Source organism: Arachis stenosperma, chromosome 4, assembly GCF_014773155.1.
Source record: "Arachis stenosperma cultivar V10309 chromosome 4, arast.V10309.gnm1.PFL2, whole genome shotgun sequence".
Taxonomy (NCBI): Eukaryota; Viridiplantae; Streptophyta; class Magnoliopsida; order Fabales; family Fabaceae; genus Arachis; species Arachis stenosperma.
This window is the reverse complement of record NC_080380.1, coordinates 138,629,738-138,690,885: the sequence shown is the minus strand read 5'-3', so window position 1 is coordinate 138,690,885 and position 61,148 is coordinate 138,629,738. Positions and strand designations below refer to the sequence as shown.

The window sequence follows — 61,148 nt, the reverse complement described above, 5'->3', positions numbered from 1 at the left end:
CCACCATCTCCATATTCATACCAAGAGCCACCACCTCTCTATCCATATCAAGAACCATCATCTTCTTCTTATTCATTTCAAGAGCCACAATCTCTCTATTCATCTCAAATACCATCAGATCTTGAGCTCCTCATGAAAGAATTCCTACGTGATATAAAGACGAGTGTCAAAAATGTAAAGAAACATGTGCAGTTGCTAATTAGGAACCAGGAAGAGGAACAAGCAAATTCCTTCCCAAGGGATATAATGCAAGATCCTATGGAAGAAAGTGAGGAAACCAATCAAAGGAGTTTATACTCCAGTAAATTAGTGAACTTTCTACCCTCACATATGGAAGAAGAGGAAGATGCACAACCTCCCATGCCATTGGTAAGTAATGAAGAAGAGATTGAATTAGAAGAAAGCTACCAAAAGGAAGAGGTTAAAATTGAGGAAGCTTGCAAAGAGGTAGAAGAATTCAAAGAAGAACACAAGGGAATGGAGCTTGCAAGACCTCTTCCAAAGCCATCACCATCCAATACAACATTTAAGTGGGTAAAATTTCTATCATTAACCTTTACTTTCCCACTTGAATATGGGCTACTGGAGATGGATGGTCAACTTAGAGCTCTTTGTGGCATTAAGAGTAAGAGGAAGATGGTTAGTGGCAAGAGTTGTCAAGCAAGGTTCAATATGGTTGCATGCTCCAAATTGAAATGCAAGAATTGGTGTAGAGCTCAATTGAATGGGTTTAGAAGGTTGTTTGGATGTCTCTGTGAGAATTCAGATTTCTTGCCACTCGGTGGGAACAATGGTGATCCACAAGAAGACGGGTGTAAAAGCAAGGTTTGGGACCCTGGAATTTATTCACACAATCAACACTCTTGGAGCCTTGTCACTTGCTTCAACTTGCTTGAAGGCGTTATGCGCCTAGCTTGGAATCCCGGTGGCCATTGGAATTACAAACAATGGTGGAGATTCCTGGATCAGTACAAGCACAAGCCACCATGACAAGGAGCTCACCACATGTCCAACTTATGGACTTTAACTAAAAGTGCTTGGTGGGAGACAACCCACCGTAATATGATCGTTCCTTTTCATTCTTAGTTATTTTTTGTAGTAGTAGTTCTCTTACTTATTTGATTTTTATTGAGTTCTTACTAATTTTCTGATCATGCAGCTATTTTAGAACAGAAACTGGAAAAAAAAAAGAGAAGAGGAGCACATGACGCGCAAGCGTCGCTGACGCGTACGCGTCATATGCATGTGCGTGAAAAATAAAATTTGACAGAGAGTTGAGCGGGAGTAGTGCTGGAAGCACAAGCCGCATCACGAGTACGCGTAACCCACGCGTGCGCTTCATTTGCACTTTTCGCCTTCCACGCGTTCGCGTCAGCGACGCGTACACGTGACTTTGAAATTCGATGTAAATATGTGTTTGGGCAGAGACTTGTACTGGTTTGGGGGCTGGAAGTGTGCTAGACGCACAAAATTGACCACGCGTACGCGTCCCTAACGCGTGCGCGTCATTTGCAAAAATGGTCCTCCACGCGTGCGCGTGCATGACACGCACGCGTCATATGAAATTCTTGGTTCCCAAGCCATGCGAACAGAGAGTTGTGTGTGGGCGCGTGATAAAACCCCATTTTTAGGGTTTATCTTGTATTCAATTTAGAGTATTTTGATAACCTTTTCTCGCATTTAGCCTATGAATTGGCATGGTTTTGAAATCTCTCCCGTATTTGTGCTTAAGTGTAAAAACATGCTTTCTAAGCCTTATTTTGGTGAATTCTAATTTCTCTTTGATTTCACAAGATGCCTTGATGTGTTTACTAGTAATCTCAGGTTAAAATAGGCTAGGTATGGATCAAAGGGAGCAAGGAAGGAGGCATACAAGTGGAGAGAAGCATAAAAAGTCAAAGAAGCAAAGTCAGCCATGCACGCGCACGCGCACAAGGCGCTCGCGCGCACATTGCAAAATCCGCTAGGGCCGCGCACGCGCACTGTGCGCACACGCGTCGATGGCCGCACATGACCTCATTAAAGCAACACGTGCCTGGCGATTTGAGGGGGTTTTTGAACCCATTTTTGGCGCCAATTGCTGAGAAGAAAGGAATAAAAGGATCAAGGATTGAGGGGAAGGTAATCAATCTAGCATATAGCATAATTAGGATTAGTTTAGAGTTAGTTTCTAGAGAGAGAAGCTCTCACTTCTCTCTAGAATTAGGATTAGGGTTTGATTAACATCTCTTCTTAGATCTAAGTTTAATTCATGCCTCAATTCACTTTTCCTTCATCAAGTCTTAATCTTCCTCTCTTCCTCTTTCTAGTTATGCACTTTAATAATTGTAATTCTTCATTTTGTTTTGGATAGATTGTTGTTCCTTTGTTTTCTTTCAATAATGCAATTTGAGGTAATTCATCATAATTGTGATTTCCTTTTGATTTGTTGTTATTAATTCTTTGCAATAATTGTTGTTAGATTTCATTCTTGTTGTCAATTTACTATGCTTCCCTTTTATGCCTTCCAAGTGTTTGATGAAATGCTTGGTTGGATTTTAGTGTAGGTTTTGTTCCTCTTGGCCTAGGTAGAGTAATTAGTGACTCTTGAGTTATCTAATTCCTTTGTTGATTGATAATTAGAAGTTGCTAATTGATTTGAATGCCTCTAAAGCTAGTCTTTCCTTTAGGAGTTGATTAGGACTTGAGGAATCAAATCAATTCATCCACTTGACTTCCCTCCATGGTTAAGAGGCTAACTAAGTGGGAGCAATGAATAATTCTCACCACAATTGAGGAGGATAACTAGGATAGGGTTTCTGGTTCTCATATCTTGCCAAGAGCTTTAATAGTTGTTAGTTTTATTTTCATTGCCATTTAGTTTCATGCTTCTTATCAAAACCCCAAAATAACTCATACCAATAATAAAACACTTTATTGCACTTCCTAGGGAGAACGACCCGAGGTTTGAATACTTCGGTTTATAAATTTAGGGGTTTGTTACTTGTGACAAACAATCTTTTGTATGAAAGGATTATTGTTTGGTTTAGAAACTATACTTTACAACGAGATTTCATTAGTGAAATTCTAAACCGTCAAAAATCTAATCATCAAAATGGCACCGTTGCCGGGGATGTGCAATGGTGTTATGTTATTGGTTATTGTACATATGTGAATATTGTAAATATCTTGCTTTTTACTTTATTTGCTAGTTGTAGAATTTTATTTTCTCTTTCCACCATGAATTCTCACTTTGGCTATGAGTGTGATTACAACTATGTTGTAGGTGATGAGAACTTCAATGAAGAAGTGTATCAAGGATGGCACAATCAAAGGTGGGAGGAGCCATATGCATATGATCAATCCTCATGGAAACAACCTCCACCAATGCACTATGAAGAAGAGCCATTCTATAATGCACACCAATCAAATGGCTATGGTAAATCTCCTTGTAATTTCCAAGCACCACCACCATACGCCTATGAGACATACCCTCAACCACGCTCACAAGCCTATTTTCACCAAACACTTCCATATGAACCCAATCCATATTCGTCACACCATCCAACTTTTGAACCGTATGAGCCATACATAGAACCACAATTCCAAGATCACTACTACCAAGAACCACCTCGATGCACACCACCTCCACAATTTCACCAAGAAGAACCACCTTCCTATCATAAACCCTCTTCCCAAAATAGTGAACCTTCTTACTTACCCCAAGCCCCAATAGACGATCCTCTCACTTTGTTACTCCAAGGACAAAAAGCCATGAAGCGGGATACACTTGAGTTTGTGACCAATTTGACCAAGGTGGTGCACACTTTAGCCCACCAATGTTTGAATATTCAAGGTATTTCCGTGACCACATGTGAAAAGTCAAAAGAAGAGCAAAGCATGAAGGAGACATTGGAAAATCCGGTGAAAAAGGAGGAGTCAAATTTTGTGTTCGAACAATGGGAGGAGCCTATGATCATTGAAGAAAGGGAAGAAGTGGTTGAAGATTTAGGAGATGTTGAAGGTCCATGGGAATGTAGCATCATGGAGAACTCTTCCAAGAAGCTTGATATTGATGTTGAGGAGGGTGCGCAACCTCCAAGGCATATCATCGTGGGAAACTTGGAAGAAGCGTACCAAGAGATGGATTCAATCATGGATGAATTTCTCTCTACCATGGAATCCTCTCCCATTGGACATGAATTTGAAATTATAGAAGAGTGTGCACAACCTCCCAAGAAAAACGAAAATGGCATGATGTATATTGAGATTGAAGAATATGAAGGGATTGATCAAGAGATGGATTCATTCATCAATGAATTCCTATCCCAAATTAAATCACCTCCCATTAGCCAAGATGAAGTTCTTGAGGACAACACCAGGCCAAGTGAAAAAGGGGATAAGGTTGAATATGAAGAAGCTTGTGAAGAGGTGGAAACAACCAAAAAAGAACCTAAAGAAGTAGACCTTGCATTGTCTAAGTGTGGGGAGGTCTCCCTCCCTAAGTCAACATTCAAGTGGATAAAACTCTCACCCCTAAGCTTTACTTTCTCGCTTGAATATGGTTTAATTGAAAATGATGGTCAACTTAGAGCTCTTTGTGGAATTAAGAATAGGAGAGAATTGTGTAGTGGCTGGAATTTCGGTATAAAAATCATAAAGACCAAGACTCTAAGGTATAGGAATGAGGATGGTACGAAAATCACCGTATATGGGCTTAGAAGGAAGCATTGGTGGAATAGAGAGAATTATATGTGCCAATCACCCTTACGTCACCCACCCGTACGAAAAAATCATGAAACTCAACTAACGGATGGGTGTGAAGATAAGATATGGGATCCCGGTTCATTATGTGACGACCAACTATGGGGACTCATATCTTGGGTAGAACTTTGCCCAAGCTTAATGAAAATGGTTGGAAATTCTGTCAACCAATTGAGAAGCAAAGATCCGTGGAGATTCAAGGATGCGTACAAACATAAGCCACCATGACAATAAGCACCTCAAAATGTCCAACTTAAGGACTTAAACTAAAAGTGCTAGGTGGGAGACACCCCACCATGGTAAACTCTTTCCACGCTCTTTTAAATTTGCTTAATAAGTGATTTGAGTTACCATTGTAGGTAGATGTTTCACATAATTTGTTTGTACAACTTAATTGTTAGCTTAGTCACATGTATGTTGTGTTTAGTAGTAGATGAATAATGTCATGTTGCATTTTTGTGAATTGCATTTTTGTGCTTAGTAGTAGATGCATAAAGAGTTGTGAACAGTATGTGGAGTACTTGAGCATATTCTATAAAAAAAAAAGGGGGTGGACGCGCGCGCGCAATATGGGCGCACGCGTCCCTGTGCGGATGCATCATCACCCACGCACCCGAGAGTTGGGCCTCTCTTGGGCAAACACTATGCCCTTAGCCCAACACAACCCATGCTGACGCGCACTACGTGCGTGCGCGCCGATTATGAGAACATGAAAGTTCGCGCGGACGCGCACCTGCCGCGTCCGCGTCGATCTGCTGCTGCAATTCTGTGAGCCAAGCCCCAGAGAGTTGTGCCAGATCTGGACCAACTTTAAGCCCCTAGCCCAATTCGGTTCGCGTGGACGCGCACTTGCCGCGTGCGCGCCCATATGCCCAAGGAGGAATAGACGCGAGCGCACGCATCGCGCTAGCGCGCCTTCTCACAAATTACCAATATACGCGGACGCAACCTTGCCACGCGCGCGTCCCTTACATGCTGCCGCCACTCTAGGCCTTTGCACCGAGAGTTGGGCGCGCGTCAAGCCCACTCCAAGCCTCAGGCCCAACCCCGTGTACGCGTGCGCGCGCTGTACGCACACGCGCCCTTGCATAATCTGCCAAACCACGCTAGAGCGCACTGTACGCTCACGCGTGGATCTCTATTTTCTTCAATGTACGCGGACGCGCACGTTGCGCGCCCGCGTCGATTCAAAATAGGGGATAACCCTACCACGCGAAGAGTGTCGCGCAGCCGCGCACTCCTTTCTTCTTCCCCAATTTCTATTCTTCTTCTTCTCCCCCATAACCGCCGTGGCAGCAGCGTCACCACCACCAACGACCGCCGTCCCTCACCACCAACCCCACTCACTCTCTCTCTCTCTTCCATTCACCTCGCCCTCTCTGTCTCCTCCACTCACTCTCTCCTCTTCCTTTCGGTCAAACCAACGTAGCCGGCCATCTTTGCCGCCACCGTCCACGGCGGTGCGAGCCTCTGCTGCCCCTCCACCAATTCCAACTTCCCTTTCCCTTCACAGATTCTTCCCCCGCTCCCAGGTTCCTGTTCATACTCTAGTTATTTTTAACTGTTCAATTTTGATTAGATTCTTAATTTGAATTCAGTTTGCATGTTAGGATTAGTTAGAAATATCTGCTGTTAGGTAGCTAGGGCTGGATAGAGGATTCTAGGCTTGATAAGTGCTCCGTTTATGTTTATTTTCTGCTAGTTCATTTGTTTGATAAGTGCCACGTTTGAGTTGCTCTGTGTGCATTTTGTGTTGCCCGGAGGCTATCTTGTTGTTGCTTTGAATAATTGTAATTGTAATCATGATTGTTTGTGCCATTTTGCAACCCGGAAACGTCCAATTTTAAGCCGAAATGCTGCCCGATTTTCGAGAAATTTAATTTCATTTTGTTCTTTATTACGAATTTGGGCTACCTTTCGTTATTTTCGACTTCCGGGATTTGCATGATATGTTGTGCCATGATTTGTATGCTTGAAATGTTCATCTCTCATCATGCTTCTAATTTTTGACCTCATTTCTTTTTGTCTAACTCATTGCCCCCTTTCCTTCCCAACTTGCATTTTAACTCTTTTCACCACTCTTTGAGTATTGATGATGAACATACTTATTCTTTATGAATTGTGCTCATTAGTGAACATTGAATTTTTGGATATGGCTGTGTTTTTTGTTCTTATTTGTTGACCATATTTCATGTCCCATTCACATCATGTTTGCTTGTCATCCATTTTACATCCTGAATATGCTTTCTTTGCCTTGTGCTACATGCTTTATTGCTTATATTCTATTATATTTCTTTTTCAGGATGTCGGATAAGGGAAAGGCTATAGCCACCTCTTCCAAGAAAAGAAAATACTCTACACCCTCTATTCCCTCCATCTACAAGAATTATGCTAAGAATCCTCTAAATGACGAAGAAAAGGAAAATCAGCTGTTACCTTCTACTGACCCGACTAAGTTCCCCAATCTTTACTGTTAGCTTCGACTTGCCAAGTATCGGACAACAAAACTAAATACCGAGAAGAAGCTTGTTCTCCCCAATGATGTCCGACGGTCCATTACTAGTCAGATCCTTGAGTTGGGTATGGACTTTGTTAACCGAGATTTGGGGGATATCAACATATCTTGGGTGAAGGAATTTTATTGCAACTTCTTCCGTCCGACTTTGGATTCGGTCCAGTTGAGGGGTAGAGAGATCATGATTACTGAGACTGCCATTGAGGAGGCTTTGCAGTGCCGACATATTCCTGATGGCACTTGCGCCCATCAGCAGGCCGAGTTGGCCATACACAGCATGACTTTTGATTATGAGGCGCTTAGGCGCGTGATTGGTCTACCAGATGCTACATGGGTCATGGATGCGAATAACACTAAGCCAAAAGGGATGCTTTTTACTCAGCTGACTAGAGAGGCTAAGACTTGGCAGATGATATTCGCGTGCTATGTCTTACCCACCACTCATTTTTCTGAGATCCCTATGGAGATGCTTCTGCTGATTGGGTGTGTTATGGAGGGTAAGGATGTTTATTTTCCTCTACTTATCCGGCAGTGCATGTGGCGGGCGCATATTCGTGGCCTACTTCCATTTCCTACTTTGGTCACGAGTATGGCTGCCCTAGCCGAGGTCCCCTGGTTAGATGACGATGTGCTCCCACCACCCCCAGATGATGATGACAAGGAAGTTACTATTCCTTGGGGTGGTTGGGTGCACGAGAAGCCGCCAGCGAGATGCCGTTCCAGGGCTAGAGCGGTAGTGGGAATAGCTGGACAGTCAGACCCTACCGCAGCTCCATCCTCCTCTACAGCCACAGTTCCCTCTTCATCGACAGTTCCACCTGCAGCACCTGAGCCTACTTATTTACTGGTCCAGCGTCTATTCCGGTTTTTGGAGCGCGAGAGACTCCATGTCAGACGCCGTTTGGATCGGTTGGACCAGGCGCTTATTTCTTTGGGTGCTGAGTTACCTCCGCTTCCCGACTCTCCGGCCTCAGATGAGCAGGATCATCAGGAGGAGGATGTGAAGGAACCGACTCGGCAGGATGCCTCTCCAGATGTCCCAGACACTACAGAGATAGCTCAGACTCATGCGGAGCCGGTCCCACAGCCAGAGCCTACCATTGTACCTCCCACTGATCCTCCGGTTTAGCATCGAGGACGATGCTTGATCTTAAGTGTGGGGAGGGCACCGGTAGCATTATTTGAGGACCGGTGAACTTTTCGGCTACTCTTCTAGTTACCTTATTTTGCATATCTTTTGTATATATTTTGATGCATTTTGAGTTTACTTTGGATACTTTTACTGCTTATTTTGGATTTTTGATATTTTGATGCTTATGGATATCTTTAGATGTTTTAGATGATAGATTTCATACTTTTAGTTGGATTTCTCTTTATACATTTTTGCATATCTTTCCTTTTAGTTTGTGGTTGTAATTAGAATTAGAAATCGTACTTTGAATTGCAAAAACTTAGTCACCCTTTTTGCATAAGAAATTGGTTTTAAGCGGAAAAAGGAAAGGGTGGACTAAGGAAATTTTTGAAACTTTCAATCACAACAATGCTTAGTCAAATATTGAGATTTTTCAAGAAATTTAATTATAGGGCATTAACCCAATTGATTGAAAGAAAAATTTTGGTGAAACTTGCTTGAATTTCATACTTTGTGAAGCATGTATTGAATTAAGAACACAAGCTTATGAGACTTGAGCCTATTGATGTGGTTACATCTTATAACCACTTATTTTCCATTCTTGTGTGAAATTGCTATCTTTCTATGATTGTAATCCTCGAGTTGCTTGATTCTATATGTCCATTTATTTCTTGTATTCATGCATTTGTATGATTGAGGCCATTATTTCATTAGCCTACTTATCCAATTAGCCTACCTTTTTACTCTCCATTGTTAGCCAATTTGGAGCCTATGCTTAACCAACTTATTCTTATGTTAGCACATTACAAGCCCAAGGCGGAAAACCAATGAAAAGTCCTTGTTTGGATCTTTGATTAGCCTAGGCTAGTGAGAGTGTTTATTATTCAAAGTTGGTAAGGCTTGGGAACATTGGTTGGGATAAAAGGGTGTTTGTGTTTTGTATTTTTATATTGGAGAATTGGTACATACTCATGTATTGATTAAATGTAGAGACCTTATGCATTGATGTTCTTGTGTATAGTTTGAAAGAAAAAAAAAGAAGAAAAATAAAAAAAAGAAAAAAAAGTGAAAATGAGAAAAACAAAAGAATAAAAAAAAGAGAAAAAGAAAGAAAAAAAAAAAGGAAAGAAAAAAATAATAGAAAAAAAGGGGACAAAATGCCCCAAGGTGAAGTTCAATAAAAAGGAATCAATGCATAAGTGTTATGAACTAAAGAATAGAATGCATGAATATGTAAGAAAAAGTGAAGAATGGGTAGTTAGAATAGTTTGAATTTGTATAGGTCATTATATAGTTAGTTGGGAAAGTTTATACTAATCAAAGATCTAAACTCTAGCCCACTTAACCATGAATGATCTTACCTTGACCCTAACCCCATTACAACCTAATGAAAGACCTCATGATGAATGTATGCATGCATTGAATAAATGTTGATTGTTAGAAGAAAATCAAATTTTGGAAAGTTTGAGTAGAAGAGAATTGAGTGAATTAACCCTTAAACACTTGAACGAATAGAGCGGATACACATCCGGTGAAGGTTCCAAAGTTCAATTACATGTGTTCACCCATATTGTCTATATTCTTGCAAGAATGAATTTCTTTTGATAAGTTTCAATACAATTGTGGTTTGGACTTAATTCCTATCGCCCTAGCTATTGTGCTTGTACATGTCTCTTGGAAATTGATTTGTTTGAACTAAGCATTTCCAATTGCTTTAGGTAGTTGCATTTAGATAAGTTCATATAGTTTAGTTGCATTCAATAAATGTCATACCCCTTAGTTCCTTCTTATTTTAGCATGAGGACATGCCAAGGTTTAAGTGTAGGGAGGTTGATAAACCCCATTTTTAGGGTTTATCTTGTATTGAATTTAGAGTATTTTGATAACCTTTTCTCGCATTTAGCCTATGAATTGGCATGGTTTTGAAATCTTTCCCGTATTTGTGCTTAAGTGTAAAAACATGCTTTCTAAGCCTTATTTTGATGAATTCTAATTTCTTTTTGATTCCACAAGATGCCTTGATGTGTTTGCTAGTAATCTCAGGTTAAAATAGGCTAGACATGGATCAAAGGGAGCAAGGAAGGAGGCATACAAGTGGAGAGAAGCATAAAAAGTCAAAGAAGCAAAGTCAGCCATGCACGCGCACGCGCACAAGGCGCTTGCGCGCACATTGCAAAATCCGCTAGGGACGCGCACGCGCACCGTGCGCGCACGCGTCGATGGCCGCACATGACCTCATTAAAGAAACACGTGCCTGGTGATTTGAGGGGGTTTTTGAACCCATTTTTGGCGCCAATTGCTGAGAAGAAAGGAATAAAAGGATCAAGGATTGAGAGGAAGGTAATCAATCTAGCATATAGCATAATTAGGATTAGTTTAGAGTTAGTTTCTAGAGAGAGAAGCTCTCACTTCTCTCTAGAATTAGGATTAGGGTTTGATTAACATCTCTTCTTAGATCTAGGTTTAATTCATGCCTCAATTCACTTTTCCTTCATCAAGTCTTAATCTTCCTCTCTTCCTCTTTCTAGTTATGCACTTTAATAATTGTAATTCTTCATTTTGTTTTGGATAGATTGTTGTTCCTTTGTTTTCTTTCAATAATGCAATTTGAGGTAATTCATGATAATTGTGATTTCCTTTTGATTTGTTGTTATTAATTCTTTGCAATAATTGTTGTTAGATTTCATTCTTGTTGTCAATTTACTATGCTTCCCTTTTATGCCTTCCAAGTGTTTGATGAAATGCTTGGTTGGATTTTAGTGTAGGTTTTGTTCCTCTTGGCCTAGGTAGAGTAATTAGTGACTCTTGAGTTATCTAATTCCTTTGTTGATTGATAATTAGAAGTTGCTAATTGATTTGAATGCCTCTAAAGCTAGTCTTTCCTTTAGGAGTTGATTAGGACTTGAGGAATCAAATCAATTCATCCACTTGACTTCCCTCCATGGTTAAGAGGCTAACTAAGTGGGAGCAATGAATAATTCTCACCACAATTGAGAAGGATAACTAGGATAGGGTTTCTGGTTCTCATATCTTGCCAAGAGCTTTAATAGTTATTAGTTTTATTTTCATTGCCATTTACTTTCATGCTTCTTATCAAAACCCCAAAATAACTCATACCAATAATAAGACACTTTATTGCACTTCCTAAGGAGAACGACCCGAGGTTTGAATGCTTCGGTTTATAAATTTAGGGGTTTGTTACTTGTGACAAACAATCTTTTGTATGAAAGGATTATTGTTTGGTTTAGAAACTATACTTTACAACGAGATTTCATTAGTGAAATTCTAAACCGTCAAAAATCTAATCATCAGCGCAGCTGGCTTCACGCGAATCGCACAAAACCCATGGCACGCGGACGCATGCCTGATGCTAACGCGTCATTAAGAAAATTCGCGACCCACGCGTACGTGTGCTGCACGCGTACGCATCGCCTTCGCCGCACAACTACACTTGTTCGCCGCACAGTTTTTACTTTTCTTTCTCTCTCTCCCAATCCTAATTCTCTCTTGTTCTTTTATCTTTATATTCTTCTTTCCTCTCACTATTTGTTTTTATTTTCAGTTCTTCTTTGCTTGAGGGCAAGCAAACCTTTAAGTTTGGTGTTGACGCTTTGCTTAAGGGTTTTCTGTTTATTCCTATGGCACCAAAAAGGGAGGCGAATCATCTTCACTGAGGAGCACAACCTGAAGAATAAAGCGACCGCTAGGATAACTAAGGTGGTTGAGTTCCTTTCATTTTTTATTCCTCCCCTCTTTTTCTATGTTTTGTTTTGGTTTTCCACTATTTTGATTTGTTTTTTGCATGATCCTTTATTAGTTAGAATCCTAGGACTAGTTTAGTTCTCCCTATTGCTTTAATTCTGAAAAGATGTCTCATGTATTACTCACTAAGCTTGAATCCAAATAAATAAAAAAAATTACAGGAGTGATATATTGCACGAGAAAGTGGGTCTATATTGAAGAATAGTCTTATTTACTTAAATGTGGTGGTATTTTATGTGATTTTGAATGCATGACATGAACAGTGCATATTTTTGATAATGAAGTTTATGAATGTTAAAATTGTTGGCTCTTGAAAGAATGATGAAAAAAGAGAAATGTTATTGATAATCTGAAAAATCATAAAATTGATTCTTGAAACAAGAAAAAGTAGTGAAAAACACAAAGGTTGCGAAAAAAATAAAAAAAAAAGAAGAAAAAAAGAAAAAGCAAGTAGAAAAAGCCAATAACCCTTTTAACTAAAAGGCAAAGGGTAAAAAGGATCCAAGGCTTTGAGCATTAACGGATAGGAGGGCCCAAAAGGAATAAAACCCTGGCCTAAGCGGCTAAATTAAGCTGTCCTTAACCATGTGCTTGTGGCGTGAAGGTGTCAAGTGAAAAGCTTGAGACTGAGCGGTTAAAGTCGTGATCCAAAGCAAAAAGAGTGTGCTTAAGAACTCTGGGCACCTCTAACTGGAGACTCTAGCAAAGTTGAGTCACAATCTGAAAAGGTTCACCCAGTTATGTGTCTGTGGCATTTATGTCTCCGGTGGTAATACTGGAAAAAAAATGCTTAGGGTCACGGCCAAGACTCATAAAGTAGCTGTGTTCAAGAATCAACATACTGAACTAGGAGAATCAATAACACTATCTGAATTCTGAGTTCCTATGGATTCCAATCATTCTGAACTTCAAAGGATAAAGTGAAATGCCAAAACTATTCAGGATTGCAGTTGTAAACCCCAATATAAGAAGAGACATTAGCTTAATCGAACTCTCATTCTCATGCAAATTCACATCCTAAGCTTATATTAGTTTTGGTTGCTTGAGGACAAGCAACAGTTTAAGTTTGATGTTGTGATGCATGAGCATCTTTCCTATCTTTTCCTAGTGAATTTGTATCTAATTTGTTGAGTTTAATAAAGAATTAATTATCTTTTTGCCAATATGGATGCTACTTTTAGTCTTTTATAATTTTGTTTATTTTAGGTAGCATTCGGCAGAATTTGATGGAGTTTCTACAGCACAAGAATCAAAGGAGATGGCAACAAGGAGCAACGCGTACGCGTGACTTGGAGCTTTCCATGGCGACGCGTGCGCGTGACTGACGCGTACGCGTGATTTGAAGATTTGCACAGCGACGCGTGCACGTGATCGACGCGTCCGCGTGACTCGGAAAAAAGACCATCGACGCGTACGCGTGACTGACGCGTACGCATGACATGTGCCACGTGCAGAAAAATGCTGGGGGCGATTTCTGGGCTGTTTTGACCCAGTTTTCAGCCCAGAAAACACAGATTAGAAGCTACAGAATGGACAAAACGAGTGGTCCCCACGTTACAAGACGCGGAGTAGTTAGTTAATTCTGATTTAAATTCAAATTTGATTTTAAAATAGGAAAAGATATTATCTTAATTTTAGATATTAGATTTTAAATTAATTAGGATTAGTTATAAAAAGGGGAGACTTCTCTTCTATAGAGGTTCCGAGGGGTCTTCTATTAGGAAATTCTATACAAATTTACATTCCGCATACCATGAGCAACTAATCCTCCATTGTTAAGGTTAGGAGCTCTGTCTATTGTATGGATTGATTCATTTGCTCTTTCTAATTTAATTTATGTTTTGATTTATATTTCAATAATTGTTTTCGTTCTTTATTTTATGAATTTGGGTGGAACGGAAGTATGACCCTCTTTCTATTTGAGTTCTTGTAAAACTTGGAAAAGCTCTTTAATTGAACAACAGCTTGAAAATATATTATCCTGAATTTCTAATTGTTTGTATTTAACGGGATACGTGACATATAATCCCTTTATTTTTGGATAATTAGGATTCTTGTGGCATATAAACTGGAATTTGATCATCACCTTCTAATTGGATTTAATTGACCAAGAAATTGGCAGTTAATGAATTTTAGAGGAGACTAGGAAGGTCTAAGGAATTAGGGTCTAGTCACATATAGTTTGCCATGAATTAAATCTTGCATGATTAAAATATTTAGTAAGAAAAATCAATCCGGAAAATAGATAACTCTGAAGCCTTAGCTGTTTTCTCCATATTTTATTCCCAACTTATTTATTTGTCTATCTTTTTTATATTCTGAGTTCGAACTTAAACCTTTTGAACATCTCAAAACCATTTTCTGCTTGCCTAACTAAGCCAATCAATCAATCATTGTTGCTTGATCCATCAATCCTCGTGGGATCGACCCTTACTCACGTAAGGTATTACTTGGTACGACCCGTTGCATTTGCCGGTTAGTCTGTAGTTATAGAAACACCGCATCAGGTATCATGATGTGGTTATATTTCTTTCGGTTAAGGTTGTTTCAATGTTGTTTTCTTTCCTTATTCCTAAATGCATCTTTTCTTGCATCAGGGTCTAGTTGTATGAAATATATGTGACTTTTATTGCCAAAGAGATAATATAAATCGTAAGTTTGTTTGAAATTCGAGGACCGAATTTCTAAAGGAGGGAAGAATGTAATAACTCAAAAAAAAACAGAGAAAGATATGCAAATAAATAAAAAAATATTGTGGGCCACTCTTCTTTTTCTTTTTCCCTAACCCTAATCACACACAAACACTCTCTCTCAACCTTCAGTCCCTCACTAGCCGTCACCCTCCCCAAACCCCCGTTCCTCACTCACACATGGACACAAACTCACAACACACACACACAAATCACATGAACAAAGAAGAGAAGAATGGAGGGAGAGTTGCGTTGTGAGGGAGAAGGGAGGACCACCGCTGCGTGTCCTGCCGCTGCCCTCCCCACCGTGCCGCCGAACCCGCCACACCTCGCTGCCAGTTGCCGCCATCATCAACAATGATGGAGGAGAGAGAAAGAGCCAAACGCGAGGAGAAAGAGGGAAGCCTTTGTGTTGTTGTCGTCGTGCTGGAGGGCTGGCTGTCAGGGGAGCTGCTGCGACGAGCTCACCGCCGCCGAAGGCCCGTCGCCGTCCGTGGAAAGTCGTCGCCGTCTGGGTCGCTGCCAGAGGAAGAGAGCTTGCACAAGGGGTTGCTAGAGTGGCTCGCCGCTGCCGCAAGCGCCACCGCACCTCTGGCCGCCGAGAAGTCACATTGAGGTCGCCGTTCTTCTGTCGTTGCCACTGCCAGGGTTTCTGGTTAATGGGTATGGCGCTGTTGTTGCCGGAACCACCACCGGTGCTGCCGCTACTTGTTTCCCTTAAGTCCGAGTCGTTGTGGTTGCTGAGAAAGTGGTTTGGAGATGAGGTTGCGGCTGCAGCAGTTTCGGGTTGAGAGGAAAGGTTCCGTTGACGCGTTTGGATTATAGTTTCAACAATCGAGAACTTTCACTAGCTCCATTTTGTCGCTACTCCGGTCCAAATTCTATGCTCATTCATTCCATTCCACTTCAATCCTCCTTACGTTGAATTTGGCACTCTGGGTTTGGTATCTTCGGTCCCTTGGGACCACGTTATGAGTAGGCTTTACATTTATAATTATTTGACTGTGCATCTATAATTATTTTGACATATATCTATTATGATCTTTGAATTATACTCACTATATTTGCCTTGAACGGTTTTAAATTGATTAGAATAATTGATTTATTAAAATTAAATAATTCGTTTTTATGAAGTTTATACTTTCGGAACTGGCATGAGACCATATATATTTTTGATGAAGTTTTGCATTATTTTAAAATGTTTGATCTTACTTGAATATCTGTTTTTGAAGCATTGAAGTATTTGTTAGTATTCACTTAGTTTAAAGATTGTGAAATATGTTTGAAATGTCTTATGATTGAAAAAGTATGATTGGAAGAGATTCTGATAAGTATAATATGATTTTTTTTATTCAATACCTTATATATTTAAAAGATCAAAGATTTGTTATATTTGAAATTATATGTTTTGAATTGGTTTGGGAGGCTCGTATTAAAAAACCGTAGTTAACGGCGGTTATGACGTTAACTTAGATGCATCTAATCCAGGCCCCAACTAGCAGGGATGTTGCTAGCCTAACGTGTAGGCCACACGTTAGATCTGTTATTCTGTTATGACACACAAGAGGAGAGGGCTACCCATAGAGGTGGAGCCGCCTAAGTGTGGACTTTTGATTTGATTTCTGTATGAGAACTCCCTTATTGATTCACTTCTTCATATAAATGATTATGTTCTAAATAAAATTATTTTTATGATAATGTTTATATGGTCTCATGTGAATTATAGATGTATTGTCTAGTCATTGAGTTGCAAAGCTCACTCATTTTTTTTAAAAAAATAATTTTCAGGAATAAATACTTAAATATATGATTCTTTCTATTCAAGACTAATAATCTGCAATGGGTACCTATTTCTTGTTGAGTTCTTAGACGTTATCTGCTTCATATGTCATAAGCAGGATCCTTCCATGTTTATTTATTTTATCTTTTGTTAAAAATATGTAATTATTCATTTTAGAACTTGTAAATTTAAAAAAAAATAATATTTATAACCTTATTTATCTCATATTCGAATATGTTAAGCTTGCTAGGGGACTATTTCCCGAAACGTCAGTCATGACTCATTTTGGGCCGTGACAGAAATGCTATATGCATGTATGCAATGCAAACCTCGGAACATCTTAATAGGGTAGCAAGGACAACTATCTATTCTTTGAACTTCATGTTAATTATATAACACCCTAAGAGAGAAAATTGCAGTGTATAAAGAAAAGGTAATAAACAAAAAACAGGAACAGATCTCACTTTGTTGCTTCCAGCACAATGAATGTGTATAGATGGAACTGTTTGAGCTGTTAAACAAAATGTGAATTTAAAAACGAAAAAAAAAAAAAGAATAATGAATCTTCTAACATACATATGCACCTGCCATCACCACCTAAACGAGTTTCTGTTGTGTGCAATGTGCATAATCAAATACAGAGGAAAAGTCCTCATAGCACAAGTGTATTCATGTGGACCAGGGTGAAGTCCTATCAAGCATTGGAAAGTAATGTGTCACACTTCCTTTCATTCATCGTCGACATTTACAATAGATGAAAGTACTACTTTCTATTCCAATAAAGCTTGATATTCAGCAATGCTGGGTGAATCTGTATCCGCACTGAACAGGTAACAGAAATCAATCACCCATTATTGTTCATAAGTAACTACGTATGCTATATGCATACATACTGCCATGATAATCCGGGGTAAATGTTTTCCTACTTACGTCATTGAATAGCCTTTTAAGTATATGGACAAACTAAGCCGCTACGTGGATTCATGGATTAATTAACAAGCAGCAAATTAGATAACATGCGTATCTTGTTCCAAAACCTTAGGGCAACAAGTTTATGGATCCTTTTATTAAATACTCAATTCTTGATTGACGGGAGATTTTTTACCACTTGAATCCTAACAGAATCTAACTATAAAGTATAAACAGAATATATTTATCGACTCATGGATCCCACTAATCTTATGTTATTAGTTTCAGTGACAGGATGCTATAAACCATCCTGACTAGGATGGATTGAAAACCAAAGGGTCAAAATGATTACTCACATTTGAGGATAAGATGATGGATCAAAATGCTATCAAGTTATACAGTCATTTTTCAGTGGAATATGATGGATTTACACATCCTTTTAAGGAAAGAGACAGCATATTAAAGGCTTATCAAGTAAGAACTTTAAAGAATGTGTGATTAAAAATTAGCTGTTCATCAAACATGAGTAATCAAAGTTCTAATGAACAACCAACATATTTTTTACAAATTCTCCTCTATCAGAACCCAGTAATCACATAACACAAATTCTCCTCTATCACAACCCAACATATATTTTACAAAAGTTGAAAGAAAAAAAATTACAAACTAAATAACAAACTTCAAATGCCCATATTTATATAAACTGAATTGATCTTGGGCTTGAATAATTTCAACTAACTGAAGCCAAGCGAGATAGATCCATAAAAAATAGAATCGATTTCCTGATTTTGAGGGCTAAATGAAGCAACATGAAAAGTGAAAGGGGAGCTTCAGTAGATATAATTCTCCATCAAAAACAAATGCCCAAATGTCATAAGCACAAGAACCTGTCTGCGTTTGTGACACTCCCTAAAGAACAACCAATATCAGCCCCAAATACATATATTCCCTTTGCTTGTTCTGATTGTGCCCAAGATTTACATTCCTTTCTGGGGTTCACATGGCAGTTGGATGGATGCAACGAGCTCTGTCAAAAGCTTCGAATGTGGGGAACCATTTAGCTGAAGAGATCTAAATTTTGCAATCATACAAGTAATATATTGAGAAAGCTGTGTCATGAGCTATGAGAACCAAGTGCTGTGGGAATGCAAAGGGAAGAGAGGTAAGAGTTCAGGTGGGTCAGAGCTTCTGCGAGATGCCAAACTGCTTGAAATGTTGAATGTCTTGCTTGCACACCCAACGTGCTCCAGATCTTTGTACTCGGATTCCACGATAATCACTGGGAAATTGCAGTTGGAAGCGATTGTCTTGGCATAACATGTTACTAAAATAGTAACCATTCACGCAGACAATGCACAAATTCTCAGAATCGAGACGCAAAACCACTTGAAATACACTCTTGTTGATGAATTCTTTACCATTGCAGATCACCGATGGCTGTTCCGGCAAGTACATGACACCTTGTAATAGGAAACAGAGAGCAAGTGCGATGGTTTCAGTTGAAGGGCAATTATGGGGGAATGAGAGTGATATTCCGTTATCTTCTTCCTGATCCTCAAACCATGCTGGCATTTCCTTCCCACTGATCCACATTTGCAAGAGGTCTTCACGATCTTGGCTAGCTGATTCTGCAAAGCCACAACACGCTTTTGATATAGAATCATTTACATTGGATGCAACCAGTGATTTACATTCGAGTGCCTGTAATTCTCTTAGACTTGATGGAAGCTCTGGCAAAACCTCCAAATTATAGCAATAATATAGCTCCAGACCTGTAAGTCTGGGAAGTGCATGGATACATATTGGAACTCTTAAAAAACCATTGTACACTAAATCCAAATCCGTCAACCACGTTAAGTGGCCAAGATCATAGTAAAGGGTCGGCACTTCTCTAGATCTGCTAAACCCTCCATGTAATTTTAGGCTACTCAAAGAGGTCAGGCGAGAGAGAGAACACAAAAATCCAACAACATTTGGGCTGTCATAATCATCCCAAACATCGAGGGACTCTAACCCATGAGTGGTGTATGGAATACAACTAAGCTCCACGAATCTTCTCAACTTCAACTTCTTTAGGCCAACGAAACATCCAAGTGGGATGGGAAGACTAGTAAGCTTGTGACACCCAGTTAATTCCAACTCAGACACGCCAGCCAACTTTCCAAGCGTTGGGGGTAGCTCTTCTATACCCGTAAATGCCAGACTAAGAATCGATAACTGTTTCATGCATTTCCCAAATTCTGGCAGTCTTCTCAGACTACTGCAGGAGTATAGATCTAGTTTCTCGAGTGAACTCATCTCCAATTTATCTCCAAGTGTTTCAAGTCTACCACATCCCTCTAAATTCAATTCAACAAGCCTCTTGTGGTATGCAAGAGATGGATTAATATAATTCAGCTCCTCACATCCTTGAAGATTAAGTGTTTTAAGATTGGGAGCCCCAGAAAGATCTGGCGTTTGCTTCAGCTTCTTACAGCAGTACAGATTCAAGTGTTCTAACTTTTTCAGAACCTGAAAACACAAAAGAAATATCACATGGTTACTATTTTTGCTGGAAATGCTATTGTAATAAAATTCGATAGAACTATTGATGAAAAGGTCTACCTTCTTTCCATCCCATAACTCTACAATTCTGCCATGAGATAAATCAATTTCAACAAGTTCATAGCATTGATCTGTAAAGGGTAGAGTTTCCATTGGACAACCTTCCCAGTGCAAAACCTTTAATGTACAAGGAATATCACAGAGAATGGGAGCATTCACGCCATCTAAAATGAGAAGTTTTAGCTGGCATATGTTTGAGAAAGATAAATCTCTCCAATTCTCTACAATCTCCCTATGCTCTCTCCGACCCTGTTTTGTCTGCCAATACACTTTACGTACGATGCTATGAGTTGCTTCAGTTTCCTACAAATACACATAAATAAATAAACAATTAAAAAAAAAACAAGGAAAAAACTATACTGATTGAGATAACCATAAAAGCAAAAATAAGTTTTTAGTTACTTAGATAAAATTTTAAATACATTGTCAAATTCTTATTTTAATTCTATGCATACTATAGTTGAGAAAAAACGACGCATACCTTCTTTTGAGTAAGTACAAAATCAACATCCTCATAACACCACAACCTGCTTCGCTTACTAGCATCATCTGGAGATTCTTGATTTACAATAAGTTTGCCCATTTCTTCAACCAGATCATGCATTCTCAGAGTATCCTCCCCGTACTTATCCTGCTCTATTGTGACCAATGATCTATTAATCAAAATATCAATACCAATTCCAGCATCATGACCACATCCTTTCAATATCTTTGTTACATAATCTTTCCCACGTCCTTTAAAGAAACAAGCAATATCCAGAAAAATATTCTTTTCCATTGAATCTAAACCATCATAGCTTACTTTTAATACATCAATAATTTCAGAATGTGAAGACTTCTTTATTTTTTCAATAGCACTATGCCATACCACAATAGGTCTACCATTAAGATAGGAACCCAATACTTTAAGTGCCAACGGAAGACCACCACTGTACTTGACCACTTTGTCAGACAAATCCAAAAACCCTTCTGTAGGCTCCTCCTGTTTAAAGGCTTTCAGACAAAAGAGGTTAAAGGCTTCACTTTCCACTAACCCTTCAACCTTATAAGTTTCATGCACCTCTTGTCCCTTTAGCACCTCTGTGTCTCTAGTTGTAATTATTATTCTGCTTCCAGGACCAAACCAATCTTTTTCCCCAGCCAAATCTTCTAATTGTTTTTCATGATTTACATCATCAAGAACAAGAAGTACCTTTTTGAGACATAAAGAGTTTTGAATTATTGTCCTCCCGTCATACTTGTTATAAACAGCACCTGAACTTATATTCATTTGATCAAGCAGCTGCTTTTGAATGTGGACAGTATCTTTTTTTCTCACAATGCTCCCTTACATCGGCAAGAAAGCAACTAACTTCAAAGCTACTTCGAATGGTTTCAAAGACAGCTCTAGCAATAGTCGTTTTACCTATGCCTCCCATTCCCCATATAACCATATAGCGAACATCATTCAACCCAAGACCTATGAGATTAATCACTCCTTCGACTCTTGAATCAATTCCTACAAGATTCTTCATTGAAGGGGGCAACTTCGGAATCAATATTTCATGGATATGTTGAGCAATTTTTTCCACAAGTATTGCCTCATCTCTATTCAGGGAAAAATAATTTCTTTGTAAGTCTAGCAAGACAAAAGAAAAATAAAGCAAAACAACTAATTTTATTAAAATAAATTAAAAAATTATTGGAGAAAGAAAAACTATACAAAAGAGAACAAGGCAATTTAATAAAAAAAAAAAAGTCTCTTTTTTTCCCCACGAACTAGAAAACTGTGGATCACGTACAGATCACACCAATACAATTACTTAGATTAGAAGTAATACATACACACAAAATGACTCTATACTGCATTAGGTATGAAGTGGAGCATTGCTGCATTAGCATCAAGTCAAAAGGGTTTATAAAGGACGATCTTTCAGTTAGTTGACTGACATTTCAATTTGTTGTGTAAGCTACGGGTAGTCTTTCAATTTATCACATGTAAAATTAATGTGTTATTTAGATCAAATAATTAAAATAATTCTTTAAATTTTTCTATTATTTTAATTTGACATTGATTAAATTTTAATTTTTTTTTTTTAGTTCTGCCAAACTTTTCCACTTTTCCATTTCGGATGAATTTGATCTTGATCAAACCGGTACTCTATTAAAGTAGTCTCCCTAATACCTAATATGAATTATATTAGTACTTGACCTATAGATTTTGTCTTCAAACAATTGTTAATTAATAAGTGATTAATTAGCATATCCAAATTATCTAATAATCTTATAATCTAATTGTAAAGTTACAAAGTTACCCCTCTACGCTCTTCTCCTCCCACTTCTTATTCTTACAAAATTTGAATCAAGAGGAAGTATGAATGAGAGGATGACGTTCTGATAGTTAGATTAGAACTTAGAACACAACGACTTCAATTTTTTTTTTTAAAAGAAAGAAACTCAACACATCAAGCGGAGCGAAAAAATAACAAAAAAAACAGTGTAAACCATAAAGCAAGCTACCCAACTCTAAATAACACTAATGTTTATTTCATTGTCATTTCCGGCATTGCTATCAACAACAAGAAGGATCCACACCTAACCACTTCTTATAGTTCATTTCGAAGAGACTAATTTGATTAGCTAGTGAAATTTGACGAACCATTTTGCCGATTGACTTATTCTATCTGTATCAATTTTTGTTCATCGAAATATAAAAGAGATAAATGCTCTATAATTATTTTCTATTATATTTTTTTTTTTGAAAAAACTTTATATTCATTGTGAAAGAAGAAGAGTAATTCTTCTTATCGTTATATTCTTGTAAATTTTTATAGTATACTATCATTGAGAAGTTAAAAAAAAAAAGAATTAAAAAACAAATTATACCACACTGAACTCCACAGTCCACACTACTAATTTTCTTTTTTAAATATTTTTTCTAACAAATGGCATTTTAAGAATACTAACTAGGTGTCTAATAATATGTTATAAATATTGCGGTCTATTAGGTATAAAAAATATTTAAACTTTTAGTATTAGAAAATAAAATAACTTAAGTTAATAAAATAAATAAATTTCATATTAAGATGTTAATTGAGTATAGTAATTATATATGAATAAACTAAAACAGATAATAAATTAATTATATTAATAAAATAATAATAGCAATAATAAAAGTTTAACTAACATATTTGGTAAAGACATATTATTAAAATTTCTACAAAAATATTATTTGAATATAAAAAATTAGCTACTAAATCAGTTTTTTCTATATATATATATATATATATATATATATATATATATATATATATATATATATATTAACATATATTTTATACTAATTACTAATTTGATGGGTAATATTTTATGTATATCTAATAAAATTGAGTTATTAATTAAGAAAGTTTTATGAAAAACACACAAAATTTTAAAAACTTCTTATAATAAATTTACAAAAACATTATGTGTACAAAAAAAATGAAACACAATTTATATATTTGTGAATAAATTAAATAGATATATTACTTCACAAAAATACTATATTTCAATATATATTTCATACAAATAAAATTTTTTTTACGTATACTTAACATATTTGATAACTTTAAATTATGACACAGGTTAACTAATCTATAATAATACTATTTTATTATTATAATCTAATAATAAAAGGTAGATCTAAAATTTAGTCTATACAATTTGTTAAAAATGAGATATAATCCCAATCTAATAGTACAAATTATTTTTAGTTTTGATTAGATTATGAATTTAAAAGTTTGAACGGTGTATAGCAGATAAATTGTAGTAATAACAAGCGTAAGTTAATGATTAGTTAGCTTACTGATTTTTGGAGCTCCATCCAGAATAATCAGCAACTTGTTTTAACGCTTCCCTCCATCTTTGAACCTTCTCACGGTCTTGTCTCTTTTCGTACTTCTTGAAAGCTTTCTGAAAGGTTCCTATTTGGTGCCTCACAACAGAAGGTTCCACACCGTAGAACACTGTCACCATTTGTAAACCCAGCTTGTTCTTGCAATCAAGGATCTTGCAGAGCTCATCCAAGCACCATGTGGATGAAGCGTAGTTTGGTGACAGAACTATGACTGCAAACATAGACTCTTCAATTGCTTTGAGGAGTTCATCTGAAATAACATTACCCTTGCGAAGATTGTTATCATCTCTGTAGGTTGTGATTCCCTTTCTGTTGAGGGCATCATAGAGATGGCTAGTGAATCGTCGGCGAATGTCTTCACCCCTAAAACTCAAGAACACGTGATAGGTGCATGCTCTTGGTGGTGGTGGAATTGAAGCAGAAGAGGACCTGGATGCCATCTGTTAGAAGCTTCAAGAATTGAATTCTATGTGCACAGAAGATCCAAGAGTTGTGTTTGGTTGAAGACTGATTCAGAGAGTTAACGAGATCACTTAAAAAAGTCGTATGCAAGAGAGAAAGGAAAGTGAGGTGGACGCTGCTCTGTGGGAAAAATGAAGGAGACAGGAAGCATTATAAAGATTATTATTGCTAGACATAAAAAAATTGCATTATAAATCTCATAACTTTGTGAATAAAGTCTCTAAATAATTTATAAATATAAGACATTTTTTATCTTATAAATTTTTAGAATTAAATTAAATTGACTCAATCTCATTTCTAATAATGTAAAGAATAAACTACAATCATCACATACCTATCACATAATATAACGGTGTTTGTTATAGTATTTAAAAATTATTTTTTAATTGTTTAAAAAATTAAATAATTAATATTTAATTTAAAAATAAGGAAATTAAAATATTTAAAATTTATCATAAAAATAAATTAAACACCAAATTAAAAACACTATAAAATTGACTTAATATAATACCGAATATACCAAAAAGTTTGTTTTTTTTTCTTGTTTCCACAATTCAAAGTTGTGAAAACTGAAGAGCAAAGGATGGTGGAAATTCACCTGCAGTCGACTGAAGTTGCTTCTGGATCGTTGATACGTGTTACTGTATGGTTTAAAAAAAATCGATTTATTTTATAAAAATGGTTTATTTAAAAAAATCGGTTTAAATAGATCAAATAATTATTTTTAAAATAATTTAAATTCTTTCTGCGTGTTATTCCTAAATTCCTAACAGATGAATTTGATATGTTATTTTTCTTCATTCATATTAACTATTTTTTTTTTAAATTTATCTGAAACTTTTTTTATTTAATTTTTGTCAAGTATATGTATACAAATTATTTGAAAAAGTAAAATTTAGTATTCTGAAAAGGAAACAAAATTCACGATTTTTTTATAGGAATGACATAAATGATATCATCTGTCCTTTTTTGTGTCTCTGTTTCTATTTTCTTGATGAGTTTTGTTTTGTTTCCCATAACTTACATTTTCAGTTGCTTTTAAATTAAGCTGTAAACAGATTTTAAATTAAGCTGTAAAAATATGTTCAATTGTAAATTTATAGTTAAATTAAAATTTATGGTAATCAATCAATTAACTTTTATTTTACAAATAAACTATTTTCATGCAAATTATTGTTGATTTTTCAATATTATTCTATAAATAAATTATTTTTTTAAGATAATAAGACTATAATTTACTTGTCTAAAAATTATGATTTCATTGTCATGCACGTTTTTGTGTTTTTACTTATCAACTAGAATTTATTTTTTAATGAAATTAGAATTTATTTTCAATAAAACAAAAATATCTAATCAAAATATTAATTTGGTCTCCTTAAATAATTGAACATAATATTATTAATTTTGTCTACAACAAAAATTTTTAATAAATTTTTCAAAATAAAATTGATTCAAAAATAGAAAAAAAAAAGAACAACTAATGAAAATATTTATTTTGACATTGCCATCAAGAATAGGATAGCCATAGAAAAAATTCAACCAAATAAAAAGGACCTAACTCATACAATTAAACTACTATCATATCATCACAATAAACTATAACATCACCAACTAAAGAGACATATAACAAATATAAAAGAGATCATGCCAAAATTTCAACAATGCTCATGCTATCAACTAGTCTACATTATACCATAATGTCTTCCATCACATGAAATTGCCATGAATTATCTTGGGATTTATGATCTTGAACATCAAAATGGTGTGATGACATAAATATGTACGTATTTATTAAATAATTTTTATCATTCACAGAGGAATGAATAAAACATAAATTAAGAAATACATTTGAAATAATAAATTTGATTAAGAAATATAAATAAAAGGAACATACCTAATTGAAAGTTTCATATTAGTTCTGAAAAAGAGATTGAAAGAGAACGAGCGAAACGAAGAAGAAGAGAATAAAAGTAACTGCTTGGTCCAATTCAAACCAATTTTTTTAAACCATATATTAACATGTGTCAGCCATCCAGAAGCAACTTCACCTGCAGTCGACTGCAGGTGAGTTTCTGCCAAATTTCGTATAGGAAGTGCCTTCATCACTGCCAACAGAGAGCGCGTGGAAATTAATTTGGTTGGACAACAGATTTAGAGTATAGACCGCTTTATTTTTTCTTACCAAGACATGATTTATTTTACACTTCCGGTTCTTTCTTTATTCACTAAAAAGTAAAAACTAATGACTCCAAAGTCGTGAAAGGATTTTTTTTTTTATGGAAACTCGAACTCGCAACTTCTTAATTGAGTATGAAAAAACTATGCCATTTGAGCTATTGTTTATTGACAGGTCGTGAAAGGATCTTAGAAGATAATTAATGATGGCAATTTAATTATAAGTCTGTTATTCTAGAAATCAGTTATGCGGTAAGTGCCGTGTATATACTCGGTAATGAATGAGAAAATCATACTCATTTCAACATGAGTCACCTTCTCTAAGCAAAGTGATTAATTCACATGAAATAACACTGTAAATGAGAAAGCCTTTCCAATTCAAAATGGATTCGGCTAATTCTAACATCATGGTAGCTTACAGGGGAAAAGTACCAAACATGAAAGCAGAAAAAATTCCATGGTACTCTCACACAAGGGAGAAAAGTACAAGTTGCAGAATCAATAAATTCCACTATGAATGTTGAGCTATCAAAATTCAGAAGCATAACTAATATATACATAGAGATGGATCTGCTCATGCTTTTACAATAAAAGACATATTACAAGATGTGTATAAAAAAGTTAAAAAGAATAATGAAATCCTCAAACATGCACAAGCCTCCCTACAAATACTTCTAACCTCTATCTACACGCACTACTCCAGATTCAATGTACAACCACCAATATGATTCGTAAACAAGATCATGGTAAACCAGCACGGACACGACATTTTCCAGTCCTCACAATCAAGTGATTCCAAGGCAAATGATGCCTGGTCTTTAATTGGGGTGCATGATTTGTTGGACAATCATGTGGGGAACGATGAAACCCACTCAGCAATTTACTTCAACAGGGAACCAACCCATTCCATATGTGAAATGTAGAGATTCGATTCCATTATTCTTCCCTATTTGAAATTGATGATAGTTTATGTTCAAGGTCTTCAAGTAAATCTTGATATTCAACAAATTTTAGATGCGACTGTAAACCACAGATAACATATGCTATATTGATTATTATTGAGTGAACATAATGGCATACTATAATTTCCAACAGTAATCTAAATCAGATATACCTGCAGCGTGGTGCTGTATGCTTTCCATAGCCGAAAATCATGTGGGAACAAGTCGAAAAGCACCTATAAAATCTCATCAGAAGAATGCACTTGCCAACAAAGTGAACCTTTGCTAAAATGGGAAAAGATGCCAAAACCATGTCTAAATGGCTCCCTTTACAAAAGAAAAAGCACAATGGGAGTGAAGAAATGCTATATGCATGTATGCAATACCTCAGAACGTCTTAATAGGGTAACAACTAGCAAGGACAACTATCAATTCTTTGAACTTTACAGAGCACATGTGAGCAAGGAGAAAGTCTGCATCCAACCGGCTCTGTAACGTTTCCATCTGAAGCTGAATGCCTTTTAGAAATGCAAGATCATGTTACCACTAAATCAAACTGAGTTCCTTTTACAAATGCAACAAGCTTGGAGAGCTCTTTCCCGGACATCAGGTAACTAGCATGGTTTTCTAAAATATTCTTAACAGAGGTGCGACAGTAAAAACAATTCACTAACTTATTGAAATGCACACAAACCTTTTATCCAATAACTGCTTCCTCTCACTGGAACGAAAAAGAAAATATCCTAAAAATCTGGGGGATAATTGATCTGAATCACTTGATGTCTGGTCGTATTCCCTACCGGATCTGAGCAAGAACCTCACCTGAGCACCCAACACAGAATGTTAAGAAAAACATCACAATCGCCAGTGTAATACTACTTGACCAACTAAAGGGGAACAACGTAAGTGTTTCCGATAGAGAGACGCCATCTACTAAAAGGTTGGGCTGTGTTACAAAAGGAGAGGTAAGTGGCCGTTAAGTGCTAGTTTTAGGAGTTGTTAGCATGGTCTAGCTGGCTGATAGATTAGTTAGACTCTTTTTCTCACTGCCTATAAATAATTAGGCTATAGTTAGTTTAGCTTACTATGCATTTTCTGTTGTGAATTCTGTTAGGAACTGGAGAGACTTCCTCTCTCTGAGTTGGTAGTTCTCACTGTGTAGAATCTTTTAGGAAGTGCTAATTGGCAATCCCTGTGCAGCAATAAAGTCTACATGTTCTGCTAGTGCTGATTCTATCAGTTTCAAAACAATACCAGTTCCCCCAGCAAGCTCATACAAAGATTCATCAAGTGTTGCCTGTGTATGATAAACCACATCAATGATATCACATCAATGATAACACTTATGTGTGTGTTTCTGTGTGTGTGTGTGTGTGTGTGTGTCTGAGAGAGAGAGTATATTATTAGAAGCAAACTATCCCAAACCTGTAATAATCGCAAAGCACAGTACCCACTAACAGCAGGACCCTCATGTTTAGCAATCACATGTAATAATGCAATATTTTACATAAAATAAATATGATTATATTTGATAATAAAAAGTTAAAAACATCATACAGACACATACATTTCTTTCAAGAGGGAATGACACTTCCGCAAGTTCCATGGACTCCATGCATATCAAGTGCATATCTCTGGCTGTGATTATTATTCTACTTCCTGGTCCAAACCAATCTTGATTCTCGCCTAAATTCTCTAAACACTTCACCTCATTTACATCATCAAGGACAAGAAGAACCCCTAATTTCACAAAGCATGTTTTATCATATTTTTTCCATCTTCTGTGCCATGAAAATGACTAGTTATGTTCAAAGATGCAAGAAGGCCTCTTTGTAAGTGAACAAAAACCATTTTTTTTGCAGACAACTCTCGGACATTTCTCATGAAGCAACAAACTTTGAACTCTCCTCGGATGGCTTCATATACTGTTCTAGCGATAGTTGTCTTACCTATGCCACCCATGCCCCATATCCCTACAAAGCAAACATCATTCAACCCAATGCCTATGTGTTATACCCACGGAAAAAAAAAAAACCACTTAAACCCCTTCCCCCTCCTTATCCTCTCGAGCCTTCCCTGATCCCTCCCTCTCTCTTTTATTTTTATTTCCTTCATACAAATCAAAACCAAACCCTCTCTTTTCCTTCATCTCCTCTTCCATTCCATCTTCTTCATTTCAAAATCTTCATCCAACCACAACACACCAGATTTCATTTTACCCTTTTATTTTATCTCTATTTTAATATATCATCTATATCAAAAGTAAATTTTTATTTTTCACAACCCCGAATCAAGAAGCTCATACTAATGAGTGAAGGAAGCATTTAAATTTGAGTTCCAATTATTATTGAGGCTTCAAGGTAACTCTTTGACTCAATAATTAGCCATATTCCTAATTTTTGTCATCTATATATTTATGGTTATGTATAAATCCGAATTAGGGTTATTAGGGTTAGAAAATTTGGGGCTTTTGTCAAGGTGAGTAAGATTATGTTAATTGACAATATTAGTAGCTCACAAATATCATTATTGTCATATTTCTAGAGTTGTAGAATTATTGGACATCATTTGGTAGCTCGTTGACGCACTCAGAGTTGCTTCCGGTTCTTTTGAATCAAGTTGTGAGTGGATATTATATCTATAATTGTTTTTAAATATATTATTATCAATATCTATGTTGAATCATTAATTTTGGAGTTTGAAAATATTTTATTATTGTGATTTCTGAATTTTTGAAAATAAATATTGATTTGTGAAACTTACAACTTTATAAAAATACACATGAGACGATAATTATATATTTTGTAAAGTATAAATGTTTTCTTATTTGACCTTATGTAAATTTTAATTAAATTTTAGTATGCAATCCTATATATATTGATTTGCTATGGAATTTAGTAGTATGTTATAAGTACTAGAGATTTTTATAAGTGATTTGGTTTGGATTGGTTTGGGAGACTCTGACTAGAAAACCGTAATTAACGGCGGTTATGACGTTAACCTAGATGCATCTGGCTCAGACCTCAGCTAGCAGGGGCGTTGCTAGCCTAACGTGTAGGCCACACGTTGGATCTGATATACCGTACGGGCACACTAGAGGAAAGGGCTACCCTTAGAGGTGGAGCCGCCCTAGGTGTGTAATATTTGATTTTATTTGACTTCTGGAATGAGAACTCCCATTTCAGTTCATCCGCTTAACTATTTATCTAATGTTTGTATAATTAATTAATATGAATTCCTCATCTCTGAAAAGAAATATAATTTTCAAGGTAAATTCTGTATTGTCTCGTGTGGGTTATAGATGTAATGTTTGCTCACTGAGTTGCAAAACTCACCCTATTATATTCCCATGTTTTTCAGATACAGGAGTCATTCCAGGTTCCATTCCACTTGCCCCTCAGTAGATCTTAGTCATTTTGGTGAGCCCTTCTTCTTTCCAAGGGCTAAGTAATTATGTAATGGAACCTTTGCTAAAAATCTAGATTATGTCAATGCTCCATATGTCACAGGCAGGATTCTCGTGTGGGTTATGTTATTTTGAATCTTGAACTGTTTAGGCGGTGATTATGATTTGGTTATGTAAGACTTATGGTTTTAACTATATACTCTAGTTATCAACTTGATATATATATATATATATATATATATATATATATATATATATATATATATATATATATATGATGCGTATTTTGGATATATTTAGTTGTAGATATAATTTGGAGTATGTTGTTGTTGTTGTCTTGGAAATGGAGGTTTATTATTGATACAGGGAGTTAATATTTATGTTGGTAAGGTCCTAGAAACAGAGGAGATTCTGTCCGTTTTTCTGAAAATTTGGTCGTTTGGCTTGCTGAGGGACTTGTCCCTTGAGCGCCAGTCATGGCTTGGTTCGGGTCATGACAAAGTGGTATCAGAGCTTTAGGTTTTCCTGTGTAATATGGAGCAAGTGTCCTTTAGTAAGATCACAATTGTGCAAATGGAAGCCGGCCCATTTTTATAAAGTGTGATGTTACTAGAGGCCTATAGGAAGTTGTCCTCAATCTTTTGGTCTCATAATTCTTTCTGTCTGTCCTATTGTCTTCAAACTCCATATATATATGTCGTTGGGGATTCAATCGCTCTACTTACTCGATAGGTGGAAGATGCCACCTAAGAAAAGACGTGGTAGAATTGTTGGTGCTCCTGATACTGCTGAATCCAATAGGGCAGTTTCTCCGCCACTTGGAGCGCTTCGACAAAGGCCAAGGAGCCAAAGGATAGCTGATAGGCGCGAAGGAGAGATACCCCGCGAGAGAGTTCAAGAGAACCCCGCAGTAAGAGAGGCTCAACCGGACTTAGCAGCTGAATTGAGGGGAATGAATCAAACTCTTAATGCGGTGTTACAGGTTCTAACAAATCAAAATAGGGGTGAAGCGAGACTTCCTAATGCGCCAAGTCCTCAGCCTCATAGGGTTCATCAATTGTTTGGGGATCAAGAGCCGCCAATTGAAAAGTATTTGAAGTTGAATTCGTCCACTTTCAATGGAGATTCATTGGATGAAGATCCACAACAATATCTAGAGGATGCAAAGAAAGCTATCCGAGCTCTCAAGTGCACCAAAGAATGGGCTGTTGAGTTAGTATCTTACAACTTGCGTGGTTCAGCAAGATATTGGTATGAGTCTCTTCTTGAGAGCAAAGAAGCAGCTGGACTTCCTCCTCCTTCTTGGGAAGAGTTTACTGAAGAGTTTCTTGCTCGATTCTATCCAGCTAACAAGCAAGCAGAAGATGCAATTGCCTTTGAAGGATTAAGGTAAGAGAATATGACAGTGACTGAGTATGCTAAGGAGTTTACTAGACTTTCTAAGAGTGCTTCGTACTTGGTGAATTCAGAAGAGATGAAAGTTTGTTGTTTTGTTCGTGGATTGGCAGAACCTATGTTCACTACTCTTATGCCTGAAGTCGGACGCATGTCTTTTAAGGATGTCCTAAACTCTGCCTATGGAATTGAAGCTGGGATAGCGGAGAGAAATGCTTTTAAGGATGTTGGTAAGAAGCCCAAGATGAAGGGACAATTTTCTAGTGGATCTAGTTTAGGAGGATTTCAGTCTCATCATGGTCAAACTAATCAGCAAGGTTATCCGGGGTATCGAGCTCGTCCTCAAGCATCTTTTGGTGGGGTTGCTTCTTCTGGATCTGCTCCCATGAGTGTTTCGAATCCCAGACCTTTTGTTAAGAGCACCTCTCAATCTAGTGCACAGGGTTCAAATCAGACAAGGCCAGCTCAGGCCTATTGTCTTCAGTGTGGGAGTTACCATTCCGGTATATGTTTCAAGGCTACTGGTGCATATTTTGGTTGTGGTCAATTTGGTCATCTTAGGAGGGATTGTCCAAATCCTAGAGGAGGCTTTGCTCCAGGTATTGCACGTCCTACAACACCAATGCCATCATCTTCAGCTATGTCTATTGGAAATTCTTCTGGTCCTAGTGGCAGAGGAGCAGGTGGCAGGGGTCAAACTTATAACAGAGGAGGGAGTCAAAGAGGAAGAGGTCAGGCACGTGTGTATGCCTTAACACGTCAAGATGCTCAAGCTTCTCATGCTGTGGTGGCAGGTACTTTACAAGTTTGTTCTTTAGATGCTCGAGTGTTATTTGATACGGGTTCTCATTATTCATATGTATCTCCACATCTTACATCTCGTTTCGATAAACAACCTGAACTGTTATCCCACCCATTTCATGTTGGCACTCCGCTTGGAGTCTCCACGATGGTTCGAGTCGTATTTCGGTCTTGTGTTGTTAGAATTAATACCGTTGAAACCTTAGCTGATTTGATCCTTTTAGAACCAATGGAAGATATTGATGTCATCTTAGGCATGGATTGGTTAGCAGCTTGTCATGCTGATGTGGGCTGTTACTCCAAAACTGTGAAGTTTGACATACCGGGTATCTCACCTTTTGTCTTTAAGGGTGATGACTGTCCCACTTTAGCTAGCATCATCTCATCTATGAGTGCTATGCAATTGATGGATAAGGGAAACCAAGGATTTCTGGCAGTTGTTAGAGATGTTGATGCCGAAGTGCCTAGTCTTGATCAGGTTCCTATTGTTAGAGAATTCCCTAACGTGTTCCCTGATGAGCTACCGGGGATGCCGCCTGACCGTGAAGTTGAGTTTTCTATAGAATTGGCTCCGGGAGTCCAACCTGTGTCCATTCCTCCCTATCGTATGGCTCCAACTGAGTTACGAGAATTAAAAGTTCAATTGGATGATATGCTAGAGAAAGGATTCATTCGACCTAGCACTTCTCTGTGGGGAGCTCCTGTTCTATTCGTAAAGAAGAAGGATGGAATGATGCGACTATGTGTGGATTATCGTCAGCTCAATAAGATAACTGTTCGCAACAAGTATCCATTGCCAAGGATTGATGATTTGTTTGATCAACTTCAAGGAGCTACCTGTTTCTCAAAAATCGACCTGCGTTCAGGGTACCATCAATTGAAGATAAAAGAGGAAGACATTCCAAAAACTGCTTTTCGTACTCGCTATGGGCACTATGAGTTCTTAGTAATGTCATTTGGTCTGACGAATGCGCCTGCAGCTTTCATGGACTTAATGAATCGAGTATTCAAACCTTTCTTGGATCGCTTTGTTATCGTCTTCATCGATGATATCTTGGTGTATTCGAAAAGTGCTACGGAGCATGAGTATCATTTGAGGATTGTGTTATAAACCTTAAGGGATCACAAGCTCTATGCTAAGTTTTCTAAATGTGAGTTTTGGCTTGATCAAGTGACATTCTTGGGGCATGTGGTATCAAAAGATGGAATCATGGTGGATCCAAAGAAGGTTGAAGCCGTTCAGAAGTGGCCAAGGCCTACTACAGTGACAGAAATTTGTAGCTTTCTAGGGTTAGCCGGCTACTATCGGTGATTCATCAAGGACTTCTCGAGAATTTCTGCACCATTAACCAAGTTAACTCAGAAGAATGTAAAGTTTCAATGGTCAGAAGCTTGTGAGGAAAGTTTCCAGACACTTAAGGCTTATCTAACCTCAGCACCAGTTCTTGTTTTACCTTCTGGGTCTGGGGGATTCTCAGTCTTTTGCGATGCATCTCGGATAGGACTTGGTTGTGTATTAATGCAGCATGGCCGCGTTATTGCCTATGCCTCGCGACAACTCAAGAAGCATGAGCAGAATTATCCAACTCATGACCTGGAGATGGCAGCGGTCGTCTTTGCTTTAAAGATTTGGAGACATTACCTTTATGGTGAGACCTGTGAGATCTATACGGATCACAAGATTTTGAAGTATATATTCCAACAAAAGGATTTAAATTTAAGGCAACGGAGATGGATGGAGTTGCTAAAAGATTATGATTGTACCATTTTGTATCATCCTAGAAAGGCAAATGTTGTAGCAGATGCCCTCAGCAGGAAATCTATGGGTAGCTTGGCCCATATCACTCTTGGAAGGAGACCGATTGTTGAAGAAGTCCATCAATTGGAGGCCAGTGGAATTCAATTTGATCTTGGAGAATCAGGAGTTTTCTTAGCACATGTTCGAACCCAATCTTCCCTGATAGAACAGATCAAGGTTGCACAAAGTGATGATCCGAAACTAAGAAAGCTTATGGAAGATGTTCGCAATGGGAGGAACTCAGACTTTTCTCTTGATCAAGATGTTTGCGTTGTGGTCAACGCTTATGTGTGCCAGATAACCCCGACTTGAAGAAAGCTATTTTGGAGGAGGCTCACAATTCTAAGTATACTGTTCATCCAGGCTCCAATAAGATGTATCAAGATTTGAAACAATTGTTTTGGTGGGAAGGCATGAAGAAAGACATAGGAGTTTTTGTTTCTCATTGCTTAACTTGCCAACAAGTTAAAGCTGAACATCAAAGACCTGCTGGGTTATTACAACAGATTGAGATACCTGAATAGAAGTGGGAAAGGATTACAATGGATTTTGTAACAGGTTTACCTCGTAGTTTTAAAGGTTTTGATTCAATTTGGGTAATTGTGGATAGAATGACGAAGTCAGATCACTTTCTTCCGGTGAAAACAACTTTCAGTGCAGCTCGGTATGCTCAACTTTATGTTGATGAGATAGTTAAGCTACATGGAATTCCAGTGTCCATTATTTCAGATCGCAGGCCCCAGTTCACCTCTCATTTTTGGAAATCTTTTCAAAAAGTGTTAGGAACTCGTCTAGATCTTAGCACATCTTTTCACTCTCAAACCGATGGGCAATCAGAGAGGACGATCCAGATATTGGAAGACATGTTAAGGTGTTGTGTTCTAGATTTTGGTGGGAATTGGGACAGCTATCTACCTTTGATCGAGTTCTCTTATAATAATGGTTATCAAGCCAGCATTCAAATGGCACCATTTGAGGCTCTTTATGGGAGAAGATGCAGGTCACCTATTGGGTGGTTTGAGGTTGGTGAGGTTAAGCTTTTAGGGCCAAATTTGGTACAAGATGCGGTTGAGAAGGTTCGCATAATAAGAGAACGTTTATTAGCAGCTCAGAGTAGACAGAAGGCTTATGCTGATAACAGAAGGCGTAACTTAGAGTTTTCAGTGGGTGATCAGGTATTTCTGAGAGTGTCGCCTATGAAGGGAGTGATGAGGTTTGGGAAAAGAGGCAAGCTTAGTCCTCGATACATTGGTCCATTTGAGATATTGGACAGGTGCAGTTGCTTACCGCTTGGCATTGCCGCCTGAGTTGTCTATGATTCATCCAGTCTTTCATGTATCAATGTTGCGCAAATACCTTCCCGACCCATCTCATGTGCTTGCACCACAAGCCATAGAGCTACAGGAGGATTTATCATTTGAAGAGGAACTAGTGGCTATAGTTGATCGCCAAGTAAAGAAACTACGTTCTAAAGAGATAGCATCTGTGAAAGTTGTTTGGAAGAATCATTCGGTAGAAGAAGCAACTTGGGAAGTGGAGGATACCATGCGCGACAAATATCCATATTTATTTGAGTCTGAAGGTAATAATTACATCTATCGTAGTATATAAGTTCAAAATTTGGGGACCAAATTTTTTAAGAGGGACAGAATGTTATACCCACGGAAAAAAAAAAGGAAACAGAAGTGCATAGTCACGTGGGTGGCACATGCCCCCACTTAAACCCCTTCCCCCTCCTTATTCTCTCGAGCCTTCCCTGATCCCTCCCTCTCTCTTTTATTTTTATTTCCTTCATACAAATCAAAACCAAACCCTCTCTTTTCCTTCGTCTCCTCTTCCATTCCATCTTCTTCATTTCAAAATCTTCATCCAACCACAACACACCAGATTTCATTTTACCCTTTTATTTTATCTCTATTTTAATATATCATCCATATCCAAAGTAAATTTTTATTTTTCACAACCCCAAATCAAGAAGCTCATACTAATGAGTGAAGGAAGCATTCAAATTTGAGTTCCAATTATTATTGAGGCTTCAAGGTAACTCTTTGACTCAATAATTAGCCATATTCCCAATTTTTGTCATCTATATATTTATGGTTATGTATAAATCCGAATTAGGGTTATTAGGGTTAGAAAATTTAGGGCTTTTGTCAAGGTGAGTAAGATTATGTTAATTGACAATATTAGTAGCTCACAAATATCATTATTGTCATATTTCTAGAGTTGTAGAATTATTGGATATCATTTGGTAGCTCGTTGACGCGCTCAGAGTTGCTTCCGGTTCTTTTGAATCAAGTTGTGAGTGGATATTATATCTATAATTGTTTTTAAATATATTATTATCAATATCTATGTTGAATCATTAATTTTGGAGTTTGAAAATATTTTATTATTGTGATTTCTGAATTTTTGAAAATAAATATTGATTTGTGAAACTTACAACTTTATAAAAATACACACGAGATGATAATTATATATTTTGTAAAGTATAAATGTTTTCTTATTTGACCTTATGTAAATTTTAATTAAATTTTAGTATGCAATCCTATATATATTGATTTGCTATGGAATTTAGTAGTATGTTATAAGTACAAGAGATTTTTATAAGTGATTTGGTTTGGATTGGTTTGGGAGACTCTGACTAGAAAACCGTAGTTAACGGCGGTTATGACGTTAACCTAGATGCATCTGGCTCAGACCTCAGCTAGCAGGGGCGTTGCTAGCCTAACGTGTAGGCCACACGTTGGATCTGATATACCGTACGGGCACACTAGAGGAAAGGGCTACCCTTAGAGGTGGAGCCGCCCTAGGTGTGTAATATTTGATTTGATTTGACTTCTGGAATGAGAACTCCCATTTCAGTTCATCCGCTTAACTATTTATCTAATGTTTGTATAATTAATTAATATGAATTCCTCATCTCTGAAAAGAAATATAATTTTCAAGGTAAATTCTGTATTGTCTCGTGTGGGTTATAGATGTAATGTTTGCTCACTGAGTTGCAAAACTCACCCTATTATATTCCCATGTTTTTCAGATACAGGAGTCATTCCAGGTTCCATTCCACTTGCCCCTCAGTAGATCTTAGTCATTTTGGTGAACCCTTCTTCTTTCCAAGGGCTAAGTAATTATGTAATGGAACCTTTGCTAAAAATCTAGATTATGTCAATGCTCCATATGTCACAGGCAGGATCCTCGTGTGGGTTATGTTATTTTGAATCTTGAACTGTTTAGGTGGTGATTATGATTTGGTTATGTAAGACTTATGGTTTTAACTATATACTCTAGTTATCAACTTGATATATATATATATATATATATATATATATATATATATATATATGATGCGTATTTTGGATATATTTGGTTGTGGATATAATTTGGAGTATGTTGTTGTTGTTGTCTTGGAAATGGAGGTTTATTATTGATACAGGGAGTTAATATTTATGTTGGTAAGGTCCTAGAAACAGAGGAGATTCTGTCCGTTTTTCTGAAAATTTGGTCGTTTGGCTTGCTGAGGGACTTGTCCCTTGAGCGCCAGTCATGGCTTGGTTCGGGTCATGACACTATGAGTTTTATCGCTTCCTGCAACCTTGAAGTAATCCCAACATGATTTTTCATGCAAGATGGCAATTTTGGAATTAGCTTTCTGTGTATGTGTTCAGCAATGCATTCCACAAATCTTGCCTCATGTCTGAAAAATCATAAAGCGAATAAAAGTCATACTTATTGTTTGTCGACCAAGAAAACATTAGCAAAATAGTTTAACTAGATTTCTCGTTATAAAAAATAAGCAAAGATATCATTTTTCTAGCATGAAACTATGTAGTATAAATATTATTACTTGTTGAACAGTCATTAGGAAAAAAAAGAGGGGGGGGGGGGGGGGAGCTCTTCAGCAATTAGATGGTTATCATTAACGACGAAACCTTAACTCCAAAATATTTTGATTGCATTTTAATTTATCCAACTGGCTCTGTGATTTGAAGCTGATAACATAAGATACTGTCATTAGTGAGGAGTAAAGGAACTAGGCAAAGAAAATATTAGAATATATCTACCCAAGCTTCAGCACTTAACTGTAAAAAGAAAATTTGGCTTCAGCACTTAAGTTAATGATCTGCATTAACCCTTGATAAACTTCATCATACATATTTAAATTTATATATCGTTTACCTGATCATGTCACGACTCACGAGATTTTTCACTATAAAAGAAGTTACAGCAAAGGAGGAAAAATACAATGATTCCTCCAATGCCATGAAACTTTATAGAGGGTAATTGATCAGATTTATTAGCTTGAAGCAACGAAATTCCCTAGTAAATCCATGCCTTTTCAGTCGGTGTATCTTGCCTTTCAGAAAAATATATTGAGGTGTGCAGCATGGTACATTCAATTTTTGATTATGACATAGACATCAATATATCTTATAGTAATTTCTCAAAATGAAAATCTTATTTTTTACATCCTTCATACCATAATTATAAAAGGAAAAATCGTACTCCAATATTAAGACTACAATTCACTTTCAAAATCCATAAGATTAGAAGTTTTCATATTAAAGGAGGATACAAAATCAAAACTAGAAAGGCACCTGCACTGTAAATCCTTTGATACAATTCAAGATGAACTTGATTGAAAAATGGAAGATATAAAGGTATCTAGGCACAGATCATTCCATATCCAGTTCAAGAGTTGCTTTTCTTTTCCCTGTTTCAGATTTTGGTTTCTTGAAATCTTGAATGTCTTGCTTACGCACCCATCGTGCACCAGATCTCCGTACTTGGATATTAATACTAGGAGTACCGGGAAATAGCATTTGGAAGCAATTGTCTTGGCATAACAGCTTACTAAGATAGTAACCGTTCACGTAGACAATGTACACATTCTCAGAAGATATACCCGACGACGCCTTCAACAAACTCTTGTTGATGAATTCTTTACCGTTGCAGATCACTGATGGTTTTTCCGATGAGAACAAAATACCTTGTAATAGGAAGCAGAGAGCAAGTGCGATGGTTTCAGTTAAAGGGCAATTATGCGAGAATGAGACTGATACTCCGTTACCTTCTTCGTGATGCTCAAACCATGCTGGAATTTTCTTCCTACTGAACCACATTTGAAAGAGGTCTTCACGATCTTGACTTGCTGATTCTGCAAAGCCACAACACGCCTTTAATATAACATCATTCACATTGGATGAATCCAGTGAATCACAATCCCGTGCTTGTAGTTCTCTTAGACTTAATGGAAGCTCTGGCAAAACCTTCAAGCGACGGCAATTATTTAGCTTTAGACGTGTAAGTCTGGCAAGTTCATGGATACTTATTGGAACCCTTACAAAATTGTTCTCCGATAAATCCAAATCTGTCAAGGACGCTAAGCGGCCAAAATCGTAGTGAACGGTCGACTCTTCTCTAGATGTGCTAAAACATCCTTGTAATTTCAGGCTACTCAAAGAGGTCAAGTGAGAGAGAGAACACAAAAGTCCAACAATATTTGGTCTGCCAGAATAATCCTTAACTGTGAGGGACTCTAACCCATGAGTGCTGTATGGAACACAACTAAGCTCCACCAATCTACTCAACCTCAACTTCTTTAAGCCAACGAAACATCCAAGTGGGAAGGGAAGACTAGTAAGCTTGTTGCATCCAGTTAAGTCCAACTCAGACATGCCAGCCAAATTTCCAAGCGTGGTGGGTAGCTCTTCTATACCTGTACGTTTCAAAATAAGAATCGACAACTGTTTCATGCATTTTCCAAACTCTGGCAGTCTTCTCAAACTACTGCAACATTCTAGATCTAGTCTCTCGAGTGAACTCATCTCTAATTTATCTCCAAGTGTTTCAAGTCTCTCACATCCCCTTAAATTCAATTCAACAAGGCTCTTGTGGTGTGCCACAGATGGGTGAAAATAATTCAGCTCCTCACATCCATCAAGATCAAGCGTTTTAAGATTGGGAGCCCCAGAAAGATCTGGCATTTGCTTCAGCTCCTTGCAGTAGGAGAGATTCAAGTGCACTAAATTTTTTAGAACCTGAAAAAACATAAAGAAATATCACTTGGTTACTATTTTTGCTGGAAATGTTAATGTCATAACATTTGATAGAGCTCTTCATGAAAAGGTCTACCTTCTTTCCATCCCCTAACTGTACAATTTTACTATGAGACAGATCAATTTCCACAAGTTCATAGCGTTGATGATCTGTAAAGGGCAGAGTTTCCATCGGACAATCTGTCCAGTGCAAAACCTTTAATGCACAAGGAATATATGGGAAATCTCTCACCATCTAAAATGAGAAGGTTTAACTTGCATATATTTGAGAAAGATAAATATCTTATATCCAAGTCTCTCCAATTTTCTTCAATCTCACAGTACATATCATGTAGAACGATGCTATGAGTTGCTTCAATTTCCTATAGACACACAAAACTAAGTAAATAAACAAACAATTAAAAAAACTAATGAAAAAACTATACTGATTGAGATAACCATAAAAACAAAACATAGTTTTTAGTTATCTGGATAGAATATTAAATACATTGTCAAATTCTTATTTTAATTCTATTCATCCTATAGTTGAGAAAAAACGACACTTACCTTCTTTTGAGTAAGTACAAAATCAACATCCTCGTAACACCACAATCTGCTACGCTTACTAGCATCATTTGGAGATTCTTGAATTACAATAAGTTTGCCCATTTCTTCAACCAGATCATGCATCCCCAAACTATCATATTCGTTTATAGTGACCAATGATCTATTAATCAAAATATCAAGACCAATTACAGCATGATGACCACATCCTTCTAATATCTTTGTTACATAATCTTTCTTATCTCCTTTAAAGAAACAAGCAATATCTAGAAAAATATTCTTTTCCATTGAATCTAAACCATCATAGCTTATTTTCAGTACGTCAATAATTTCAGAATGTGAAGACTTCTTTATTTTTTCAATGGCACTATGCCAAACCGCAATAGGTCTACCATTAAGATAGGAACCCAACACTTTAAGTGCCAATGGAAGACCACCACTGTACTTGACTACTTCTTCGGACAAATCCAAAAACCCTTCTGTAGGTTCTACTGGTTGTTTAAATGCTTTGAGACAAAAGAGGTTAAAGGCTTCACTTTCCACTAACCCTTCAACCTTATAAGTTTGATGCACCTCTTGTTCCTTTAGCACCTCTACGTCTCTAGTTGTGATTATTATTCTGCTTCCAGGACCAAACCAATCTTGCTCCCCAGCCAAATTCTCTAATTGCTTTTCATGATTTACATCGTCAAGAACAAGAAGTACCTTTTTAAGACGTAGAGAGTTTTGAATTATTGTCCTCCCATCATACTTGTTATAAACAGCATTTGAATTTATATTCATCTGATCAAGAAGTTGTTTTTGTATACGGACAATATCTTTTTTCTCACATTGCTCTCTTACGTCTGCAAGAAAGCAAGTAACTTCAAATCCACTTCGAACGGTTTCAAAAACTGCTCTAGCAATAGTTGTCTTACCAATCCCGCCCATTCCCCATAGGCCTATATAGCGAACATCATGCAATCCAAGGCCTATTTGACTAATCACTGGTTTGACTCTTGAATCAATCCCTACAAGATTCTTCATTGAAGAGGACAACTTCGGAATCAATATTTCATGGATATGTTGAGGCGTTGAGCAATTTTTTCCACAAGTACTGCTTCATCTCTATTCAGGGAAAGATAATTTTTGTTAGTCTCGCAAAACTGCAAAACATTAGAAGAATCATAAAGCAACAACTTCTATTTAAAAAATTATTATTAGAAAAAGAAAAACAATACAAAAGAGAACAACACATGTTGTAGTAAGAAAACTGCGGATCACATATAGATCAGATAAAATTATTATATTGGAGTAAGAAGGGTGATTATCACACATATTGGGAGGGAGATGAGTGACCAGGATGTGGTAGCAGGTAGGCAGTAATCGGACGTTTTTTCACAAATTAAAATGCACCCTCTAATTTTTCTTTTAACAAAAGACCCCCATATTTGTGTGAAACATAAACATATAAAATACAGCAATTTTTTGGCAATTCACACATGGGTCTCTAATATATAAAAAATTAAGCCACACACCAATCTAATTACTTAGAATTTTGGGGGGGGGGGGGGTTTCTCTAATTTCCGTGCTTTCTTTTTATTAAGAAACCTTCAATCAATACGAGTTCAAATGCTTTTATTGAGAATGATTTCAGGAATTGGAAGAAAGTAAATAGTGAAAAAGAATGTGCTTTTTTGAATTACATTGGCAAAGGTCCCAACTCATTTCATTATAAGGCGTTGAAATCATGTGATGATTTGATAAAACAATCACAACATATCGACAGACTTCTTCATAAGCAAACATCAGAAGAGATTGAAAAGAATCGAATTCAACTAGGAGCATCTATAGATTGCATTAGATGGTTGACATTTCAAAGTTATTCATACAGAGGACACGATGAAAACCAAAGTTCAAGCAACAGAGGTAACTTTTTGGAAATGTTGACATTTTTGGGGATACTCGATGGAACTCTCACTTTAATTCTATTTGCAGTTTGATAAAAATGTTTACTGCTACCAACATTGTTCTCAATAATATCATTGAAGACGGGACAACTTATGCACAAAGAGATGAGGCTTATGGTGTTAGTAAAATATTATTGTCATTTGAATTTGTTTTCACGTTGCACTTGATGAAAGAGATTATGGGAATTACTAATGTTCTTTGCCAAGCACTGCAACAACAATCTCAAGATATTCTTAATGCAATGCATATTGTTTCTACATCAAAGTTACTTCTTCAACAATTAAAAGATGGTGGATGGTGCAATTTTCTTGCAAATGTTAAAGACTTTTGTGAAAAGCATGAAATTGAAGTCCCTAATGTGAGTGCACAATATATTTTTGGAAGAGGTCGATCTCGTCAACCAAGTGTGACAGTTGAGTATCATTATCGAATAGATATATTCTTGGCAACAATTGACTCTCAAATACAAGAGTTGAATAGTAGATTTAATGAGCAAACAATAGAGCTTTTGACTTTGAGTTGTGCTTTGGATCCTAAGGACAATTTCAAATCATTTAATATTGAAGAAATTAGCAAGTTAGCAGAGAAGTTTTATCTCCTTGACTTTCCTTCTAATGAGCTAAATATTTTAAAATCTCAATTGCAACATTATCAGCATGATATACCAAATCATTTGAAAGGCATTGGTACACTTTTTGAATTGTGCAACAAGTTGCAAGAAACGAGAAAATCAAGAACTTATCACATGGTTGATAGATTAATACGTCTTGTTTTGACTCTACCAGTGTCTACAGCAACAACAGAAAGAGCTTTTTCAGCAATGAAAATTGTTAAGACAAGACTCCGAAGTAAGATGGCTGATGAATTTCTTGAAGACAATTTGGTCATCTATATAGAAAAAGAATTAGCAGCTATTTTCGACACAAATTCAATTATAGATGATTTTGAAAATAGAAAAAAACGTCGAATAGCCTTTTCATGATACAAAATTGTAAGTGGTAATTTTTATATATTATTGTCTTACTTTGATTGAGATTATATATTTTTTTTTTTTAATTTTATCAATAGAAATAGTAATATAAAATATTTGTAGTAAATTATTAAACACCGCCCCCCTAAATAGTTAGCCTAGCTCCGCCCCTATATATATATATATATATATATATATATATATATATATATATATATATATATATATATCGCTAAAGTATTTTTGACAATTCTTATTTATTGAGTTAAAATAAATACCTTTACTGTTTTTTTCGAGATTAAAAAATAAATAAGAAATAAATAAAAAATAAAAATTAGAAAGAAAGTAATAAACATTATCCTTATTATGCAATTTGCTAGAGTTAAAGCCTTTTAAATATAGAAAAAATATAGGGAGACAATGAGAATAGTAAACAATGTGAATAATAGAATAAAAAATTAAAATTAATTAATTTAATTAATTTCTAATTATTTTATATTTTGAATTTTAAAAAGAAAAAGTATATGGAACCAAGAGATTACCAGCGAAAAACTAAACAAAACCACATTAATTTATATTAATAATTAATTTTAAATTTTTTAAATTCAAAATTTAAAAAATTTAAAATTGATTAACTAAACCTAATTAAAACTTATAAAAACCTTCCTCTTCTCAATCACATTAACCTATCCACCTCTAACAATCACACACACAGATCTCTCTCACTGTCAGGTCCTCTCCGCCTCCCCACTAGCCACTACGACCCACTCCTCCGATCGCTTCCGCTTCCAGTCGGAACTATCTTTACCAGATCGAGAGCTCGTGAACCTACACACACAGATCTCTCTCACCGTCAGGCCCTCTCAACCTCCCCACTAGCTACTACGACCCATTCCTCCGATCGCTTCCGCTTCCAGTCGGAACTATCTTTACCAGATCGAGAGCTCGTGAACCTTATGTTTGGACTCAGGTTCGGGTCTCAGAGCTTCCGCGCGTCTGCGCACGTGACTTCCCCCTCAGAGTCCGTGTCAACGGCGACAGGAACAGAAGCGTCAAGACCAAATAGGATCACGTCGAGTAAAGTGCTGTCATCGATGAGGGAGTCGTAGTCTTCAAGTTTGCGTTTTGATGGAAGGTGGTGATCGATGGTGGGGCCACCGTGGAAGACTCCGCCGTGGTTACGGATGAAAGACATGAAGCATGCGGCACCGCGGGTGGTCAGCAGAGGAAGGCAATTAATAGTTGAAAAGTTGGGGTTTGTGAGTTGAGGCAAATCAAACGGTGTGCAGTGTACAGAGAATTGAGAATTCAGAGGGTTGCCATTAACAGTTGAAAAGTTGGGGTTTGTGAGCTGAGGCCAATCAAACGGTGTGCAGTCGTATAGGGAATTGAGAATCCAGAGGGTTGGGGAACTTTCTTGGGTTTATTTTTTGATGCATTTTATTTTTTTGGGTACTTTCTTGGTTTTGTTTGGCTGCTTGCATTCTTCCTTCCCTTCTCATTGTTTTTCATTTATTATTTTTAATAAAAAAATTTTATCTTCAATAAAATTTTATTATTTTAAAAGAATTATTTATCATCACGATGTTGTTCTCTGCGTTTTAGGATATTAGGTGCGATTTTGATTATTAAAGAGACTGCAAATTACACAATTACAGAAATATAAAAAAAATATTCATTTAATATGAAAAAAAATATCCTAATACTTAACAAAAGAAATATCCAATTATATTTTAGCAAAAATAATTAAATATCTATAAAATTAAAAAAAAATATAAAATTCTTAAAGAAATAGAGGCATTCACATTTGCGATACAAAAAAAATTTAAAAAATATATAAAAGAACATCCATTTAGTATGAAAAAGAAACATTCTGATACTTAACAAAAAAAAAACATCCATATATATTAACTCGTAGAGATTTTTGATTCACCAAAAGTATTTTACCTGATTTTTAGCTAATACCCTTTTAATTCTCTAGCATTGCTCTTTTAAAAAAATAAGGATTTGCAAATGGTGCAGTTACAAGTATTACGCTAACCTCTCTTCTCCAAGGTGTAATGTGTTTTTATCTTATTAGGTCAATTTTAGAGCTCATTATTTATATTATGTACAAAAGTTATTATCTACCTAACAAAATCGTTTTCATATTTTACTTCTTTTCTATGATTAATCTATTATACAAGTTTTTTTTTTTTAAATTGACCCAGTGATTCAAAATGACTATATAAAATTGACCCTGCATTCGTTATCAAGTGGAGCATTGCTGCATTAGCATCAAAATGGTTTTATAAAGGACAATATAGAGCATTTGAATTTGTTGTGTAAAGATGTAAATTTTTATTTGTAAATATGGACAATACGGTGCCGAAGTCTTTTTTTTTTTTTTTTTAATCCCATGCATATCAAATCAGTCATTAACTCATTATACAATCCAACATTTGTATATAAATTAAATATGTTATTTTACACATTTATATACTTTATACTTTAACATATATTTTATTGAATAATTATTTTTTTATGAATATATAACATAGTTGATGACTTTAAAATAGGACATATAATAATTAAATTCTAAAAATGATGATAACCATAACTTCTTATGAAAAAGTCGCTCTTTTTAAATTATTTATTCCAGTGTTATCATTTGACATGTCCAAAATAAGCATAATAGATATCACTGTTTTATCTAGGATAAAACTTGAATGAGTAGTTTGAAAAAAATGATATTTTGTTAGAAACATTAATGGTTATAATTTTATTATAATTAATATATAAAAAGAAAATCTAAAATAATGTTATAGTGAATAAATGATACATAAAATTTTAGGTTTTATATAAAATTATGTTCCCATAAACATAATTTATAACAACATAGAAAAAAATATCTATTTTAGAATTATATTATTAGGAATGTTGACGGATACCGATAATCTGATTAACCATCCAAACTTTAATTAGTTTGGATATTATTTTTAGGATCGCAGAATTCGAACCAACCCGATTACCCAATTAATTTAATATTAATTAAAAAATAAATAAAACCTAATAATATATATACAAATTTATCTCTTAATTCTAAAATCTTTTATGATATTTATTTAAGTTTGAATCAATGATGTATTATTTTTTTTAATATTATTATTACATATTTATAGCATAGTTATCAAACCCGAACCGGACCGGCCAGTTCGACCGAAAAACCGGTGAACCGGACCCTTAACCGGTCCGGTCAAACCGGGCACGTGGATTTTAAAAAATTTTGACGCTGCATCACCTGCAAGATTCAAACCTGGCACTCCTTGGAAAATAAAAGAATTTGTAACCACCAGGCTACCATGCTTTTTTAATATTTTTGATGCCTTTTTATAAATATATTATAACTTATTAGACATATCCTAATTAATAACTTTATCTTATTAACTCTTTTATTCATGTAAAATTTAAAATCTTCTTACACTTTTGTCTTTTTATTCTAATAATTAATTTTATATTTAATTTAATTAATTTTTTATTTTATATTTACTCACTTAAATTAATTATTTTTTAATTTTACATAATTATTAAAAATATTAAATGTTGTTAAATATTCTTTAAATTAAAAAGATAAACAAAAATATTTTTATTAATCATACCATATTTTTGTTATTGATAATTATATAATATTTATTAATATTAACTCTTTTTCAACATATATTTGATTAATATAATTAATTAATAAATTATTGATATATTAAAATAATTTAATTTTGCATAAAAAATTTAGTATAAAAAAATTAAATTTTATATAATTATTTAATTATAACCGAGTCAACCGATTCAATCTGTGACCCAACGGTTGAACCAGTGACTCGGTGACCCAGTGGTCTCACCGGGTTGATTACCGGTTCGATTCTGATAACTATGATTTATAGTATTTAAATAATTTTTTACTTTTTCTTTCCAAATTTTTCTGCATTTTATCTTCAATCGAGTATCCCAATTACCTAAATTGATCGATCCAAATTTAATTAGTTCAGATTTATTCACTAAAAATCACAAATTCAAACTACCTGATCCGTAAATACCTTTATATATTATTACTATTATTATTACTATTAGTCTATTACTATTACTACTACTACTACTACTATTATTATTATTATTATTATTATTATTATTATTATTATTATTATTATTATTATTATTATTATAATAGAGAGTAGCATCTAGATAATTAATCTAGTATTAATCAAATCATTTCACACATTAAATTATTTAATTATATAAAAAAATATTAATTCATATCAATGGTATAGAATCTAATGTTGCATATCCTATTTAGAGAATAAATTCATTTATGAAAATTTATTTATTTATTTACAATATATAAAAAAAATTAAGTAATGAAACAATAAATTCTTGACATATTAGATAGTTTTTAACATTGGTGATATAAACATTTTAGTAAAATTGTAATTTTATAGTTTTTTTATTACCACATCATTTTTTATTCTTCATATGTAGTGTTTATTTTTTTTTAATAAATAAAAAAATTTCATATTTATAATGTTACACTAACATATATAAATATTTACCATTTTTCGTAGTATTTTTCAATTTTGTAGGCACTCAATTTTTGCAGCCAATGCCCAATAGAAAAAGAAAATTTAAGACTGCCTGTGAACTTGGACTCACATTAAAGAGATTATTGACATTTTTTTAAGTTAATTAATTAATTTTAAAACATAAATATTAATAAATAAATATTTTCTAAATGTTAAACAAATATTTTTTATTTGTATTTAAATAAAATATCAAAATAATTAAATCAAATAAAAATAATAATTTAAAATTTGTGTTTTAGTTTAAATTTAAAAAAATTTGTATTTTTACAAATTTATAAATTTAAAATAAAACAATAAATATTTTTTAAAAATTTATTAAAAATTATTTTTTTATTTTTGATATTGACAAAATTAATATAAAATATAGCACTCTAACATGGCGCAACTCAAATTTGGAATTTTTTTTTTAGGCGATAGAAGTAACAAATGAAATCAAGGATTAGTTAGCTTACTGATTTTTGGAGGTCCATCCAGAATAATCAGCAACTTGTTTTAAGGCTTCCCTCCATCTTTGAACCTTCTCACGGTCTTGTCTCTGTTCGTGCTTCTTGAAAGCTTCCTGAAAGGTTCCTATTTGGTGCCTCACAACAGAAGGTTCCACACCGTAGAACACTGCCACCATCTGTAGCCCCAGGTTGTTCTTGCAATCAAGGATCTTGCAGAGCTCATCTAAGCACCATGTGGATGAAGCGTAGTTTGGTGACAGAACTATGACTGCAAACATAGACTCTTCAATTGCTTTCAGGAGTTCATCTGAAATAACATCGCCCTTGCAAAGGTTGTTATCATCTCTGTAGGTTGTGATTCCCTTTCTGTTGAGGGCGTCATAGAGATGGCTAGTGAATCGTCCGCGAGTATCTTCACCCCTGAAACTCAAGAACACGTGATAGGTGCATGCTCTTGGTGGTGGTGGAATTGAACCAGAAGAGGATCCGGATGCCATATGTTAGAACTTAGAAGCTTCAAGAACTGAATTGTACGTGCAGCAGAAGATCCAAGAGTTGTGTGGTTGAAGACTGAATCAGAGAGTTAACGAGATCACTCAAGAAAGACTTGTGTGCAAGAGAGAAAGGAAAGTGAGGTGGAGGTTGCTTTCTGCTTGGTGGGAATAATATATTAATGAATGAGACACGAAACAATGAAGACACGAGTCAACACTTTTTAATTTTAATATTGAAGAAATGGTTGTGTTTTGGGCAGGTTACATTCGAAGAGATTGGAGGGTCAGTTTTCATTCACATGACATTAGAGGGTCAATTTTTTAAATTTTATAAATCTGATCTACAGATTTTTTAATTTCCAATTTATTTTTTTTATTTGTAAATCTAACCCAGTAATTTGTCTTCCAAAAAAATAAAAAAATTAACCCCCCACAAATTGAATCTTTTATTTGTGCACCCTCAAATTCGATCTTATCATTTTAGAAATTTGATTCTTAAATTTTAATGAAATTTTGTCTAACTCCATATTAAATTAAAATACTTAACTTTTTCATGACTAAAAATAACAATAATTTCCAGAGTTAATAGTTAAAAGCGTCTCTAAAAGATACTCCGATCTCTATTTTAGTCCCCAAAAGATAGAATTAATCGAAATCGTCTCCGAAAGTTACCCACGTTGATCGAGTTTGTCCTTCCGTCATCTCAGTTGGTAATGTGTATAACGTTTGCTGAGCTGGAACGTTAAGTGCTAGCGTGGTAGAGAGCAAAACAACGTAGTGTCATTTCTTCGCCTCCAAATCAATGGAACGACGTCGTTTATGGTCCAGAGTGGGATATTCAAACGTTCTTTCCATCACTCCTCTCATAACAACCCTCTTCAACTTTTGCTCCAAAACCCCTCGTCTTCTCTCTACTCTGGTACTCTCTGCCCAAAGATACTTGTCTTTGATCAGAACCTCGTTACGTTATTGACGATTCCTGTGCGTATCCAGGCTTGTAGAGGAGTTGGCTCTACTACGTTGGATAGTTGGAGGAGCTCGCGGAGGAGTTACGCTGTTGGAGGAAGGAACAGTAACTGCCATAGGGTAAGATTTAATTTTTTTGACAGTTTCTGTTGATTTTGCAATGTTGGTGTGTGTTGGTTTATGTTGACGTAGTTCTAAGAAACATCTAGTGAGACTAAGGTTCGGATTAGGAAGAACATGTTCTGTATGTGGTTGCCATTAGGGTTTTCCTGGTCATTATGCGGTGGGTTTTTCTGGGGAATGGAGGGTTTGCGATGATTATGATTATGTTGTTTGTTGTGTGTTTACATGCAGTTGTAAGGCTATAGTTGTTTCATATTTTGTTGTTGACTACATTTTTTTATTTTTGCACTTGTAGATGGAGGGTCCTCCTATGACGTTTGTATTTCACCATGGTGGGAAGTTTAAAAAGGATGAGGGTGAAAATCTGTACTATGAGCCGAATCACACAGAGGTGTTAATGGAAGTTGAAGGTGACACACTTGATGTGTTCTTTGTGAAGGGATACTATGTAGAACTGGGATATGCTGAGGCTAGGGAATGTTGGTGGAAATCTCCAGGGGTTCCCCTTGAGTATGGGCTGAGGAGGCTGGCCACAGATCATGATTTGATTGCAATGGTAAAGGATTGCAGGAGGAACTTCAACTTGATCAACCTGTATTTCGAGCATGGTGTTTCAGAGCTATTTGTGGTTGATGAGTAGGAAGAAGATGTGCCAAAAATTAAGCCAACCCAAACCAAGAGACATCACTCTCAACCCACCAAGTTACCATCCCACCAAAAAGCATGCTCTGAATCCATGAAGGCATCAGCTGATGGTAGCATATTATCCTCTCAGCCTTCAAAGTTGCCTTCTCAGTCCACTAGATTCCCTATCCAACCCACAAAGGAACCAAGTCAGCCCACTAAACTGAATACCCAGCCCACTAAGCAACCAATTCAGCCCACTAAGGAGCCCACTAAGCCCACTGGACCATCATCTAAGTCCACTGGACCATCATCTCAGCCCACCAAAAAGTCACATCACCCTGTTCAAACTCCATCACAACACAAAAAATCCTATAGTCAGCCTACTAAACCTACCCCTATTCCATCTCAGACTAAAGGAAAGACCAAGGTCACTACCACCACAAGAGCTGAAAGGCATGTGAATACATTAGAGGTTGAAAAAGATAGTGACTCTCATGACTCTTATGAAAGTGCTGAGGACAGCCTTTACAAACCTCCAAAGGTACTAGAAGATTATGAATATAGCAGTGACAGTGATGATGGTGTGAACTCTACAAGGGTGAACAAAAAAAGTGAGGTCAAAGATAAGCACAAGCCTGCTAAGACCAGATCAGTAGAGAAAGAAATAAAGACTGATGATTCAAGCTATGAAGCTTCTGAGGATGAGGATGAATATGATTCAGGTATTTGGCTAACTCAATTGCTATGTAGTTGTTGATTTAATTTTGGTAACATGACTAATTACATTGTGATTTTGATTTGGCAGACCTAGATGATGATCCCCTTGATGATGGTGATTTGGATCTCAACTCATGGCACTCGGAGGGCTCAGGCCAGGAATTGGACTCTGATGAGGAATCACTAACCGTATATCCTCAATATAATGACAAGGCAAAGTTCGTGGACCTCAAATTTGAGGTTAGTATGATATTCAAATCAAAGGAACATTTTATGCATGCAACTAGGGACTACACAATCCAGTTAGGTAGAAACATATTGTTTACAAAGAATGACAAGGTTCGGGTCAGGGCTGTGTATAAAGCTGAGGGCTATCCTTGGGTAGTATACTGTGCACGTAGTAAGCAAGACGGGTCCTGGCAGATTAAAACCCTAGTTGACAACCATATCTGTTATAGAAGGCGAAAAAAACTGGGCAGTGACCCACAGTGGACACTAAGCAAACTTGTTCCAAAACTTAGGAAGCACCCTACCATGAAACATCGTGAAGTGTATGAGTGGTTTGTGAGGAAGTGTAATGTAAACCTCAATAGCACCTACATCACTAGAGCATTGAAAGTTGCTAGGAAAGTGGTAGAAGGGGATGAAGTTGCCCAGTATGGGTTAGTCCGGGACTATGCTAATGAATTACTGACAAGTAATCCCGGGTCTACAGTTCAAGTTGGTGTAATCCCGATGCCAGAGGATCCTCCTCAATTTGAGAGGTTTTATGTGTGTCTTGGTGCGTGTAAAAAAGGTTTTAAGGCTGGGTGTAGACCGATGATTGGATTGGATGTGGCTTTTTTTAAGACCTTACACGGTGGACAAATATTGACTACGTGTGCTCAGGATGCCAATAATCACATCTTTGTCCTTGCCTATGTAATTGTGGATGTGGAAAATAAAGACAACTGGAAATGATTTTTAGACCTATTGCAGTCAGACCTTGGCAACTACAATGATAACAAGTTGTGCATCATTTCAGACATGCAGAAGATGAGGACACTTTTCATACTCGTATTCATAGTTTTGGGTTTTATTTGATTTAATGAGATATACTAGTAGGACTAAATTGATTTAATGATCATCTTTGAGGGATTGATATGATTAACACTCTTTTTGGGTTTGTCTCTTTTTGTCAGGGACTTTTTCCAGCGGTGAAGGAAGTCATGCCCAGGGCCCAGCACAGATTCTGTGTGTGGCATCTGTAGCGGAATTTTTCTAAACAATGGGGTAGCGCAGAGTTGAAAGACCTGGTCTGGGAGTGTGCTAGATCAAGAACACGGAATGAGTTCGAGAGGAACATGAAAAGAGTTGAGGTCATTAACGAGCAGGCTTGGCAGTATCTTGAAAAGTGGCCAAAGGAGGCTTGGACGAAGGCATACTTCAGTGAGGATCCCAAGAATGACAACATTTGCAACAATGCTTGCGAATCATTCAATGCTAAAATCAAGCATGAACGGACCAAGCCTATTTTGACTTTGGCTGAAGAGGTGAGAAGGATAATCATGAAGAGCATGGTCGATAAACAAACTCAAGTTGAGCACTTATCAAGGAATTTTACCCCCGGTTCAGCAAAGCAGACTAGAAGCCATCCATGAAAAAGTTATCTAGTCGCTGTGCTCCCCAATGATGCGGGGATGATAAAGAGGAGTTGTTTGAAGTACATGGCTAGCCCACAAACATGGTGGTAGACTTGGAAAAGCACACTTGCACTTGTAGGTTTTGTCAACTCACAGGTAAATCAATCAGACCCTATCACTCCTTCCCTTAGCCTGACTTAGTCAGAGTTGTTTTTGATTTTCTCATTACGTTTGTATGTATGTACTGGCCACAGGGATGCCATGTATGCATGAATTTCAGCCATTCAGGACAAAAATGGTAAGAGGACTGAGGAGTATTGCCATGAATGGTTGATAATGGAGGCGTATAAAAGGACATACTGTTTCAATGTTAACCCGGTGAAAGGACAAGATCTGTGGGAGAAAACATCCTCACCTGCCCCTGTCCCACCCCCAATTAAGCCAAAACCTGGTAGGCCTACCAAGAAGAGAAGAAAGGACAAGGGAGAGCAACCAATTGGGTCAAGCACCAAGATGAAGAGGAAGTATAACCCAATCAGGTGCATGTATTGTGGTAAAGTTGGACACAACAAGAGAAGTTTGTGCAAAGAAGAAAAAAGAGGATGCTGAGGAACAAGCTAGGCAAATGCAACTTCAGCTTGCCCTTATTAAAGAGCCTGCTCCCCCTACAGATGAGGCAAACACCAACAATGAAGTTCAATCACATTCTCCCCCTCCTCCACCAGTCCAGCCACAACCTGCTGTGGAAGTCAACCAACCAGGAGGAACCCCACCAATGCAAGATACCCAACTGCCTGTTCAAGACCTTCAGGTTATTTACTTGTTGCTTTATCTTCTGGACTAATTGCATTTATTTACTTGAAACTAAATGGTTCTGCAACTGGCCTATGCAGGGTGCAAAGAGAGGTAGGCCACCCAAATTGCATGTCATCAAAAGCAAGGCAAGATCGAATGCCTCCACCAAGTCACCTGTGGCCATATCTGCTGAGACATTGAAAGGAACAACTTTCGCAACTATAAAGAAGATGCAAACCTTCATGACATTCGTGCCTACTCCAGGCTTCAAGCGTCCAAGAAAGAAAGATTAACATATTTAATTAGGAAATATATTTTGTATGTAGTTGCAATTTTGCTTTTTGGGAACATGGCTCTATAAACTGGTTGTGTGTTCAGGATCATTTTAGTTAGGCCTATTATGTTTTTTTGGTTTAAGTGAACAATGTTGTTTAAACTTATGCTTTGGATTGCTCTGTTAACTTCTGGATCCTTGATCACCCATGTGGTGTGTCTACTAAGACAATATGATATCATTATGATATTTGTTATGGATTACAATGATCTTGACTATTCTGATGTATACAACTTTTTGGTGAATAAATACTTAGGGTTCAAACATCACCATCATGTATTTTCAGTGAAACCCATCATGCTCAAACAAGTTTATGTTAAATTAAACACAATTAAACCATACTTTCATTCATAAGTAACATCATCATTACATATCAACTAATTCAATATCAAAGTTCTAACAACACCTCTAAAACACAACAACATAACACTCTATCTGTGGCTTTACTTGGAGATTAATGTGAACAACAGTGATGCACAGAAGACAGTAGCCACGACCACTGCAACTGACAGGAACATTATTAACATCTTCATTGCTCTAACCTCACCCTCCAAACTACCCAATCTCCATGACACATTTAGTCTCCATTCGTCATAACTACCACCAACCTCTGCATCAGTTTCTGCCCCTGCTACATACCCATCTTCCTCGACCTACCTAAAGAAGTTGCAGTGGCTTCCCTTCTGAATATTTAGAAAAAAAAAAAAAGAAAATCAATTTTAACTACCCAACAAAATAGACATAGGAATATGAAAAACAAACTTAATTTATCCTAACATAACTCACTGGGTATCTTGCACAAGTGTGGAACAACCTATCTGGATTCTCTCTTGTGCCGGATTTCTTGATTGTCATCTTCAATCCACAAAAGTAAGTCTGGTCCTTCATCTTCCTCCTTCGTCACACGGAAGAGTTCGACTCATGGCTACCAATAGACTGAGACGGCAGGTCACCACTGCGGCTTCCACTCATCATAGCAGCGACTCATCAAACATACATCATCATCTACTACGAGAATCACGCACATTTATGTTTCAGATTGGGGGTTAAGTTAGGTTTGTAACATTTGGACTAATTTGAGCTAAATAAGCAAACATATCTTATCAGCATTAACGGTAGCCATGCTGGAGTGTGCTACGCTGGCACTTAACGTTCTAGCTCAACAAACATTAGACACATCACTAACTGAGATGACAGAAGGACAAACTCGATCAACGTGAATAACTTTCGGGGACAATTTCAATTAATTTTATCTTTCGGGGACTAAAATGGAGATCGAGGTATCTTTCAAGAACGATTTTGACTATTAACACATAATTTTCATTACTTAAAAAAATGAGCCAAGCACAATTTGTTTTTTTCCTTATTTTTATACTGACTAGTGACTAGCAATTTATTATAGGCCAATTCTCCCGTGCCTTTAATTTTGGTGCCGAAATTGTCGAAGTTGCTTTTTGTAGTAAGTTTTAAATATTAAAAAATTGTTTACTTTTATATTTTTTAATTTAAATATTAATTTTTATCGCTTTTTAGTAAGTTAGGCAAGTGTATATAGGCACCATAGTATACACCATTATTATATTATTGTTATCATAACTATATTAGGTTTAGTACAGGTGATAAAATATATATTAAAAATAAATTAAATAATATATATATTTATATATAAATATATAATAACTGATATTAGTAGGCTGATTTTTTTTTATATTGGAACAAATTGTGTGATGTGCCTCAATATTTTAATGTATGTGAATTTTACTCTTATATGGGGTAATTTTTTACATTTTAGAAGATACAAAACGTCACCAACGTTTTGTATGTAAAAATAATTTTTAAATTTGTTATATACAAAATAGCAATGCCGTTTTCATTTAAAAAATAAAAAAATATATAATTTTTACAAAATGGCGGAATCGTTTTACTTGGGGTAAATTTTTTTAAATGGAAAATAGGAAAACATCATTGACGTTTTGATCTTTTTTATTTTTTTTAATTAAAAAAAATTGAAAACGGCAATGACGTTTTGTATATTCCCACAATGACGTTAAATACAATTTTTTAGACATTTTGATGGATTACACCAACTCAAATCCAATATTAAAAAAAAAGTTCATATTAGTACATATATAATAGTTTTTATTATCATAATATATAGATTTAGCTAATTTATATTTTAAGAATACAGTTTAAAAATATAATAATAGTAATTTTTTAATATTTTGATGTATTTAATGTATTAAAAACATAAAAATATTTATTTTTTTAACAACTTTTACAAAATAACTTTTATCAACTATCAAGTAAGAACTTTAGAAGCCAAGAAGCAATAGCTCGCATCGTCTCCCCATACTCAATTAAGAGGTCGTAGGTTTCGGTAAAAAAAAAAAAAAAGTAAGAACTTTAGAAAATGTGTCACCAAATATTAGTAATAAAAGTTCTGATGATGAGGTACATCAAAGCCATAGCCTTACAACTTACAAGAATGGAAACTAAGTTGACATTGGTGCGTACTCACCATGGCCTGCAGATTTTCGCCTTCCCTCTGTAATGAATCTGAATCTGTCTCATCATGTTTTCCGAATATCACTCTATGATGTGGCAACATGAAAAATGGTTTTCATTACCTGATTTCTGAGGACTAGCTGAAGCAACATGAAAAGTGACATAAAGGACAACTTCAATAGGTATAATTCTGAATTCTCCATAAAAAACAAATGCCCAAATTTCATAAGCACAAGATCCTCTCTGCATTTGTGACAGAAGAACGACTAGTATCTGCCCCAAATATATATACGCCCTTCAGCAGATTTACATTTCTTTCTTGATTCTCACATTGAGTTAGATGCATGCAATGAGCTCTGTCAAGAGCTTCAAACATGGGGAATCATTTGGCTGAAGATATCTAAACCTGGCAATCATAAATGTAATCTATAAGCTGAAGAATGTGAGAACGCGTCCATGTTGAGTTCAAGAGTTGCTTTTCTTGTTGCTGTTTGGGATTTTCATTTCTTGAAATCTTGAATGTCTTGCTTACACACCCAACGTGCTCCACATCTCTGAACTTCGATATTGGGAAATAGCATTTGGAAGCGATTGTGTTGGCTTAACAGGTTACTAAAATAGTAACCGTTCAGGCAGACAATGAACAAATTCTCAGAACATATACACGACGACACCTTCAATAAACTCTTACTGATGAATTCTTTACCGTTGCAGATCATTGATGGCTGTTCATTTGAAAACATTTCATCTTCAAATTGAAAACACAGGGCAAGTGCAAGGGTTTCGGTTGAAGTGCCATTATGCGGGAATGAGACTGATACTGCGTTATCCTGTTCCTGATGCTCAAACCATGCTGGAATTTCCTTCCCATGGATCAACATTTGCAAGATTTCTTCACAATCTTTGCTTGCTGATTCTACAAAGCCACAACACGCCTTTGATATAACATCATTCACACTGGATGCATCCAGTGAATAACAATCCTCTGCGCGTAGTTCTCTTAGACTTGATGGAAGCTCTGGCAAAACCTCCAAAAAACTGCAATTATTTAGGTTCAGACATTTTAATCTGGGAAGTTGATGGATACTTATTGGAACTCTTGAAAAACTGTTGCACGATAAATCCAAATCCGTCAAGGATGCTAAGTGGCCGAGATCGTACTCTTTAGATGTGGGAAAACTCACCCATAATTTCAGACTAATCAAAGAGGTCAGAAGAGAAAGAGAACTCAAAAGGCCAACGATATTTGAGTTGTCAGATGAATCCCAAACTGTGAGGGACTCTAACCCATGACTACTGTACGGAACACAACTAAGCTCGTTGCATCCACTTAAATCCAACTTCTTTAGGCCAACGAAACACCCAAGTGATACAGGAAGAACAATAGACTCCAATGCCGCTAAGTCTAACTTAGACAGACCAACCAAATTTCCAAGAGTACTCGGTAGCTCTTTTATGTCTGTAAATCTCAAAGTAAGAATCGATAACTGTTTCATGCAGTCTCCAAATTCTGGCACTCTTCTCAATCTATAGCAGCTACATAGATTTAGTCTCTCAAGTGAACTCATTTCCAATTTATCTGCAAGTGTTTCAAGACTGCTACATCCCCGTAAATTCAATTCAACAAGGCTCTTGTGGTGTGCGAGAGACGGGTGAATATAATTCAGCTCCCTACATTCCTCAAGATTAAGTGTTTTAAGATTGGGAACCTCGGAAAGATCTGGCGTTCGCTCCAACTTGTAGCAGCCGGACAAATTCAAGTGCTTTAAATCTTTTAGAAACTGAACAAAACAAAGAAATATCACATGGTTGCTATTTTTGCTGGATATGTTTATGTAATAAAATTTGATAGTGCTGTTGGTGAAAAGGTCTACCTTCTTTCCATCCCATAACTCTACAATTTTGCTATAAGACAGATCAATTTCGACAAGTTCATAACGTTGATCTGTAAAGGGCAAAGTTTTCATTGGACAATATATCCAGTGCAAAACCTTTAATGTGCAAGGAATATCACAGAGAATGAGAGCTGTCATGCCATCTAAAATGAGAAGCTTTAGCTGCCATATATTTGAGAAAGATAAATCTCTTCTATCCAAATCTCCCCAATTCTCTTCAATCTCCCGGTACATAACGATGCTATGAGTTGCTTCATTTTCCTACACACACAAACAACAACAACAACAACAACAACAATAACAACAATAATAATAACTAGAATTTTAAATACATTGTGAAATTCTTATTTTAATGCTATGCATCCTATGGTTGAAAGAAAAAATGACACGCACCTTCTTATGAGTAAGTACAAAATCAACATCCTCGTAACACCACAATCTGCCACGCTTACTAGCATCACTTGGAGATTCTTGAATTACAATTTGTTTGCCCATTTCTTCAAGCAGATCATGCATCCCCAGAGTAACCTCCCCGAATGTCTCCTGCTCTAATGTGACCAATGATCTATTAATCAAAATATCAATACCAATTTCAGCATCATGACCACATCCTTTTAGTATCCTTGTTACATAATCTTTCCCACGTCCTTTAAAGAAACAAGCAATATCCAGAAAAATATTCTTTTCCGTTGAATCTAAACCATCATAGCTTATTTTTAATACATCAATAATTTCAGAATGTGAAGACTTCTTTATTTTTCCAATAGCACTATGCCATACCACAATAGGTCTACCATTAAGATAGGAACCCAATACTTTAAGTGCCAAAGGAAGACCACCACTATAATTCACCACTTTTTTCGACAAATCCAAAAACCCTTCTGAAGCTTTTTGCCGTTTAAAAGCTTTTGAACAAAAGAGGTTAAAGGCTTCACTTTCCACTAACGCTTCAACTTTATAAGTTTCATACACCTCTTGTTCCTTTACCACCTCTACGTCTCTAGTTGTAATTATTATTCTGCTTCCAGGACCAAACCAATCTTTCTCCCCAGCCAAATTCTCTAATTGCTTTTCATGATTTACATCATCAAGAACAAGAAGTACCTTTTTGAGACGTAAAGAATTTTGAATCATTGTCCTACCATCATACTTGTTATAAATTGCATTGGAACTTATATTCGTTTGATCAAGAAGTTGTTTTTGTACCTGAGTAATATCTTTCTTCTCACATTGCTCTCTTACATCGGCAAGAAAGCAAGTAACTTCAAATCTACTTCGAATGGTTTCAAAGACTGCTCTAGCAATAGTTGTCTTACCTATACCACCCATTCCCCATATGCTCATATAGCGAACATCATTCAATCCAAGGCCTATTTGAGTAATCACTTGTTCCACTCTTGATTCAATCCCCACAAGATTCTTCATTGAAGATGGTAACTTTGGAATTAATATTTCAAATATATGTTGAGCAATGTTTTCCACAAGTACTGCCTCGTCCCTGTTCA

The 61,148-nt window shown here is 36.1% G+C and overlaps 1 protein-coding gene and 2 pseudogenes across 2 annotated transcripts in view; all 3 read right to left on the bottom strand.

The window, feature by feature from the left end:
• Positions 1 to 18,029: 18,029 nt before the first annotated feature.
• LOC130977087 (disease resistance protein Roq1-like) lies at positions 18,030 to 24,580 on the bottom strand (annotated as a pseudogene).
• A 14,980-nt stretch (positions 24,581 to 39,560) lies between these two features.
• LOC130973194 (disease resistance protein RUN1-like) lies at positions 39,561 to 50,184 on the bottom strand (annotated as a pseudogene).
• Positions 50,185 to 57,663: 7,479 nt separating this feature from the next.
• Positions 57,664 to 61,148, bottom strand: part of LOC130973352 (TMV resistance protein N-like) — a 5,585-nt gene continuing 2,100 nt past the window's right edge. The window contains exons 2-4 of one of the 2 annotated variants that reach the window (XM_057897836.1): positions 60,037 to 61,141; positions 59,623 to 59,904; positions 57,664 to 59,529 (exon numbers count right to left, since the gene is read on the bottom strand). In XM_057897836.1, coding sequence (XP_057753819.1) covers positions 58,249 to 59,529; positions 59,623 to 59,904; positions 60,037 to 61,141 — 2,668 coding nt within the window. In that variant the 3' untranslated portion in view covers positions 57,664 to 58,248. Of the gene's footprint in view, positions 59,905 to 60,036; positions 61,142 to 61,148 lie in introns of both variants that reach the window. The other variant, XM_057897835.1, reaches the window with a different exon arrangement.